General features: G+C 44.0%; 1 protein-coding gene across 3 annotated transcripts; it reads left to right on the forward strand.

The window, feature by feature from the left end:
• The first annotated feature begins 25,039 nt into the window (after nucleotides 1-25,039).
• NGF (nerve growth factor) lies at nucleotides 25,040-51,446 on the forward strand. 3 transcript variants are annotated; one of them, XR_005563755.1, is made up of 3 exons: nucleotides 25,437-25,513; nucleotides 47,288-47,425; nucleotides 50,638-50,722. XR_005563755.1 is itself a non-coding variant. In XM_027746261.2 (3 exons), exon 3 carries the CDS (start codon nucleotides 50,587-50,589, stop codon nucleotides 51,298-51,300), a length of 714 nt encoding a protein of 237 aa, XP_027602062.1. In that variant the 5' UTR covers nucleotides 25,437-25,513; nucleotides 47,288-47,425; nucleotides 50,575-50,586; the 3' UTR covers nucleotides 51,301-51,446. The 3 variants fall into 3 exon arrangements, 2 of the variants coding, with proteins under 2 accessions (XP_027602060.1, XP_027602062.1); XM_027746261.2 differs by having other exon boundaries at nucleotides 50,575-51,446; XM_027746259.2 differs by lacking the exon at nucleotides 47,288-47,425 and having other exon boundaries at nucleotides 25,040-25,513; nucleotides 50,575-51,446.
• The last annotated feature ends 12,749 nt before the right edge of the window (nucleotides 51,447-64,195 follow it).

Consider the following 64,195-nt stretch of genomic DNA (forward strand, 5'->3'; position numbering starts at 1 on the left):
CTTATTAAAAATCAAAGCAGGGTAAAAGGAAAGAGCTGGTAAAACGGTTTCAAGGCAGCTGCCTGGAATTTTTCATGGTAATTAGCTCAGTTTATAGACTTCAAAACAATAAACGAGACTCATTAAATGCAGCAGAATGACGGTTTTTACATTTATAGGTCAGCATTTGTAAGCCCTCAGGAAGGGCATCCAACCCTCATCCTAATCAGATATAGTAGTTTAAAACCTACAAAAGAGGGTGAGGTAGATATCTATTGTTGATTTCTCAATTACAGCATCTCTAATTAGACTAAAATGATGTGTCCAGGCTTTGAAATCCTCAGTGCAGTGCCAGTCTCTGTAGTGGTGCCAGCTCCAAACTCAGTGCCATGCTCTGCTCTTGCACTTGACTGTCTGTCTCCTCAGTTTGGAGGACGTGGCCCGAGGCCACAGCCATGAGAGTGAACTGTATATAGCACTGGCAATAAAACAAGGATGGAATTCTCATAGGACCTGGGAAAAAAAAAAAAAATCCCATACATGCATTACACTGAGATGGGGAGTCCACTGCTTGAGTCTCGTGCTGCACCTTCGGGAAGATCTGCAGTGGAGAACTGAAACCTTGAGCAAAAGTTCACATATGGTTTATCAAAATATGGAATTGTGGAATCACAGAATCCCAGAATGGTTTGGATTGAAAGGGGCCCTAAAGCTCATCTCATTCCACCCCCTGCCATGGGCAGAGACACCTTCCACTGGAGCAGGTTGTTCAGCCGTCAGTGAAGCGACATTTAATTTTATTTTCTTTTTTAGTCTAGAAGAGGAACTGGGGAGCAGGACCCGCAGGTTTCCCATCTCCCTAAGGCAGAAACACACTTCACAGTTGTCCTGAGAGGAACTGGAGATCACTTGGCACTGAGTGCAGCAGCAACACTTCCCTGCTGGACTGCAGAACCGAGTTCAGAGGGATAAAGTGCTCTGCCCTCCTACTGCAGGGCAGGGAGCACAGCCTGGGAAGGCATTTACATGATATTTGTCATTTAAACATAACAAAAATGACTGCAGTGGGAGCACTGAGAGCTCCAACACTACAAAAGATTCGAAGTTAAGTACATTTTGAGTAAAAGTATTGGACTTTGATGATCCTTGTGAGTCCTTTGCGACTCAGGATGTTCTGATTCTGTGGTTCTCTGTCTTAAGTATTTCATGTACCACACAATTCAGAAATGGCCAACCTAGCACAGAACAGGTGTGTTCATACCAGAGCAGGGGTTTGTTAAATCCCACGTGGATGGAGATACTGATATTGTGATATTGATATTGATAGACTGAGATATTGAGGTGTTGTGTGGGCACACCTGGTCACAGGTGGGGGCAGCTCAGGGTGACTGGAGCCTGTGCTTGGACTGATAATTCTTGTAGTCTGGCTAAACCAGAGCAAAAGGAGGGCAAAACCACAATAATTGTTTGCAAATAAAAATTTTTAAAAGGGGAAACTGCAAACAGTTAAACAACTAAAGAGGTATTGAGGAGAAATCAATGTGACAAGCAAAATCAAAGAGTCACAGAATGTCCTGAGTCAGAAGGGACCCACAAGGATCATCAAATCCAAATCCTGACCCTGCATAGGACAACTCCAAAATCCCACCACGTGCCCAAGAGTGTTTTCCAACATGAATGATCTTTTAAGGATGTGATGGGCACAGGTAGTTGACCAAACACTCAACACCATTACATGAAAATTATTCCAATACTGGTATTGGATTTGAAAGGATGGCCTGGCAGGTCTGATCTCTCTCTCTACTAATGCCCATCTAATTTCTCTCTCTCTTTCTCTCCTCTTTTTTCAGTTGTATGAGGATGACATTTCAAATCTCAGTGCTCTGCATGAATTCCAGAAGCAACTTGTGCCAGTGGGAAGGGAGAATTCAGCATCTGAATGGATTTCAGCCTCGTGTTTTTTCCTGAACACTTGCTGTTCCCTTTTCAGATCTGGAAAGCTGCAGATTGACATATCTCTCTGGATTTTTTATGTTGTGATTCTTTTCTCCTAGGATCTATGCCCTACTGGTTCTGGGAAACTTGTGACCTCTGCATTTTTAATTAGAACTCGTAACTTTTTCCATAGCAACAGATTTTGATGTCGCAAATACAGAATCTGTCAAATCAAACAGCTCCTGGTCAGATAAAATCCAAGCATATAGAAATGCTGAGCAGCAATTAGATGTATATTATGGCATAGCTAAGAAAAAAGTTAAAATAGACAACAAAAGTGGGATGGAAGTCTTGGCTTCAGTTAATTTATAAATTTGACCTTAGTAATTAATGACTCAATACAGATTGTCTGATTGGTGTGTCAGTACCCACGTGGTACAAAGAAATGAACTATTGTCAGGAATATATTCTGGATGTGGAAAAGGTCTTCCTCATGGGGATGAACTGTAGAAGCAGGTGGTGAAAGCAAAACAAATCCTCTGAAACAAAACCTGAGCTCAAACACGATCAGACCCAGAATAATGCAATTCAATGTGAGGGGTCAAGACAAATAATTTAGTATAATACAGCTGTTGTAGATGGACTTTGTCAAAACCACTGATTTATGATACATACCTTGCATGTGCCAAAAAAGTATTTCCTTCAATAACAAAGTTTTGGATTTTTCAGATACACTATTTATGTGTTACTATAATTCATTCACTGATTCTCAACTACAGGCATTTTTTGCTGTTACTGTTTTTACTATATTTACTACAATTTTGTATTATTTCCTATAATTTGGTATCACTATTTTTGACCTCCACCTGAGCTTTTTTAAACATACTTCTGTGTCCACAGAGACTTGTGCAGAACAGCATCACCTTTCCCTTGGACTTACCAAGAAAGGCACTATCAAATTTCCTCTCCAACATGAAAAGTCTTAGAAAAAATTAATACTATTTCCTGATGAACCAGACTTTTGCTCACTCTTATAGGCAATTACTTGGGTTTCCTTTTCCTGATTTCAGATAAGATTTGCTTTCAAACTAAAATCACCTTTTAGTGGTCCCACATTGCCAGTCCATCACCCTCTGCCAGGCCACCCCTTTGGAATTCCCCGTCAGGCCAACAGCCAGGAGATATCCATGTGCTCATTAAGTTTTTTAAACAAATGCTGAGCTGCATGAACATGTTGAAGAAGAAAAGGCAAACACCAATGTGGGAATAGTTGCTTTGCTTTTTTCCCTCTGGTTAGCGTTAGACACATGATTACTATCCCTTTGTCTAGTCCATCTGTTTCCACTTTCCATAAAAAACACTGGAATACTAAGCTAAACTCGGTGTGTTTTAACCTTGCATTGCAAACAAGGGGTTCCTGGGGTTCCTGGATGTTCCATGATCACCAACACCCTGGATCTGTGCTGGGGGAAAGGGGCACAAAACCCCCCAAAAGATGTCCTCGTAGATACCTGATATTTCCCCTCAGAAAAGTAAGGTCCACATTCCAGAAAATGCCCTTTGTAGCCTTCAAGGCTGTCTAAACAGACTGTGAAAATAGATGACATCACTCACACAATTAAGGTTTTCTGCTTGAAAATGAAAAGCCCCGTTCGTGTGAACTCCCCGACGATTCTCTGAAGAGGGATTTTTTTTTCAAATGAAATGGTTCGTCTCACCAATTTAAGAAACAAACCCACAACACTGCTGCGAAAGCTTTGATTTCCCAAAGCCACAACGTTTTTTAATTCACTTAAAAGCAAGATGGAACAATTTCATAAATCTCCTGCTACATATACCCTTCGTTTACGGAATCTGACGGCTTGTTTGCCGGAATATATGAGACACAGAAGGAGCATCACTATATTTATGTGTGCCCAAAAAAGGACCATATTATTTTTAAAAACCAAACAGCAAAAAATGGAATATTTTGGAGTGTTACAGGAACAAAATTTCCAGCATTTTGCCTTCCAAGTATAGATTGTTCAGGCTTATTCCTGCAGCAGCCGGGCTTGATTTCTGCCCAAGCAGTTTGGTGAGAGCAGCTGGGACTGGCACTGCTTTGACCAACCCAGCACCATTCACTCACTGTCTCTGGCTGCAGTTTTCCCAGCTATTTCCATGGATCCTGGCTGTCTCCTGGGTCCTGAGGATGCCACAACCTCAAACAGTTTTATAAATCTAGAGGGGGAAATGATCTGTCTCGTGTCATGAGCAGAGAGCCCAGGAGAATGTCTACGGGGCTTTACCAGCAAAAGGAGCCAAGATGGGATCCCTGACCTTTCCCAGCCCTCCTCCACATGGACCAGCCCACAGCCTGCTCTGGAAAAGCTTCAGCTCACCCAGGGAGCAAAATTAGAAATCTTCTCCAGGGACACTTCACCAAACCACTCATCAGTCCGACGGGGGATGGAAAGCAGAGAGAAAAGAGTGAGCTAAAGAAGTGTCTGTCGCTCACTGAGGGGTTCCCACAGCACACTGGGAGAGCCCCCACACCCACAGTCGGCTGTCCTGGGGTAGGAGCAGAGCCAAGCACTGCCTTGGTGACTCCTGGATCCGTGGAGCCTGGAAAAATGTTTAACTGAGTCACACCAGCACTTAACAAGTGTCCAGATCCTCTCAGCCCCACTGTTCATGTGGGCATTTCATTAATGGAGTAATTTTTCCCCAAAATTTTAGGGATTTATGACCGTTACTTAAGGCTTTTTGAAGGTTAATGATAAGTGTGTGTTGTTTCTTGAGAAAAAACCCTGGCTAGTATAGTCTCATTTTCATCCTAAGTCACCACAGAGCAAGCAACATATGATCAGTAAATGTGGAGAATTTTCCAACAAACTAAAAATCAGATATTCCAATAAACTAAAAATCAGATACCCCAATAAACTAAAAACCAGGTATTTCCAATGAACTAGAAATCAGATATTGCAAGTAACCAGCTGCAGTACACTATTTTTCTCTAGTTCACTTCACTAGTTGTCACATTATGATCAGTGGTTTTTAAGTGAAACCTATAAAACAGTTTGTCCAACTTTTGTGACAGTATCCAGTTCCTGTCCCAGGTTGTGCCCGGGGAGGATGTGAGGCCTGGGGAGATTTTGGGAGGTCATGAGGTCTGGGGAGGTTTTGGACTGTGTAGTGCAGAAACCTGCCACCTGCACCAGCCGGAGGGAGAGCAGCTGCTCCCAGGGAGCTCCAGGTGTGTTTTGGATGAGGAAAACACACTCTCAGCACAAAATTCCCAGAAGATTTGGCAACTGCTGTGCCAGAAACACAGAGGTGCTGACGTTATTTCAGCCTCCACACTGTGAGTGTCTTCTCTGTGTGCCCTGAAACCACTTCTGCTGCTGCTGCCAGACCCACCGAGGGCTTGTGTCGGCCTTACCCAGCCACTGTCCCTCTGGCTGCTGGGCCAGTGACATCAGAATCATGGAATCACGGATCTGTTAAGGCTGGAAAAGCCCTCTGTGACCAGTGAGTCCAACCATTAACCCAGCACTGCCAGGCCCATCACCAACCCGTGTCCCCAAGTGCCAAATCCACACGTTTTTCCAACACCTCCAGGGATGGCAGCTCCACCACTGCCCTGGGCAGCCTGTGACAGCGCCTGACCACCCTTGCAGGGAAGAAATTTTCCCTGTTTCCAGTCTAAACCTCTCCTGGCACAACTTGAGGCTGTTCCCTCTCCTCCTGTCCCTTGTTCCCTGGGAGCAGAGCCTGACCCCCCCCGGCTCCCCCCTCCTGTCAGGGGGTTGCAGAGGGTGAGAAGGTCCCCCCTGAACCTCCTTTTCTCCAGGCTGAGCCCCCCCAGCTCCCTCAGCTGCTCCTCATCAGACTTGTGCTCTATTTTGTGCCCAGAAATCTGAAATTATAAGACTTCCCTGCAGAAATGTGTGAAGACACACGACAGAAGCCACAACCCACAGGTTCTGCCTGGTGGGATCCCAGCTCAGGCCAGGAGGGAACAGCCTGAGCTCACACTGTCTGCTGAGAGCACAGCACAGGCCAGAACGTGAGCCTGCTCTGGGCTGTGACCCCATACAAGTCATAATATTTTTCCTTAAATAATTATAAAATATCTCAAATTGGAAGGGACCCATAAGGATCATTGAGTCCAAGTCCCTGCTCCATGCAGGAATACCTAAAACTAAACCACATGACTAACAGCCCAGAAATATATATATAAAACCATATATTTTATATATATATATATATATATATATAAAATATAAAATATATATAACAGAGAATATAATGTAATATGTTATATATAAATAAAAAATATGTATATATGTATATAAATATATATAAATATACATAACATATATAATGAATATATATGTTATATATGTTATATATGTTATATATGTGTAAAAGTATATGTATATGTTATATCCATGTTATATACATGTTATATATGTAATATGTTATATATATATAATTATATATTTATATATATTTATATAATTTTATATATTTAACATATTACATTATATTCTCTGTTATGCATATTTTATATACATAATAAATAAATTTATATACAACAGAAAATATAATATAATGCAATGTGTATATTATTATATAATATGTTATATGATATATTATATGCAATACATTACATACTCATAAATGTAATCAACAGAAATATAACAGGATGTAAAAATTCCTTTTTCACTCTTAGAAATCCTTGTACCACAATAACTGCTCACTATTTCTCTGTACCCTTTTACTCTGTTTTGTGCTCACACTGACAGTCAAAGGTATCTCAGGTGGGCAACTGCTTTAGTTTCAGTTCTGTTTCTCCAGAACAGAATAGTATAAAAGCCTCATGGAGTAAATAAGCAACATGAAAGCAGGTTTCCCTCCTCCACCCAGCCCTCTGTGGAGGCAAAAAATTGAACAGAAAGAAAATGTCCACTTTCAACTGTCTTGTTCAATGTAAAAATGGTAAAACTCTTCAGTTGGCTCTCTTTTTCAATAAATTCCTTATTACACTGTGGCAACTAAATGTAACAAATATTTAACTTCCCTCCAACACAAAGTGCCTTCACACAAGTAGTGGATTAGATCAAACATCTGTTTAGTTAAATATCTTCCTTCCTATAACCCTCTGAAGGACATGGAAGTGTGTAAGATTAGGACATACAAGTGTTAAAGGGCTCCAGAGTATTCCCTCTTCCTCCAGAAATCTGCTTTTTAGGGGTTTCTTAAATCAGAAGACAGCATTAGTCCTCCCTGGATTTCCTTCCCAGGAATATGTTCATTTTCCCTTAAATCCATGCACATTTCCCACGTTCACAACATTCTACAGCAACAGGAAGGACAGTCATCCATCCCCTTTTCTGAGAGTGGATTTTGTTGCCCCCTGCTTCCCATGCTGCAAAATCACACAGCACCACCTTTGCCATGGCTCTCAACCAAATTCCATCAAACCTCTCCCTTTCCCCCCATCATTTTACTCCTTTTTCCCATTATTTTGCCCCTTTCCAGACTGAAGTGTTCCATTTAGTCCTCTACTTCTGCATGGAAAACAACTGCATCCCCTTCTTACCCTTCTTTAAACCTTTCCCAGTTCCACTCTCTTCCCCCTGAAGCAGTGGAATAATTGCACTTGTGTGCACGGGGGATCTTTACAGTGACAGAATTTATTCTACAACTCACTTTGCTTTTATTCACCATTACAGACTAATTAAAAGCCAATCCCCCAATGACTATTACAGGGATTTTTCCTGATTTTGAATAGGCAGCTTGGAGCCAATTACTATAAATGTAACATTTGGGTTTTGAGGGGGTTTGTGTTTTTTTTTTAAATATTTTGTTTTTAATATTTTAATCCTGTGCATCACTTCCCATTACCTGCACTGACCTTTATCTTCCATTCTCTTTGACAATAGTATAGTAACATTCTCACATTCTCCTGTAATTCCTCAGGGAGTTTGAAGACCAGAGCCCACCATGAAAACAGAATCTCCACTTCCATAAGGCCGTTAAATCACCAAACACAAATTCACAGAAATTCACAAAAAGTAGTGATGTCAAAAGTCAGTAATGCTGCCAATAATTTCCAGGGCAGTTTCTCTCTCAGCTGATGTAAACAATAATAGTTTACTGAATTCTGCGTGTCATCACTATAAATCTTTACTGAGGATTTTAAATCAGTGATTGAAACGCTGAAGTTTTCCGTGGTTGGTCTCAGCTGTGGAATTGGGCTGAAATGTGCCAAAACGTGCAGGGGACGAGGCCCTGGGAGCAGGGATTGTGCCACGTGGAGGGAGGTTCAACCAGCTCAGTCCACGGGTTTAACCTGCACAGACCCAAAGAGAAACCCCTCTAACCTCCAGGTCAGCAAGAACCCTTTGCTGGGAACATTTGTTGGATGCAATCCTGCTGGAATCATGAGAGATGATCAACACACTTCTGGAATCTGCTCCAATTTACCCCCTGAGAGGCTCAGGGAAGGCAGCCCCTCCATCCCAGAGCCCCGTGGCTCCGTGCACTGAAGGGCAATTCCAGGATTGTTGTGTCTCCAGGGACTTAATTAACTCGAAAATAAAAAAGCAGGGTGACAGCTGATGGAAGAGCAGTGGATGAGCAGAGGTTTTTCCACACCACTATTTTAAAATTAGGTGACCAAACTTCGCCCTCTGATTTTTTCTCCACTTTGAATCTTTTCACTTAAAGCCTTTGGAATATGAAGGACCACGTACAAATGTCACCTTTTATCTGGGCTGGATGGGAGGTGGTATTTTTGGCAGCATTAAATTTTTTTTTCTAGAACTTCTTTATGTCCCAGATTCCTTAGCATTTATTTTGTAGTTATTTGTCCCTGTCCTCTGGGAGCCTTGGTCTGAGAACTTTCTGCCGTGGTTTGGCCCGGTGTTTGCATGAACATTCAGCTCCTGTTTTTTGTGCCATGGAATCACGTTCCCCCGTCCCAAAACTGAAGCTTGGATTTCTTTGCCCCTCTTTGGAGAGCTTATTATCTGACATTAATTCCCTGAGGCTACAGACTGACCATCCTGGCATATTTAAAGTCTGGAGTTTGAAATCAAATGAGCAATAAAGGTGAAACGTGACACTATCTGAGAATAAATATTACATTGATCATCTGGCAACATTTCAGGAGCTACATGGAATTTGTTCTCATCTCCTAGTGGCAGTCAGTGGATCTTAGTTTTCTTTTCAAGGGAATGACTATAGGGAATTATTTTTTCATGCTAGATGGCTAAAATATCGTATTATCCAATAATATCACATTATTTGCTAATGGCAAATGTAAAACATACAAGCCTATCAAAATTTTGAACCTGGTGATTTGCAATGCTGCAGTTTGGTTTTGTAGAAGGGAAGTCACTGTTGACTCCCCAGAAATGCCACTCTGTACTTGGTTTTTTCCTTGCCTGTGAGGGCGAGTGGAGGCTTCAAAGGGAAGCAATCAGCCTTTGTTCTTCTACATGGAAGGCACTGCAGAATTCCCTTCATTCCACACCCTGTGCCAAAGCAGCCAAACTTCAGAGTATCCAGAGAAAGGAAGAAAACCCCACGATTGCTGTGCCTGGAGGGCTGCACAGAACCACTTCACCCACGATAAAAAGAGGTGAAATAAATAGATTCCTGTGATAATAACCAGGGAGTTACATTTCAGTCTAAAATTTCTTGAAGAGCCACAGGTGTCCTCTGGACCACAGACTTCTCCTTTTCCAAGAACAAGCGTCCAAAGAGACCGGTGAATGCTGTACATCAGGATTATATCCTTAACTTCTTAGAATCACAGAACATCCTGAGCTGGAGGGGACCCACGTGGATCATCCACTCCAACTCCTGGCCCTGCAGAGGACCCCCCAAAATCCCAAACACTCTTGGAGCTCTGGCAGCCTTGGGGCCGTGACCACTGCCCTGGGGAGCCTGTTCAGTGCCCAACCACCCTCTGGGGGAAGAATTCCTTAATTGCTCTGACTGCTTCTGAAATTCCTGCGTGTTTTCCACTGCTTATTGTTCTCACTTCTAAGAATTTCAAGGGCCAGTTGAATACTGTGAAATGGGATTGCAATAATAACGAAAATAAAAGCAAATACCTTCAAAACAGTCTTAAACATCCCTGGAACAGCTGCTGAAGCTTTGCCTTAAGGTTAAAAGGGATGTGTTCAGCATCTGTCAGTGAGTCACCAGGGCAGAGATTAGAACGTTATGTTTGTGTTTAGATTATCTGCTGTAAACGCATCCGGGTGACTGTCCTGGGATTAATTTGACGAAATCTGACATTTGTGTACTATCACCTCATTGTTATCTGGTCCTCACAGGGCTTGTTGGCAGTTCCATCACTACCTCCCCCATTCAGCTGAGGAGGGGGGGATAGAAAAATGGAAAAGGTCAGGCTTCTGGAGTGATCTTCCCCATGTGCTCAACATTTACATCACAAAATTAACAGAATTACTGTAACCACAGGCACAGGAGCTAAAGGACAGAAGCTCTTTTTCCTCTGGGGTGAAACCACCTTCTCACACAGAATCTGTCTCCGAGTCTTTTCCCAGCTGCATAAGACAGTGACAGGGTAAGGGGGGTTGGTTTTAAACTAAAAAATGGGAGATTTAGATCAGATATAAGGGAGAAATTCTTCCCTGTGAGGGTGGGGAGGCCCTGGCACAGGTTGCTCAGAGAAGCTGTGGCTGCCCCTGGATCCCTGGAAGTGTCCCAGGCCAGGTTGGACAGGGCTTGGAGCAACCTGGGCTAGTGGAAGGTGTGTTCCTGCCCAGGGCAAGGGGTAGAACGAGATGGTGTCTAAGGTCCCCTCCAACCCAAACCACTCCATGGTTCTATGATAAGATTTATTTCCAGCAGCCCAACCTGGACCTAAAGTTTGCTGAGACACTGTTTTTGACTTCTCTGGATGGAACTGTTGTAGCACATTCCAAACACTTGCTCTTTCCACAGTGACAAATGTTGAGGTAGAGGAACAGCTGGAGGAATCCCAGGATGGTTTGGGTTGGAAGGGACCTTGAAGACCATCCAGTTCCAAGCCCTGCCATGGGCAGGGACACCTTCCACTAGACCAGGCGAGATTTGGGGTGCTGAGGGGCACAGCCTGAGAAATCAGTGCAAAGACCTAATTTCTAATATAAAACACAATGTCATCTAAAGCTGTTTGAGAAGTCAGAGAAATGTTTCCACTTAGCACATCTCCAGCTCAGCACAGAAGAACTCTAAATGCTAGAAAGCTCTTCTCAGAGAACATGGGAGAAAGTTCCATCTGAGAACTCTCCCAAAGATGCCTTTGGACTCTGCTGGTTCCTTAGGGAGCATCTCACTTCTCTGTCAGCTTTGTAAAACCCAAACTCTGAATTATCTCTTTTTGCTGTTTCTTTTCCATAAAAGTTTCCAGTGTGGCCCATTGGCTTTAACCACCAACACAACCACCCACTTCCCAGGGCCACCAATTATCACTTCATTCCACAGTTTTACAAGGCAAAACAAAGAATATGAGAATAAAAAGAGTAGTTCATGGAGCTCACAAGAAGAATAAGTCTTAATATAATGCATTAGGTTCTTCTTATTCGATTCTAGTGAGGACAATATGACTCCAGGAATGCTTGGGCCAAAAGTTTCAGTGTCACTGAAAGCCTAATCCTTAGAAAACACTGGAAGATGAACTTTGACTGTATAGAACTTTAAATAAAAATAGCATTTTTACTAATGTATTCTTCCCAAGTGCCTGCTTCTTCCTAGCATGTTTCCCATCCCAATACTGTTTTTGCAGCTGGCAAATGACACTGCCAATGAGCCTTTATGTTCAATGTTATTTAATGTATTCCCATCAGAAAGCTATTTTTACTATACAATTTCAATATCTTCTTGAAGTGTCTTGCGTATAACGTTCATATTTTATTTTGCATTTTTTCCCATAGGATAAGTAAATGGAGATTCAAACAACAATATCAAAAGAATTCAGGCTTGTTTGCTGAGATAAAGATTTTTATACAATGGGAAACTGCTTTGTTTTACCGAAAATAAGAGCAAAAATGCAATTTTTTCAGACAGCTATAGTGGAGATAATGATACAGGACCATCCTAACGGGACATTTGCATTTCATTTTATAGGTATGGGAAAATAACATCCTCAGTTTTCATGATAAATGGTGGGATGAAATGTTGTCAGAATATTGTCCTATTCTATAGAACAACCTCTGACACAGGTACGACCTTCAGGCTCACACCTGAGGGAACCACCAGCCTGTCCCAGGGCTCACTACCTTTCATTTGGAGTTCCAGGAGCAGATATCACTTACACAGGTTTGCTCAGGACAGATCTGCATTACACTAAAATACACATTTCCTTCCTGCCATACTCCACTCTATCATAATAATTAATAAGCATCTCCTGGCCCTTCTCCTGGACTGAGAAAATTTTTATTCACACACAACCAGTATAAAAATACTGTGACCTCTTTAACAATCTTCGAGCCAATACTTTCTGCTGAATTGGAAAAATAATCTTATGTGGCCACAGAAATAATGTTTGTGTTTTATCAGTGCTGTTCCCGCCAAAGGCTGGATTATCTGTTTCACATCCATTTAAACACAGGAAGGTTATAACAGGGCAGACAGCAATCTGGGCTTTATTGGCTGGGAAAACTGACCTCATAAATCTGATTTGATACATCTGTCCTCTCGGCTGTCTGCATGTATGCCCATGCATCCAGTTGGCCATGTGCCTGCTCAGTGGTGGATCAGCTTCTGTGGCTACTGCTCGGAGGATTTTCCATCTCCCCCTTCTCCCTGCTGCAAAAATAAATATACTGAGAGAAGTGCAGAAAGGGAGATGTGTTTATGGGTGCTTGGAGGTGCTTAAGAGACATCACACACTCTTGGAGGAACACTCAGGAGGCTGCTCAAACCCCCCAGAGCCACGGTGATCGTGTCTGTCCAGCTGGTTCTGGAAGCAGACGTGGATGTTACTCTCACTGGCACAGGTTGCCCAGAGAAGCTGTGGCTGCCCCAGCCCTGGAAGTGTCCAAGGCCAGGTTGGAGCAACCTGGGATAGAGGAAGGTGTCCCTGCCCATGGCAGGGGGTGGAATGAGATGGGTTTTAAGGTCCCTTCCAGCCCGAACCATTCTGGGATTCTTCATAGTTCCATGATTCCCTCTGAGGCCACAGGAGAGTCTGTGAACGCAGCACATCCCTACACAAGGCTCCAGGTCATCCCACAACACCCCAAACACCTTCCAGCTCCCACCTCAACACCCAAAGATTGATGTTTGCCACCTGAACCCAGTTAAAAATATCAGATTTTCAGCGAGACCAAGTTCCAAGCATGGACTGATAGATCAGAACTGGACCTGTGTAACCCTAAAACATTCCAGAACCTGCTGAGCTGCATTTCCTACAGTGAAATGTTCCAGTGGGTTTGTCACCAAAGGCACGTGGGGTCTGTTGCCCTGCAGATACCTCACAGTGAGTTATCTGGAGGGAGCCACCACCAATCCCTTTTTCCTCCAGTGCTCTGGCCATTCCACAGCTTAGGACTATCCATACAGCCTTACACAGTTCTCCATCAGTAAACTGATTTAATATTACCGGTGAGTAAAAGAGAAAGATTAAAAAAAGAGCATATTTTGCTCATTGCCTTTTCAAAATGACGACTGTCAATTTATATCAAAGTCCCTCTGCCAATCTTGGAATCACTGAGGTTGGAAAAGACCTTTAAGATCACCACTGGTAGTTTTTGAAGCAGCTCATACAAGCTCAAGAACACGTTTGCTCCTTTCTGGATGGGAAACTTCAGAAGTGCTGCTGTTATGTTCTGCACCAAAAGTGACATTAAATGATAGAAGTAGGAACAAATTAAAAATTAAACATTGTCATTTCAGAATGTTTCCCTCCTGCCTTAGATTTTCTTTTTCAATAGAAACATGATTGAGAAATATTTATGTTCCAAATGTCTGACCTAGCTGCTAGATGCAATAACAGCAGCAAAAGATATAAAATTATTACAAAATAGATAAATATATCTAAACCCTAAGCAGCCAGGCATCTGTACTGATTTCTGCTTGTTTCAGGCTCTGTTGTTTAACTCCATAGGGGGAGAGCAGAGGATTAAAAACCAGATTAGCCTCCATACTATGGGTGGATTTGCAGTCCAGCTGCTTAGAAGGAAAGAGAAGAGGAATAGGCTCAGGCTATTGATCCAATTTTCTGCTATGGGCTGAGAGGACCCAGCAGTCTGTTCTGATTTTAGAACAACTCCACTTCCCAACAGCTCTTCTAGTAGTGCAGGATAAGATAAGGAGATCATGGGAACAGCAGCTGATAGACTAATCCACCCATTGATTTCTCCTCCCTGCTCACTCCCAGTGTTTTAATTGAATTTTGTGGCTCAGCATTGGTTTCAGCCTGTGCTTTCCGAGTCAACTGGAGTACAAAGTAAAGCAATGGGAAAAATCAAATTCTTGAATTTTGTCCAAATGGAATTGGACAAAAATAGACTCAAAGATTCTCATTGCAAATTTGACTCTGGAATGAAGGTTGTGTTGGGGGTTTTTTTGTTGTTTTGGGGTTTTTTTGCCTTCTGGTTTGGGTTTTTCTCCTTTTCACTGAGCTCTTCCTCGCAGCCAGGCCAACGTGAAAAGGAGAATGCTGAGAAAGAGACATTTTCTTGTTCCCAGCACACAGGTTAAAAAATTAAGGGAGCTGGAGGTTTTGAAGAACTCACTTTTGACACAGAAGTCACAGAAGAAACTTAGCAGAGGGGGACAAGTCGCTGTCAGTCACCTCTTACATAAATACTTTCTTTGCCAGCCGTGCTACAGCTTGGTTTGCTGGCTCTCATCAGGGCTCTAAGTGCTAATAATTTAACTGCTGGACATCTAAAGGCATTACAATGTCAAATATAATTCTAAAAGAAGGGGAGATATTTAAAAATAGAGATGAACAGTTCGCTTCCACTCCAGCACTGGGCAGAGCCTTTGCATTCCCTGCCTTCCCCGTGCTCAAGTTAAGCCTCAGACAAGTAACAGTGTTTTCCACCACCTTGAGAACATGCTCCTCTTCCTTTCTGCTTTACCTGGACAATGCCCTAAAGAACCTGGGAATTAATATTTACAGGCATGGATGATGATTTGTTTGACCATTTACTATCAGCCAAGGCTATGGATGATAATTTCTGTGTCTCCCTATTCCCCAGCATCCCAAGCAAACTGCAGGTAATGGAGGTCCCTTCCTCCTTAGCAGAGCTGTCACAAAAGCCTGGTTTCATTCCCAAAGGACACCGTGGGAACAGTGCTGGGATCAAGTGGCAAAGGGACTGACAGGCCACGTGTAAACAGAAAATCCAGGATGAAAAAAAGAGAAAGGCACGGGCACAACACAACTTTTCCCACTGACCACAGGGTTGTACAATGATTCAGGTTCCACTAAAGAGCTGCAGGCAGAAAATCAGGGTTAAGGCTGAAGAACAAGGGAAGCACTCTTTGGATATCCTCGAAGTTACCCTGGACTTCCACAGCTCCTGAGTAGCTGCTCCTAAGAGCAAAACATCAAGCAAATTTATCGCATGAGATCTACGAGTTTGAGTTCTGCTCTTAATATAGCAACACTCATAATTCCCAGGTTAATTCCCAAGCAGAATTACTTTACCCATGTGACAGCTTGCAGTTGGAATGACACAAATTTTGGAAGGGCTTATGGAATGACAAATGCAACGTAAAACTGTGTTTGCTTTCCTGAAGAGAATAGTAAGAGGAGGACAACCCAAAATACCAGCTCTCCTTTGTTGCATAATGAAGAGGAGTTTTAGGACATAACTGGGATCAGTGTTTCCAAAGAATCCCAGCACAGCAGGGGAAAGGTGCCAAGGCACAGAGCAGCATGGCAGGAGCTCCTGCAGAGCCAAGCCTTGGACACTGTGGATCTTGGACAGTCATGCAGGAGCCAGGGATGACGGTCCCCACATCCCTGTCGTGTCACTGCCTGCCCTGCACAGGCTTCCAGAGCGCAGGGACACAGGGGAGATGAGGCAGAGCCTCCAGAAATACTGATTATCTGAATGTTTTTCTGAACAGCAATCATAGGATGGACAATCAAAGCTCCTTTTTATGGCAATGGCTGCTCCAGTCTTGTCTTCTGCGTGTTTGGAAAGAGGACATGACCTGTGCACTGCACTAAGGAAAGGAAGAATAAGATCAGTAGCCAGGTTAGAACCAGTTTGGGGATCATCTGGTCTAAGTGGTGTTTTTTTCCTGCCATCCAGAGGGCCCACATAAGTTCCACAACCTGGGCTCGAGGTGAGCTGGTCAAACCCATGCCCCTTCCCACTGCTTCCAGAACACTCTGTACTTCACCAGACCCAAGGCAGTGCTGAGAGGGTAATTAACCCACTGATTCCAGGGATAAAACACTGCAAATCCCACAGTGGGAATAACATCCACTCCATCCGTGGCCTTCAGTTCTTCAAGAGCACACAGAGTGATTTTTGCTTGCTGAGCACTACATGACCACATTATATAAAGCTGCTGCTAGCTATATCAAAACATATTAAAAGTTTAACTAAGACAATGTGTTTGAGAAGAATTTGCTTTCTTTGGAGCTGGAATGTCCCCATAAAAAGGCATGATCTGTAAGAGACTGAGCTGTCCAATGATCTGCAAACACTGTGTGTTGTGTCCTGGAGTAAACCCTGCTCTCCTCAAACCCAAATTGGTTTGGATTCCTCCAGTGCATGCAAAGAGCATTTTCAACTAATGCTGCAGCTGCATGTCTTAAACCTGCATTTGGGTGTGAGGGCCAGACTTCCACAGGTGGGCTCTCATTTTATAGCATTGCAGGTCTACTAACAATGCCCTTCAGGACACCCCTGGGAGGGGGGTGTGAAAGTGTCCCTGAAAAGCAAAGCTGTTCCTGCTTGCAAGGCTTGATCCACTACAGTGATTTGGCAAACAAATAAAAAGCTATTTTCCTTTCCCCAAGATTCTCCTTTCTCCTACCAGCCCATTGAAAATACTGTGATTTATGTAGGTCTGTGCAGCAGGTTACTGCTGGTTCCTGGTGGCCTTTCTGCTTTTCCTGAGTGGCTCTTCCTCACCTCACCTGGCCTCTCACCACTACTTCACCTCATCCCCTGCAGTGTCCCACATCTCTACTCCAGATGTCCTGCTATTTCTCCTTAAAGCTTTGTGTTCCCCAGTCTCCCCCATCCCACATCAGCACACAGGATGAGAAAGGACACACAAAAATGAGTTGGTTGAGAGCTTCATTTCACTGCTGATAACTGGGGGGATTTTATTTTGCAGGCTCTGAGAAGATTCACCCAGCAATAGGGAGGTGAGAGTCACAGTAAAGACAAGGCAAAGTCTGCACTATTGAAATAAAAACCCAGCCTAGGAGTGTTACAGCCCTGCCAGGGGTTCACACCATGTGTATTTTCCCTCATAGCAAAACTGAAAAGCTCTGCTTTCATTCAGTTTTCAACTTAGAATAATTCTCACACACAGGAATACGAGTTTTTCTGCAGAACAACTTAACACACGTAAGCACTTTCAGACCAGCTCAGCCCAAAGGTAGTTCTGGCCTCGAGTTCTGCCCCCAGCAGAGCCCAGAAGATGTGCAGAAAACAAGTGCAAGAAACAGGGCAAGTGCAGAGCAATTCACTCGTTGGTGTACCCTCCCAATTTACTGCCTTTTTTAGTAGTAAAAACAAGTTGTAACATTGGCAGGGAGTCCCAGCTTTTTTACACTTTCATTAGTTCTATTGTTGTTACACAATACAGAGCTCAGGTCCTGGAAGACAAGTAGGGTATGAAATATTCTTTGAGCATTGCTTTAAATGCAATCATTTGCAATCCTTTTCAGCCCTTCCCCAAAGTCTATTTATTTAAGATTTATCACTAAAGACAAGAAGATACTCGACAGGGAGATGTTGAAGAGCAAGTCCATCCTTTGGGCCTCTGGTGTCAGGGCAGGATCCCTCCCACTGGGCACATTTTTTCAGCTGTTTTAAAATGTCCCACCCCCAACAGAATCATAGAACCCCAGGATGATTTGGGTTGAAGGGACCTTAAAGATCATCCCATCCCCCTGCCCTGGACAGGGACACCTTCCACTGTCCCAGGTTGCTCCAAGCCCCGTCCAACCTGGCCTTGGACACTTCCAGGGATGGATCAAACAGTCAGTTGGGTCTTGCTCTGGGGTTGATGTTGAGTTTATATTCCTAATTTCATATCAGAATTCCCTACTACATCCACTGTAGCTCCCCCAGACAGTTCTGAAGAGATGACAGCTGAGTGCAGGGTCAGACAAAGTGAGAGAACACTTCTAAATGCAGGGGACAACCCTCATGCTTTAATATAATACTGCTACTCTGATCCTTAGTAAGAGAAAGGTGGTTTAAATAATTAGTGATGACTGTCTCAAAAAAATTGGGCTCCCTCCAAAAGAGATAGAACCAGGTCCTCTGAGCCAGGTGAGCTGTGCTCAGCAGGGTGGATTGATGTCCAGGCTGGGACATCACCCACATGCCCAAAGAAAAACTGCAGCCAGGTCTGATTTTACTCCTGTGAAAGCAGAAAGGCTTTGTCCATATCTGCAGAATTTAAACCAGCAGGAAACCAGGGATCAGCCTGACAAAGCACCAGCACTGCTCTCCTCTGTGGATAAAGGCTGAAAAGAGACATTTTACACTACCCTGGTGTGAGTCTGGGTCTAGGTCTGGGCAGCTTCTCTCTGTCAGGTTACACAAGCCTGTGTGAGCCCAGAAAGTGGAGGCCTCTCCATTTTCCTTCTTAATTAAAATATCATGTTGAAAACACAACTGCCCTATGACAAGAGCAAATGACAGCACAGCAGTTGTAGGGATCAACTTGCAGGGGCTTGCAAACACAGCACTGAGGAGCTTGAACACACCTCTGTGGAACAGCAAAATGATTTCTTCACATGGAGGAGGGGTTCCTTGGGGTTTTTATGAGCATTAGTGCAACAGAGGGCTTGATACTGTGGACATCAGATGTCACCACTGCTGGCAAATGTATCAGAAAAATATGAAAGGCTCAGAAATCACCTACAGGAACTTTGGGGCATCTCTCTGCACCCACCCACCGAGTCCATGTGCAGCTCCAGCCTCTGGAAGGGCTCAGTGGAGTTAGAAAAGAGTCACAGAAAGGCATGTAAAGAGATTAAAATGATGAAACAGCTGCCTTGGGAGACAAGAAACACAGTGGCTCCTTGGACTGGGGAGGGAGGAGGGCCAGGGGATGATGAAGGTTTACAAAAGGATGGAGGGGGTGGATAAGGTGAGTGTGGAACTGCTGTTCAAGAACCCTGACAGCACTGACACCTCTGGACACTGACATGAGATCAGTTCAGAACATGCACAAGAAAGTAAAGAGATGGTGGAGAACTTCTGGATTCTGCTGCCAGAAAAGGCTTCGAAGCAAACAGTGCCTGCAGGCAGACAAGTTCATGGACAACAGGTTCATCCACATACAAAAGGAATTAGGGCAGGGGTGTGCCTTCCATGACTGGGGGTAAATCTTATCTCCTGCTGTCATTTCTGGGGACAAAGTACATTTTTTTAGTTAATCTAAATCTGCTGTAGTAGTAGTAGTAGTAGTAGTAATAATAATAATAATGATAATAATGATGATGATGATGATGATAATAATATCCAATTAAAAAACCAGCCCAACCCAACCCAGTACATTTCCCACAGAACACAGACTAACAAAGCTCATGCTCTCAGGCAGTGGCACATAAAGAGTGAATAACAGTCCTGTTTTTAATTACTGCCCTGCAACAGTGCAAGGAACAGAGAACAGTGTTTTACAGCAACTCCTCAGTGTGCTCCTCCTTGGAAACACAGAGAAGGGCCAGTCAGGGAGAATCCTGCAGATGGGATTCTTTTTCAAAGTCGGAATTCAACTCAAGGAAATTAAATCTTGAATGACTGCGAGGCAATCTGGGGTTCTCCCCAAGGTCTGGCCTCTCTCATGGTTAACTGATTTATGGTAAAGCACAGGTAGCTGGAAAACTTTTACAGGACATAAGTTTTTGAGGAAATTGGCTGATATTGTAAAGCCTGTCCTGGTACCAGAGCTTGGACAAATCCTGGATGAACTTTAAAGCAGACAGGTAATACCTGTTATCACAGAATAATTGCTAGTTTTACCAAATTGCCTTTTTTTACCTCAACTCCAGAGCTTGGTGACATTTTGCTACTTAGTACTTTAGCCTCCTCTCCACAAATATTCTCTTAAAAACCTCCAACAGAACTGGTGCCTCTGAGAAGGAAGGTTTAAAGAGCATGTTTATAGAAAAAGACCATGTTCAGAGCCAAGAGCAGGAAAGGGTACTTAATGAAAAGCCTAATTTTACACTTATAAAATTATACACCAGTCACTCAAATGCCAAAGTGTTTGTCCCACCTCCTCCACAGGATTTAAGCACCACCATTCTGAGTTCTCCTCCTGTGGTCTGCTCTACAACAGGTCAGCATTCAGGCCCTGAAATGTTTTGGGGCACTCTGAAGAAAAGAGGATACTTGTTTGGGAGAACCTTTGGCAGACTGGCCATAGTTCCTGTGATGTTGTACGTATGAATCTGTTATTCAGGGCCACTGAAGCCTAAGAACAAGTACAACCTGCTGCCTTGTGGGCACTGCCTGTAGCTCAGACTCTTGCTACACACCTGTGCCTTCAGTGAGGCTTCCTGCTGTACAGGAAGATTCAGTTCTGTGAGCCTGAAAGAAGGAAAAGTTGTGATATGATCATATGTCATTTGCCCACTAACACAGCAAAAAGGATCAGATTATAATACTCGTCCCCCGTGGATATAAAATCCCTTAAGCAGCTGCAGCTCCCAGAGGTCATGAGCAAAGCATGGTCTTAGGGGCAAATTATTCTCATTATCTCAGCGTGGACTGTGCTCATGTGATGAGTCCAGGCTTTGACAAGGAGACAGCTCCTGTTAGAGTGTGGTGGGAGAGTGGCAGAGAGCAGGGAGGAAAATATGAGGCCCATTTCACCAATCACAGCAGAGAGAAATCATCCTAGGCCGGAGCTGATACTCCTCTCTGCTCCCAAACCCTTTGCAGGAAGCAAAGGAGGGATGCTGGAAGCCAGAGATTCTCAGGGAATCTGGAGATGATGGTCCCACTGTCCAGCAACAGGTGGCACATCCAGACCTGCCAAGGAGAGGTCTCATTTCACGCTGGCACCGAGCGAGTCTTTGACCAGCTGAGCTTCCCTGACGGTGCTGACGCTCCCCAAAAATGGGTTACCACTGTCAGACTGTGGATCTTGGAAAGATTAATGCTGGCACAGTGTCAGCAGTGTAGAACCAGGCAAAAATACCCAGCCCCAAAACAGGGGAAGGATGTATTTTAGTGGCTCTTGAAATGTTTCTGTGGCGGAGATGAATGTGAAAGGTGCACCAGGGCATCTGTGTTCCTTCTAAAAATCCATCAGAAGAGCTTCTGACCGAGGAGAGACCTCACACAAAAGCCCAAACCCAGTGAACTCTGACTGACAAATGGTGGATTCCAAGGAGAATTCAGACTTCAACCCAAGTCTGGCTCAGCCAAGCACAAAAAGCTACATCCTGGGAGAAAACTTTGCAGATACTAAGTGGAATATCTTAAAATGTTTCATCCCCTCACAAAAGAGCGTGGAATAAACCTCTCGGTGCTGATTTTCAAAATCCATTGTTCCTTTAACATTTTAAATAGCACACATTTTAAATATCTCATTTGATCCTCAGTGCCAACCAGTAGCTGAGCTTTAATAATAGAATCGTGGAATGGTTTGGAAGGGACCTTAAAGCTCATCTCATTCCACCCCCTGCCATGGGCAGGAACACCTTCCACCAAGCTCCATCCAACCTGGCCTTGGACACTTCCAGGGATGGGGCAGCCACAGCTTCTCTGGGCAACCTGTGCCAGGGTCTCACCACCCTCACAGGGAAGAATTTCTTTGTAATATCTGATGCAAACCTCCCTTCTTTCAGTTTAAAGCCATTAATAAAAATATATATTAAATAAAGAGTGTGTTCCAACAGAAGTGTAAGCCTGTGTATTCCAGAAAAATTTATAGTTGTTCTATCTCTCCAAACAACTCTCAGGCCAAATCTCTGCTGAGTCTCAAGTGGAATGTGAAGTTTTTTTCATAGCTCTGTCTATGTGTCACTGCCATCACAATTATATTCCCCATCTGTAACAGCACTTGAACCATCAACACACATTTTGCTTTTAGTCAGCTCAGGCTTTTGAGATGCTTTCATTCAGAGTCAAACGGTTCCTTTCTGCAGAACTAACCGAAAGAGAAAGGAAAGATCAGTGCAAATCACTGCTGCAATCCAGCACAAATGAGTGTTCCTGTCCCCACTCAGCTTGAATTGCAGGGTATTGGAGATGCTTCATGTTCCCATCGATTTTCCACATTCCCTATGTGTTATCGACTCAGCTGTGAAGCCACGAGGCAGAGACAGTTAAGAAAATATTTACAGGAGACTGGGTCCTGCAGCAAATCAGTAATGAACTTGTTTGTCTGACCCATTTATTCATGACCCATAAGCGAGCTTCTGATTTTTTCTAGAAACTTCTCCCACACACGTAACGCCCCACAGTGATGCTGCACAAACTCACAAAGGCAAAACAGACCCTTAATTCCTGTATCAACTTTTTCATTTTCTGTAATGAACACAAGAGGAGAACTCGCATTGTGATCATTCCTTCCAACCTCTTGATTAACTTCTACTTGGCCAAACATGGGTGAGCCTCTTCCAGCTGAGTATTAAAAGCTTAATATCTGCTACATAAACAGGCTGGGAGAGCTGGGGGTGTTCAGCCTGGAGAAGAGAAGGCTCTAGGGAGACCTGAGAGCCCCTTCTAGTGCCTAAAAGGGCTCCAGGAGAGCTGGAGAGGGACTGGGGACAAGGGCCTGGAGTGACAGGACAAGGGGGAATGGCTTCCAGAGGGCAGGGTTAGATGGGATATTGGGAAGAAATTCTTGGCTGTGAGAGAGATGAGGCCCTGGCACAGGTTGCCCAGGGAAGGTGTGGCTGCCCCATCCCTGGAAGTGTCCAAGGCCAGGTTGGACGGGGCTTGGAGCAACCTGGGCTGGTGGAAGGTGTTGGAGTGGGACTGGATGATCTTTAAGGTCCCTTCCAACCCAAACCATCCTGTGATTCTATGGCTTCCTCCTGGAGTCAGTGTCTTTTGTGCAGCTGAAAGTCTCAGGGAAGGCATTTGGGAAAGAAGTGGCTGAGCCTTTCTCTTTTGAGGAAAAACAGTCTCTTCCTCAGCTCGTGGAGGAGAAAAGTTAAGCAAGACTTTTCTCTTTAAATCTGTGGTTCCAACCACTGCTGCAAGAGAAGGATCCACCTCTGTGCAGTGCTCTGAGCAGGACAGCCCACCTGGGATCAGGAATTCCTCCCTGCACTGCTGCCACACCTACTCCAAAAGCTGAAGTGGTGTTTGTTTGGGTGACATGGGAACGTCAGAAAAAGCAGACAAGCTCGTGCTGCTTCCCAGGGATGGTCACAGCTCTGCTGCTTGCACATGTCAGCCTGCTGGTGTGAACTCCAGAGGTATATGGGACAGAGGGAGGATTTCTTCAAGACAGAGATAAGTGCTTGTGATGCAGATTAAGTACAAACACAATATATTACTGATTACTGTGTCCAAACGAGCTTTTGTGACACGGTTTTAAGAAAAAACAGGCAGCTCTTGCCAAGACATCAACTTAGAGATGCTCAGCACAAGCGTGCACTAACCTTTAAGTAAAGAAAAGGAAAAGCCCATCATTTTATATCTCTCTTTTGATGCTGTTTGCTACAGTCACAATGGGCTCTAATGCTCTTCCCGATTTTCCAGCACAAAGTCCTAATCTGAGGATATTCTAATGAGGTGAGACAAATGCTCAGCACGAGAACAGCCTGGCAGCTCTGCCACGAAACCCGAAGCTCAGCCCAAATCCCGAGGTCGAGGTTTTCAGGCAAAACTTGCAGAAAGCCTCTCTGTGTAAATGAGGACACCACACTTTGGCCTGTGACTGCTATCATGTGTGGAAGCTTTTTTCTTGGACAAAAACAAAGCAATCTGCATAATCCTGGCAAATGGGGAAGGCAATTCGAGCACTTGCATCAAGCATTTTTTGCTGCAATTTCCTTAAGGACATTCCAGGCAATTTTAAATGCACATCACCTCCAAGAATCAATCTAGCACTGAAGCCACTGTTATCTTTGGCACTGTGGGGAAGAAAATTAAGGTTTATCTTAATTTTAATAAAACATTGAGATATGGTTGCTCCAGGTTCAGAAAGCAACATGTCCCTGTGGCAAATAACACGATTATCTCAAAGCTACTTTGCCTTCTTGCTCTTTTCGTTTCTGTAGTGTCTTCCACACATCTTTCCCAAAGGATTTTGAAGGACCAGTCTCTCCAGCTGGCTGCCCTCTCCTGGATGGAATCAAAAAGTGTTTGATTATTTCCACTTAGATAAAATGCAGTGATCTGCTTTTAATTTTTTTCCTCGGGTCTGTATAATCACAACAAAGGTTCCACTATGCCAAAATGAGAACTAGGAAATTCTAAGGGGCTGCTTCATAACCCTCTACAGAGTTGCCAACTTTTTTGAGAGTGGAGTTTTTTAGCCAAATTGCCTTTTATATATATATATATATATATATATATAACATGAAATTTTTCATTTTCACATTTCACATTTCTTTCCTATATTTACCAGTGCCTAAACCCCACTGTTGTGGGGTTAACCCAGCTCCTCAAACGTACAGAAAAGCATTTCCATATCTGTTTGTTACTTAAGGTAAGCACGTTAAACACAGAATATTACAGCTGGAAGGGTACTTATATAATCTTTTCCTCTGCGTCAAGTCAGGGTCAAATATTTCTTTGCTACTCTAGATCAGTGCTTGGCTGACCCCAGTTAGAGCCAGCTGATAATGGGGACTGCTCGGTTTTTGCAGGGAACACAGTGCTCCGCTTCCCCAGTTAACTATTGGCGTCCCTACAGGTTTGTTTACAGACGCCCGAGATGAGCAAAGGGCTCTGGAGATGATTTTCCAAAGGACCCATTCATCAGGGAGCTCCGCGAGCCCTCGTCTTTAAATCGAGGGCAAGGATTAGGATGCAGAGTGGAAAGGCTGAGGACAAAACATCCCTCACAGAGGGTTTCAGTTGTTGCCAGCGGCACCGGGAAGCCGGAGGGTTCTCCCGGCGCTCCGTGTGCGCGGTCAGACAGCCAGCCACGCTTTGAAACTTTCACTGCGCATCTGTGCATCCCTCGCCCGGGCTCGGCAGCGAGCCAAGGGGGCTGAATTCCTGCGAGCCCGTGCAGCTCCCAGCCGTCCCCAGCGCTAGGACCCAGAGGGAGCCGGCTCGCCGTGAGTCAGTGCGGCGCGGAGCCCTGCGAGCGCTGAATGAGGCTGCGAAGGCAGAGGGAATGTGAATGGATCTTCTGGCTGGCGAGAGTGGCCGAGCCCCGGGGTGCTGCAGAGCGCAGAGCAGCCTGGAGACCCCTCGGCAGCCCCTGTGCCCCCGGCGTCCAGCGCTCCGGCTCTGAGGTGAGTGACCCGCAAAGCCCGACCCGCAAAGCCCGACCCGCAAAGCCGGACCCGCAAAGCCGGACCCGCAAAGCCGGACCCGCGGCTCCGCTCGGGGCAACTTCGGCATCTCCTCCACCGGCCCGGGGGGTTCGGGCTGGCGCGGGGGTTTTTCGCTCTCCGGAGGGGGGGGGGGGGCACGGATTGGGTGTCTGGGAAATACTTCAAGGCTTGAAAGCAGCTTTTTTGCAAGCGAAGCGTGGTCTGGGGAAACCGAAAATCGCATCTGCCGGGGCAGGTTTGGCTGCACGCACATCTGGAAGGTGTTCCTGCAGCAGCTGTGGATAAGCTTAAAGCCTGAAAAACATCCTTAGCAAGAGCAGCTTAATCTTAGGGGAAATGCAAGTGTTCTTATTCTTTTTATCCAGGTATAGGGGAACTTAGTTTTATTTGCATTTTACAGCAGTTACACCTATATGAAAATTCTTTCCTGGCTTTGTTCTGAATATTAGGGCTTTCTTATTTGCTTTTTTTTTTTTTTTTTTCTTATAATTCTACTCTGGATAAAACCTCCTTTCTTCCTTTACTAATATAAATAAATAGGAATTCTGTTAAGTCAAAGCATGACTGGCCCAAGGCAGAATCCTTTTAGCTGCAGACAGAGCAGCACTTCACCAAAGACCGTGTATCCTCTAGGATGTCCACTTGGAAAAGCTCACGACCTCCCTGCTGCCTGCCTGTAGTGACAGGATGGAGCTGACAATGTTTATTGATTTATAGAGGGTGATAACACTCTTTTAGCTGAGACAGAGATGAAACAGGGACCCCAGTCAGGGAGACAGAAGAAATTTGTGTGCTGAGAACAAGAAGTATTTGTGCTTCAGTTCTTTCTTCACTTTAAATTCTCCTTATATGCTCAAGAAGTTTTAGAAAAACACCAAAAGTGAGCGCGCTTGTCAGGCTGGTTTTCCAAGTTGTCACAGCTTGGAAGTTGCATTGTAACTGTTGGACAGATAATTTATGGATGTTTTCATGCATTAAAGTGTCACAATAAAGTTTTTTGGGCACTTTTTTTGCTAAGCCAAACTGAAAGGTGACAATTATCTGCAACAAGATAGAGAGGGAGCTGATTTGTCTGCACGTTCCAGCTCTTGGCACTTCGGAGCTGGTTCAAATATTATGGAAAACAGGCTTTTAAAATCCCCCTGACAACTGCCATTTCAGGCATTTATCTGAAACTATGAGGGCTACAATATTTCCTGCACTTTCCCAAAGAGATTGCAGTGATGGAATGAAGAATTAAATATACTGGAGTGTTCTCAAGTATGATAAGAAAGACTTGGCCTTTAAATATATTAATAATCATCCATATGAATCATTTTTAAACAAATCCCAGCCAGATCTGGAGAGGAGCCCCCAACACATCTGGGCAGTGGAGTAACAGTGATTTCACATCTTGATCAATCCCAGCCACTCACCCTGAAGGGATCTGTCACTCACAACAAGGTGGGAAAGAAAGTAACCGTGGCTTTCTTTTTCTCATCCCCACAGCAGTGACCCTTTTCTCCATAAAAACCTGAAATTATCTTTTAGATTTCTTCATTTAAGTTCACTGCAGAATTATAACTAGCACGAGCATCGTTTTATCCCATATGCTAAATAAACAATTACTCCATAGAATAACTGGGCAGTCCATGAAATCGCCATAAGATATTAATTTAAAAAATCAGATTGGAAAAATACCTTAAATATGTATTCACATTAGCATTTTCAAGTGCAAACTGTGTGCCTTTAATGGGATGCCTAGAACAAGGGTCAAGTAGAACACATTAAAAACTAGATTATTTGAATTAAATGAATAAATCCCATAATTTCCCCTACTGCTCCATGGCTTTGGACATATAAAAATGCTCATTTAAATACAAATTCTATTAAATTTTTTTTTGTTGTTTCCATACAGCGTGCTTGTAGGACTAACAGAATATTGAACACATATTAATTAGCATTAATTGAATTAAATTAAAGGCAAGTGGAAAAAACACTGGTGATTTAAAGAAGTTAACAGAAATCCGTGATTTTTTTTCAGTCCACATTTTAAGAACAAACTCTGCCGACAAAAAAAAAAAAAAAAAAAGGTTAAAAAAAATTCATGGTTTCATTCCAAAAGATTCAATGTTCTAACAGCAAAAGCCAGTGCTGGATTGGTGGGGTTAGAAATATTTGTCAATCCCACATGTGAGGCCACTAAAAGCCGGTGAAACTCAACCCCTTCCAGACCAGCCACAGCAACGGTGACCTCTGCCGGCAGCTGCCCCCCGGGAACCAGGGATTTAGGGCCTTATTCAGCAAGTGACCACGAAACAAAGCGTTTATTAAATCAGATTATACACTCAGAGAAATGCGGGGTAACACCTCTTCCCACCAAACTTGTCTCATGGTACAGAAACTCGCCTCGGGGGAACGGAGCTGGGGAAGGGGCTGGAGCAGCAGGAGCAGCTGAGGGAGCTGGGGGGGCTCAGCCTGGAGAAAAGGAGGCTCAGGGGGGACCTTCTGGCTCTGCAACCCCCTGACAGGAGGGGGGAGCCCGGGGGGTGTCGGGCTCTGCTCCCAGGGAACAAAGGACAGGAGGAGAGGGAACGGCCTCAAGTTGCGCCAGGGGAGGTTTAGGTTGGATATTATGGAAAATTTCTTCCCTGACAGGGTGGTCAGGCGCTGTCACAGGCTGCCCAGGGCAGTGGTGGAGTCACCATCCCTGCAAGGGTTCAAAAAATGCTTAGATGTGGCACTTGGGGACATGGTTGAGTGGTGACCACGGCGGTGCTGGTTAGTGGTTGAACTCGATGATCTTAGAGGCCTTTTCCAACCAAAATGATTCCATGATTCTTTGTAAACAAGAGGCACATGTAGCAGTGCTGCTATAACTGTGTTCCTGCCTCAGCCAGAAGGAAGTTCTCCCCGGGCTGGGTCTGCCCTGAGCCCGGTCACAGGGGCCAAAGTATTTAAGAACATTTCTCCAACCAAAGCGTCTCTCCCACTCGGGGACAGATGTCCTGTGGGATGTGTGTGGCTTGTTCTCCTGACACAATGCCCTTTGTGCACTCTGTGGAATTCATTAAATATTTGTGTGTGTTTGTGTGTGTGTGTGTGTGTGCATTTATACCAAAAATTCTGTGGTCAAGCAAAGCAAGATCATTTTTGCTGTTGCCAAGAGAGCGTAGTATCAATTACTGTGAGTTATGGGCACTCTTGCCTGCCCAGTTCCACTAATACTAAAACCATGGAATTTGGGGGAAAGAACATCTCAGACCCTCAATATTAACTCATACTGTCCCCAAATCCTGGACACTGCTTGTAGCTCTGGCCATCAGTTACATGGATAAAAGGATAAAGCAAAGCAAGAAAAGGTGCAGGATGATGAAAGCCTGGAACATTTTCTGTATTCAGAGAAACTACAGAGATTATGATTTCTAAGTCTGGAAAAGAGATGGCTGAGGAGGGGTGTAAGGGAGATATTTATAGTCATAGTTGTCCTTAAAGGAAAGTTGTCCTTGTTTAAAGGAAATGGCTGTTGTCTCGTCTCCCAGTTCAAAAATCAAGGAGTGGGGAGTAAAACGGGCAGGTGGCAAGCTCAGGGCAAACAAAAGAAGGTGGTTCCTCTCTCCAGGCGTAATGGAGCTCTGGAATCCCTTTCCATGGGATATTGTGGGTCACAGGGTTCAGGAAGCAATCAGACATTCTGAAAGCAAAGATGCTGCCTGTGGTTCCATAAATCCAGAATGACTGCTGAGTGGGAGAGCACTCCAAGGAGATGATCCCCATGTGGTTGCCCTATTCATGCACCACTCCCCACAATCATCAGCTGCTGCAGGAGGCAGAATTACTGACCTGGATGCACTTCTGTTCTAGAAACTTCTCCTCAGCGCTTTACTCAGAGCAAATACTTGACCTACCCTGGAAAAAAGAGGTGTAATATTTACTGTGGGTGGCCAGTTCTCTGATAAAAAGAAGGGCAATTCTGGTCAAATAGCATCCTTCATTTTGATTTTTGCTCAGGAATTAGGTGTAGGCCAGTGTTCATGGAAGTTACCACTACAGAAAGACATTAATGCTGAGATTTACAGCTCCTCAGGCAACTCAGTGCCTAAATAGATTATGACTGAGGAAGGCCTGGGAAAATACAAATCCGGTGGATCTTGTGGAATTTGCTGAAATATAGTGCAAATGTGGAAGTACAAATTTATCTCATATCTTTGTGGTCTTTCTGTGGAGCAGACACCTTCTTTGAAACTCATTACTGGACTGAAATATTTTCCAGCAGCTCTAATTGACAATATTATACATAAATCTTAAGTAAAAAGTAGCAGGGAAATGCATCATTAATTACACTGACAATGCATGTAGGAATCAGGCCCTACAAACACACACATGCATGAGATTTCTGTGGCACATTATCTAAATCCAAAACTCAAATGACTGCATGAGGTAGTTTGAAACAACATTTAATGGCTTTATTGCCAGGCTTCTGTAGCATCCTTTGAATTCCCCCAGGCCACTGTTCAGTGAATGAAACACCTCTGAATTTTCCTTATCTTGGAGGAAGTGGGGTTTTTTTTTCCTTTCTTCTCTTTTCTCTTCTTCTTTTTTCCCTGGCTCTTGCATTTACAACAGTGCTTTGAGATTTTATGGCACAGTAGTTGGCACTGTCAGATGGCCCAAATCAAGACTCACATTATAGGTTGTTGGGATCAGTTTTATCACATAGAATCCCAGAATGGTTGGAGTGGGAAAAGACCTTAAAACTCATCCAGTCCCACCCCCTGCCATGGGCAGGGACACCTTCCACTAGCCCAGGTTGCTCCAAGCCCTGTCCAACCTGGCCTTGGACACTTCCAGGGATGGGGCAGCCCCAGCTTCTCTGGGCAACCTGTGCCAGGGCCTCCCCACCCTCCCAGGGAAGAATTCCTTCCCAATATCCCATCTGACCCTGCCCTCTGGCAGTTTAAAGCCCCTTGTCCTGTCTCATGGACACGGCTTCCACATTCCACAGTGGTATTTCCTGGAGGAAACTGTGAGATGGGGACAAGGGACAGCAAAAATCCTCAGGAACTGCCTGGCTTGGACTTTACAACCCAAACCTGAACAACCTCCCCTCAGGTTGACAGAAGTCAAACCTGCAGTGACCAGACCACTTGATGTAGCTCAAGACTTCTTTTATTCAGGGATTTTCTAAAACTGAACATTGAACACAGACCATTAAACTGATTCCAAAAAGTCTTTCTCTCATGTATGTCCCTGGCTCCAAAATCCAATTTCCTGTTCCCATAGGGTCCATAACAATGTGCTAATAAAAGATCAAATTCTGCTGCCACTGACTTGTTATGAATCAAAACTCCTGCTGATTTCAGTGGGAAAAGATTCAAGCACAAAGTCAGAAAAAAATCAAATAGAAGTTAAGACAACTTCTTTGGCTGTTTTGGGCTCGGTTTACACATCATTGACAAAATCATGGGATCATTAAGGTTGGAAAAGACCTCCAAGATCATCAATCCAACCTTTGACTTAACCACACCCACTAAACCATAATGACATTTATGCTGTGCAAATAAGAAGCTCCTTCCAAGAATAAAATGAATGAAATGAATGAATAATTGATAAAATGGATCTGGTTCTTATACAAAGGGCTGGTCATCTCTTTTGAACTGTCATATTTGTGAGAAATGTCACTGCCTTAAAGAGCCTGCAGCAAAAATGGCTTCAGCTCATTCACTTGTTAACTGCCCAGAACATTTATAAAGATTAGGCTGATTCTGGCAGTTCTGACCTACAATGAGTAAATTAGCCCAGTGTAAATACAGCTGGGAAGCAGATTATGTCTTTGATAACTTTCTATTTGCTAAGTATGGCTTTGCTAGGCAAAAAACTACTATTTTGATTTTTTTCCTGTTCTTAATAATTTTTGTGTTGTTTGGGTACAAAGGTGACACAGCTTTTTTTTTTTTTTTGGTGGTCTGGTTCACTGCTTTACTTTGACTGTTTTATTTTGTTCCTGACAACCCCATGTGATCCAGTCTCTTAAAAGAAAAAAAGGAAGAAAAAAAAAAGAAAAAAAAAAGGTTTTTCAGAAATTTTTGTGATGGGGATTTGCCAGGCACCTCATTGCTATGTAATACTTTGATTATGATGCATTTAACAGCTCTGGCTCACAGAAGATGTGTTGTTCTATTTTGAAACAGAGGTTTTTTGGGTTTTTTTTGACGACTTTATGCGCTGGATGACTCAGGTATGAAAAAAGACCTGTGCTTGTTCACAAAGAGCTTTGCCCTGTGGTGGATGACACAGCCTGCATTTTCCAAAATGCATCATTTCCTGCCCATTATTCCAGGATCCTTTTGAGATGCTCTGTGCCTCAGTCCCAGACCAGCAAGGTGTTGAAGGCAAATGCGTTCCAAAGCACTACAAATAATTAATTTGAATTATTTGTAACACCATATGCTTATGTTGCTCTTAGGATCTTCCATTTGCCTCTGTCAGAGAGAGGATGACCAAGATGGGCCTTTCACTTGGTCATTCTTATTGAGAGGATATTAAAGGGGTTCTATTTAATGGGGAATAAGTTGATTATCCTTTCTTTTGCTCAGTGATAGATATTTTATCCATTTCCCTCAGCAAAACTGTTCATGGTAACTGCACTTCTTACCTGGAAGGAGAAAGTGCACAAAGTGTGTAAAGAGAAATAAATCCGCTCAGAATAAGCCACAGAAATAAGGTGTGGGTTTATTTTCCACGTCAAGAACCTTTTCCATTCCTCCCCTTGATACTGGGGAGCCACCTGGTCCAGTGGGAGGTGTGGACTCCTTATCCCTGGGAGTGTCCAAGGCCAGGTTGGACAGGGCTTGGAGCAACCTTGGGCAGGTGGAAGGTGTCCCTGCCCATGGCAGGGGGTGGAATGGGATGAGTTTTAAGGCCCCTTCTAACCCAGATCATCCTGGGATCCCATGACTGATGTTATCACTGCTCTAAATATTCAACATCCACGGTTTTGTTCTGCCTGGATCCAAACCCTCCCTGCCCCAGTCCCTCTTGCCAAACCTTCCTCCCATCATTTTCTCGGGGACAGGCTGGAAAAAGAGGAGAGTGCAAAGGGTCACTGCTCAGCCTCACATTCCAGGACACTTTACATATGCCAAAAGTGTGAGTTCCTGGTTTTGGCAAAGCATCCAGAATCCAGAGCATCAGAGGGAGTTTGTTCCACGAGCTCTCCCTGGGTGCACGTTCCTGCACTGCAAACTGGTGCTGGGAAGGGCTGCACCAGAGCCCACTTCTTTTCTCTGTATATTCTGAGGCAGAAAAGCATGTGGCCCTTTCCTTCTCATTTCTCCCCTCCTATTTAGAAGCAAAGAAATCAGAAAAACTCTTCAGTGAACTGTAGGATTTCTCCCCTCTGTTGGATATTTCGAATTTACAAAAGAATTCAAGTCGTTTGAATTCAGCCTTCAGCACTTGATTGTGCCATCACTTGAAAGCAAAGGGAAACACTTTCTAAGAAAATAACACTTTTCTAATGCCACAGGAGAACTGATGCAGTGTTTAAAGTTCAGATTTAAAGTTCATCTCTCTCCCTTTGAAATAAAATGAAGTTGCAAAAGCTCATTTCCAAGTGACATGTACTTAAACTCTGGCATTGTGCACAGAAATGAAGGACACACCTAATCAGCAAAACTTCCCTCTGGTTTTCATTTTAAGCAGGCAAAAAGTGATCTTGTAAGCTTTAGACCTTGATTATCTGCTTTGAACCCAATATTAATGCAAAGAAACCCCAGAGAAAAGTTGAAAGATGCTAAATTCAAACACAATAGGTCTCTTTAAAAGATATTTCAGTTAGAAATCTGCTGGACATATGTTATTAAAAAGAACAGAAGAAAAAGCTTATTTTTCTTGTGTTAGACAATGTAAAATTTTCTTGTATTCATCATCTGATGAAAATTGTTGTAAAAATAGGCAAATAGCAAAGAAAAATCTATTCCTACTGCCACAATTATGCCAATAATCTGTGCAGTCCCACTCTTCAACAGCATTTAATATTGTCATGCTACAGATCACATCTGGCTACAAAGGTCATCTTTTGTCTCCATCCACTCTGTGCTCATCCATATTCTCTTCCTTCCAATTCAGAATAAAACTGCTTTCTTGTGACCACTATGATTCTTCCTGACAGTTGATTCACCACACAAAAGCATTAACAAATAACTCTGTAATAAATACAAGGTGCACATCGAACACCCCGACGAGGGAAATATGTGGTTACATATGGGGTTAAGGGGTAAAATGAGAGCAAATTTCAAATATAGGAGGTTATTTGATATGGGCACAAACCCCAGGTTTGAAATCAGACTTTTCTGGGAGCTTTTTGTGGAGCTAAAGAACGTGTGAAGTGCAGCCATGGTCCAGGTGTACCTGTCCTGCCTGCAGAAGGGTGTCCTGCATTCAATGGAAATACAAATTACAGTCATAATTAGACAGGGGGAGGATTACAGAATTTATTATAGAATAATAAAGGCAGGAAAAGACCTCCAAGATCATCAAGGCCAGGTTGGAGGGGGCTTGGAGCAACCTGGGCTGGTGGAAAGTGTCCCTGCCCACGGCAGGGGGATGGAGCTGGCTGAGCTTTAACGTCCCTTCCGACCTAAATCATCCCACGAGGATTCTTTGTAATCCTGGATCTCACCTGAGGTCCTACCACCTGCCTTGCACAGCTTGTGCTGCACAGATGGGAAAATGCTGGGTCCAGGTGCAGGATTTGCAGCCAGATGTCCGTGCTGTGACTTTTCTTGGTCTCACTGGTGGTTGAACAGACGACCACAAATCCATCAGCTGCAACATCGCTTTGAGTTGTTAAGTGTGCTCAGAATTCCCACTGTTGCCAATGTGATGGAATAGCTTCACATGACAAGCATCAAACACTCATCAAAGCAAGCAGTCAATGAAATTGTGCAACCCCTGTGCGTGAGGGAAAGAGATGATTCACCTACAGATGTGCAGGAGATAAATTTCTCGTCGCTGCTCACAACCTGGGGCACATCAGGAGCCAGGCAAAGATTTAAAACACCACCATCATTTTCCACTGGACAAACCCTTGCAAAAAAAATTTGACATTTCATCTCCTCTTTGAAGCAGTTTTTGCTCGATGTAAGAAACAAAACCCACAGAAATATCCTTTTGGGGTTAATTCCCTAAATTAACTAATTCCCTAAATCCCTAATTTTCAGCAATAACTGAAAAACCTACTGATTTTCAAATACTGTGTTTTTTTGCTGCTGGTACTAGTATCTAGTACTACTGGTATCTAGTACTGCTTGGTGGGGGTTATCTTTCTGAAAGCTTCTAAAAAAAGTTGGTTTAACCTTTAGAGGCTGCAGATTTCCTGTCCCAGAGGCAAGGCAGCACTGCAGCATCATTCAGAAAGAAGAATGGGAGAGGGGGCAGGTGTCTTGTTCCAGTCTGTTAATCTGTACATTACTACTGTAAACTCAGAAAACGGAATAAAACTCTTTTACTTGGAGGGAGCACCAGCGAAAATCTTCAAATTATTGTGAAGAACAAGTTTTCAGGAAGCAATTAACTGCCTGGCTGAGAAAATCCCTGCTTTTCATTTGATCTAAAACTCCTGGGTGGTATTTTGAAACATTTGATTGAGCTCAGTCAATTAGTCTTGATTATGGTTTGGCTTTTCCCTCGGAATAGGCTGATCCATAGGGAATGCCACTCATACCAGCACTGAGGCAGAGCAGGATGACTCAGCTGATTAATCAGCTTTCTTTTTTCTTTTTAAGAAGCAAGCATTTGGCTTCCCCAGCTGCTGAAGTGATCACTATCAGGCTCGTGTTGTAACTCACATAGTTTTGGTCACCCCTGACTCATCCTAAGAGAGGGAAAGTCACCTGCAACCCCTGATCTGTCACAGAATTACAGAATCCCAGACTGGTTTGGGTTGGAAGGGACCTTAAAGCTCATCTTATTCCACCCCCTGCCTTGGGCAGGGCAGGGACCCCTAGCCCAGGTTGTTGGGAGCTGTCCCACATCTCTGGGACTGATGGACACTCACAGCAGTGCTGCACCCGGGGGTTTCTGCTCACCACAATGTCCTTGGCATTTCTGGGAGAAATATTTCCATTCCTGTTGCTTTCTGATCAAGATTTGCCATAAACCCCGATATTTTGGGTTCTGACAGTGGCATCAATTCCTTCTAGACAAGGAGATACTGACCCCACACCTGGATTTTGTTAAATAAATCTGGTCACTTCCTCAGAACACAGCACAGATTCTGCAGATGAGCCATGTCTCCAATTCCCAATCCAAAATTTTGCTGAATTTATTAACCAAGTTAATGGAAGAAAAAAACTGGCTACTTGTAAAAACCTTAATTAAACATGGAGCTTTTTTTTTCCTTTTTTAATAGGTAAATCACACCAAAATGCAGCCAGTGAGCAGGCACAGTATGTGATCATGGTCATGAAATGCCTACAATGTAAATGGACTTAATGACAAAATTAAACAAATCTCAATTAAAGCCACAATGATTCGAGACAGGCAAAACACATCACTCCTCCAGCTTCCCACTAAGTAGGTCTCCAAGCATGGAAAGGTTGCCAGCTATGGGGAACAGTTTAGAAAGTTAATGACAGTAAAAATGGGATTCACTGGAGACTGTAATCCTGACTCCATAAGCATTGCCAGAGGCCTGACATGAAGAAACAAGTACTATTTCCAGCAGACTGTAAAGCCAAGGCAAAGATTAACATCTGTCAGGATCAGCTACAGATGAGATTCTTAGTGATCCTTGAATGTCACAAGAATTTAGGAGGGCTGAAATCAAATTTAAAGAGAGTAACCATGTACTGGTGAATTTGGTCTGTAAATTTAAAGTACCTTCAAAGTACCTTTCCCTTCATTTCAGCCATATATTTTCAAACAGCTGTGTGTGATGGAGCTCAGTGTTACAAGACAAAAGAGGTATTTTTTCCAACTTAGTCACCGTCAAGCTTAGTCTTGTAGGAAAAGCAGTGACAGGGAGCAGTTCTGTTGCTGTTACCAGGCTCCAAGACACTGATTTTCGTGTTTGGGCTGTGTTGCTGTGGATTTTGTTTCTGCCTTATCCGTATCTATCCCTCCTAACAAGATTAAGACTTCGCTCACATTCTTCTAATTAAAATGCTGTAATTCTGGGAAGAGATTCCATGTCTTCTTTTAGCAGGGTAATCAGTACATCTGCAAGTTCAAGTTGCTATTTTTTAACATCAAAGCTTGCACAAAGATAGCTCTCTGCCATGCAGGCCAGGACTTTTTATCCACACTGGTTTGAGTAACACACTTCATTTTGTGGTGGTAGGATCAACATCATCTCCTCCAAGGACAGGTTTGGAGAACTGGGGATGTGCAACCTGGAGAAGGCTCAGGGGACACCTTAGAGCCCCTTCCAGTGCCTGAAGATCTCATTGCAGCCTTTCTGAACATGAAAGGGGGCTTATAAGAAGAGGGAGAGTGACTTTTTACAGAGGCAGAGAGTGGTAGGACAAGGGGGATGGAGGGGGGGAGATGGATGGGGGGAATAGAGATAGGACAAGTCTTTAAACTGAAAGAGGAGAGATTTAGATAAGAAAATAGGGAGAATTCTTTCCTGTGAGGGTGGTGAGACACTGGCACAGGTTGCCTGGGGCAGTGGTGGAGTTGCCATCCCTGGAATTGTTCAAAGAGCACGTGGATTTGGTGCTGAGGGACATGGCTCAGTGGTGGATTTGGCAGTGCTGGGTTAATGCTTGGACTTGATGATCTTAAAGGTCCCTTCCAACCTTCGTGATTCTGTGAACTTCAAGCTGCATTTCACTTGCCAGCTGCAGCCCTGAAATATGATTTACAAGTTATTAGTTCTGTAGGTTCTGCTTCCTACAGTAAGATACAACTCCACAACTTCCAGGGGTTGCTCCTCCCGCTCTCACTCCTTCCCCTGTATTTCTCTAGGGTTGTGATAACAGTCCTGAGAGAAGAAGGTTTTGTTTAATCAGCTCCTGCAAGATTGTTTTGATGAATGTAGGATGAGGAAACTTGTTACAACAGTTTAGTGCTCCCAGTTCCAAGAGTTCCCACATTCAGCCTATTGATCTCACCATGGCAATGGAAAAAGGGTTCATATCTAGAATAATAAAAGGCAGCAAAGAAAATAATACACTGGTAAACACATTAACAGTAATCTTCTGATCCTGGCCTGCTTTTATGAGAATTCCCACGTTTCCAGCTCTGCATTCCAGGGGAGTCAGTGAACCCCACAGAAAGTTGAAGTGTGAACAGCACAAAGATGTCCAACACCATCAGCATCATGTTGCAGTTTGGGCACTCAGAGTTATTCAATCTCAGAGCAGGGCCAGGGAAAGTTCTAGAGAACGTGGTACAAACATGCAAGGGCACAGCTTAAAAGGAAAAGATGCATCTTCCCCATTATACTTTTTGACTGTAGCAAAAAATGCTTTCAGCAACCAGATGATGCCAGAAAACAGAACATGCAAAGACCCTTCAAATGCTCCGAACACAAGTGAGTTGCCAAACACAGATTTATAAGAACTGTGGAGACTGCCAGGTCAGTCCAACTCCCCCTTTCCTGTTCTTAAGCAAAGGTTGCTGAACTTCATTTAAACTTCTTTGAGCTCTGTTCTCTGCTTAAAGGATTCCCACAGTACGAGAAAGGATCAGATCTTTCCTTGACAGATACTTTTTTGTTGAACTGTCCTTTTTCACAGAGTCACTTTGTGACCAGGAGAACTGTTCAAAGACACAGGCATTTATTTCAGAGACAACTGCAGGCTCCCAGCAAGGGAGGATGTCCTGCACTCTGCAGCATCATCCACTTCTCTGCCCATTACACTGATCATCAGTCAAGCTTTGTGTGAGGTGAGGATATTCTGGAGGTTCAAGATCCAGACAAACAAACCCCTTCCTGCGTGTAAATGTCACCTTAAATTTCATTTCACCTTAAATGGCTGAGTGGGGAATAAAAACCTCCTATCTTAAAACAGCCACAGCAGCTGCCTCCCCTCAAACTCTGACATAATAGGAAGATGGAAAACTCCTACTCCCCACTTCTCCCTGGGCCTGAGCCCAGCAGCCCACACCATACAGCTGAAATATGGACCCAGTTCAAACTGTCTTTGCTCTCTGGGAGCATGAGCAGATTTGTTGTGCAGCAGCAGCTGCCTGACACACTCAGGATGCTCAGAGAGCTGAAGTTTGGACTGTATTTCTCTGCCCTCACAGGTTTAGTGTCAGGGTCTCAAGGGAAGCAGAGCTGAGATTCTCAGAGCATAGGAATGAGGTGACTCCTAAATCAAGTCTCTGTACTTATTTGAATGCAGTTTGAATTACTTTTTTCTGAAGATATATTTTGTTGCTAAAGTACAGAACCCAATACATCTTGTTACCACCCCTCTTTGGAGTTGCCAGCAGTTGTCTGGCATTGCAACCATGAGAGTTAATGCAGTAAAGAATTAATAAAATGACTAAATACCTTCCACAGCAGATGAAAGCCAGGGTGCTGACGACAACAAGAGGTTCCACGTGCTCTGATTGTGTGGGGCAGGAACTCTGAGGCAGCTGGTCTCAATGTGTGAAAGGAGAAGGCAGGGAGACTTGCAAAAAAAGGAGTCAGAAGGCATGTGGAGCAGCCCTTGGAGCTGGAGAGGAAACAAAACAGAGTATGTCAAGGCATAGGCATGGCCAGGGACAGGGCTGGGATCCAGAGAACAGGGGATTGTACCAGCAGAACTGTGTTGCTTGGCCCTTGAATGTGCTGCCCAGCAAACCATTACCAAATGAGCACAAGGGCTGCCCAGCAGAGCTGTTCTGCTCACCCAGGGGTCTGTCTGGCCCTGAGGAGATAATTCAGTGCCAGTGCACAGTGTGCCTGTTTGCTGCTGCACCACTGAGTCACTGCAGGAGTACGACGCACTTGGGGATGGCAATCCCACTCTCCTGCTTTTTAATCCATTCATTCCATAAATAAAAGTGCAGGAAAGGATTTTGGTAAAGAGAGAAGGAGCTGGTACTGCCATGGATTACAAACACTGGCAAAACCACACTTGTTTTCCCACCACTTGAGGCATGCCCACAGTAAAACACAATGCACAAATAAGGACAGTAAGGCAAATAAAAGCATGTGAAGAAATGGGATTTGTTTCCCTGGACACTTATGCTTTGCAATGGTTTACTCTGCTGCCAGTTACTGAAGACGATCCTCCCAGGCTGAACTCAGGAAAACACACAGTGAAAAAAATGTAGGTATGGAGCGTTTTGCATCGTGTCAACACTCTTACACAGAAACTGTCCTTTAATCCTCAGTAAGTGCTGAGCACAAACACACAAAGTATGAAAGCCCAAGGGGAAAAATTCCAGCAGCACCAGGGTTTACAAACCAGCTCCGTCTCTGTGTGGAAAAAGCTGCAGCATCGTTGCTCTGCAGGGGTGAAATCCTGTTCGCTGGTTTCCTTCTCCTGCTCGTGTTCAGACGAGCCAAAGTATTAGAATGGACATCTTAAATGCCTAAGCAGTAGCAAAAACCTTGGTGTTTTTCTTGGTAAACCACCCTAGATGTCAGGAGACTCCTGTTTCTCCTGCAAGAACTACTTGTGCCCGTGGAGAGTGTTACAAGAGCCACACGGATGACTCTGCAACCTGAGAACTCCTTCCGTGTTTCTGTGGTTTGCTTTGTTTTATTTGGTGGTGTTTCCAGATTTTTTTTGTGGACAGCTCTACTACAGACCCTGCTTCTTAGGAGGTTTTACCCTCTCATTTCGAAACTGCACCACATCTAAAAGGGTCCTGCTGTGCAGAGAAATAAACCCCTCTTTTCCACCTCTTTAGTAACTAAATTTTTTAAGTCACCAGCAAGTAGTAAAAAAAACCTTCAAGGCTGGAAGTTTTCCTTGCACCCAGCTGAACTGTTTGCTTGGTTTAGACAGCAAAACCCCCTCATATTTCACATCTCTGTAGTGGAATACTTAGGAATTCTAAGGAAATTGTTTTGAACTCAAATTGAAGGGGAAAGGCAGGTGGAGTACAAGAGGTTGAGCATTATCACTCCATCTTTACAATCTGCAGAACAAGCTCAGGCTTTGCAATGAGGAGATATAAAAAGATCTGCTCAAATCATGCAGAGCAGGACAGCTCACTGCCCTCCACTGCTTCTGTACAGTCATCTAGAAATTATGGAAATAAACTTCTCAAATTTATAGGATGTTGTCAAAGAATACAGAAATCAAACCAATAATGAGCAACAGCCCAATTACTCAATTTTTTATACATTCAATTCAACTTGGGGCATGTTGATTTAAAGAAAAAATACTGACATTTAAATGTAATTAAAAATATTATCCCCATACCTTGTAAGTTATGTGTAGTTACAATAAGGAGGGCACAGAATGACTGGGTCAATACCCATCTCCAACTGCAATGAGAATTAGGAATTCCATTTCTAAAGGTCTCATTTGAGTTTTCTTCCCATCCCTTCCACCTTGTCATGTAAAGTAAATCACGAGAGAGGGAATTTCAGTCACTAAGAAAGGAACTGAATTCTGTAGGTCTCATGAAGGTAAAACAGATTTAGAAACGGGAAAGAATATCCTAGAAGTTTAAAAAAAACCAAAAAGGAGAGGGGCAATGGAGAAGAGGAACATTGCTACTGCTTGGCAAGAATCCTGTGTTATTCTTTGGGTTCTTCACTTGCTACAGAAGTAAATTCTACTGACCATAAGCGAGGGGGGAGGTTCATTTTATTAAGTGTTTTGTAAAATGTCTTGGCATTTTTGGATGGAAAATCCTGCACAGGCAAAGCAATGTTCTGTTTCAGTATTGACTGTTCCTTCACTATCTCAGCAATTTCTGAGTGAACACAAGAGCATCTCCATTTCACAAGGGTTTATTTTGTAGACTTTTGTCTATGTCTTGAAGGGTTTTTTTAATGTAAAAAAACCCCCCCAACACTCAGTTTGAACTGCTACAGCTCCATTTTTAATCAGGTGCTGCCAGACCCTCAGCTCTAGTAGAATATAGGTTTTACAGTTCTCTCAACTCCTGCCTTCGTTGCTGCACTTTGATTGCCAAGTACAGACACACTTCAGGTTCCCTTTGGTATTTTTCAGAATTCCTGCCCCATTAAAATATCCTTGAGTCATTTAAAGTAGTTATAAACACACTGGAAGATTTGTAGAAGATAAAATTCCTTTTGGATGTAAATAATTAATAGACCAGGAAAGCCTGAAAAGTCATGAGGATCTTGGCCATAATTTATGGATGCTCTTTGTCCTTCCATAATGTTCTTCTCCAAATTCAGCATCTAGACAAACACTGCAGATGATGGAATCTACCTTTGGGAATCTGATGATGACACCCCAGCTCAGTTTTATTTTCTACCTCATCTCTGGAGTCACCACACTTAGTGCATCACACTCCAACATGTCCAAATGCTACAAATCTCCTTTGTTTCCAATTTATTTGTGCAGTTGTAGAAAAGTGAAAAAGGAGAATATAAATGAAAATTATGAGCTTGAATAAAAACTAAATGCTAGCCTTGCTGCTGGGATTCAGCTGGTTCTTATTAATCAGGGTTTGGACAAGAATCAGGATTTATATTCCCTTCTGAATAGCTGGAATAAGATCACTAGTTGGAAAAGTTTACTGGCCCTAAAGATATTGTATTTTTCTGCCTTAACTACTTTTGGCTGTAAGATGGGATAGTAACATCACAGTCTGACTGCCCTCATACTTTCTGGTCCCAGATGAATTCCAGTTTGACTTTGGTAGTTTCATGAGGTCTGAAATTCCAGTTATTTCGTTCCCGGTCATTTTGTGTTGGAAACCTCAGGGCCAAATACAGCAAGCCAGATATTCCCAAATATAAATCCCTTTGGGAAGGGTGTAGGGGGGAGAGGGACAGGCCATGCACCAGCCTCATTAAAGAACTTTGGACTCACTGTTTAACAGAAACTAGGGAATGAGTTGTCCTCCTGTTTTTGGACAGGAATTGTAGGGAGCAGCAATCCCTCGTGCCAGCTGGTAGTTGGGTAGGATGGAGGCATCCAACTTTATATCAATGAGATGGATTTATCTCATTTATCCTGCAGTAGTTTTCCTGTCAGTTAGTGCCTGAGATCTTCAGTCTCTCCTTTGTGCCTGTGAATTAGGATATATGAAACCCTGGAGTCCTATAAAATACATATCCAGCTTCGAGGCTGTATGGAAAGTTCCAAAGTAATCATCACATGTCAATCATTAATTTTAGGATTATATTATAGATGATAATACAGGGATGATATACAACTTGTGGCATGCTCAGATAACCTATTTCTAGCCAGGATTTTTGCTCTTAGCTCATTTAATTTTACCAGCTTTTTGCCATTGGGGTCATTGACTTCAGGAGAACCAGATTCACATGCTCCTTCTAAGGCTGTTTTCAGTCATTTATTTTCAGAGATTGCCACTAGTTTTGTAAGTGACTATTTTTCCTTCACTGCATTTAAAGAGATTTTTATCTTGACAGAGGCAATTTCTTTATCTTTTATTTAAAGACTGTCGGTTTGTTATCTTAACAAGGATAAACTTTTCTCTTCTGTGCCCGTTTAACACTTCCTAACAGCCAATCTGTCACAGCAAGAGCTGCATCCCACTGCAAGTCTTTACTGGTATGGCCACTGACACCTAAAGATCATGTATTTTTTCACATTTTAGATGACTCTTGATGACTCTAAATTCCCAGGGGCATGTTCTACAAGTGAGAGCATCGTGATGCCAAACGCTGTAAAACAAATCTGAGTCGCAGAACAAATTGTGGCATTCTTAGAAATAGAAGCCTTGATTTTGTTTTACCACTCAGGAGTTACAAAGTGAGCCTTCTAAAGGTGAGCTCTGCCTGTCCTGTGTCACAAAACCTGTCACCCACTCTAAGGAACCCCCCTGTGGCTCCAGGCTGGATCACCCCCTTAGGTGGCTTCACTTCAGGGAACGGGGTGTAAATGAAGGGAATGGGCAAAAAACTTCTTTTCCTCTTTTGGAGCTTCTCTGCAGAGACACCAGCAATTGAAATATTTATGTGCTGGTTCAGGAGGATAGAAGGGATAAGATCAGGCTGCTGCAAATAAACCATTTCTATTACTTATGTCCCAATAAGCATAAAATAAACCTTAAGAAGTGTTTTCCAAAGCCTTGCTGGTGTCTGATCTGGTGAATCCCCACCCTGCAGAATTATAGAATCACAGACTGGTTTGGGTTGGAAGTGACCTCAAAGACCATCTCATTCCAAACCCCTGCCATGGGCAGGGAATATTCCACTAGACCAGGCAGTTCCAAGCCCCATCCAGCCCGGCCTTGAACTCCTCCAGGGATGGGTCAAGACTCATAGCGCTTAATTACCCCCAAATTAATGCATAATGGACTATGAAGCATCCCTGTTATTATCTTTGCCTCTGCTGCACATGAGTCAGAGATCTGGAGGTAGATACTTGTTGCACATCCTGTGATGACGATGCTCAGGGTGACACGGGGCTCGTCCCCGCAGGGCAGCATTTTTCTCAGTCTACTGCTCTGCCTAGAAATCCTCAAAGGAACATTTCACTGCTGGAGGCATTTGGAAAAAAAAAAAAAAAAAGGAAGTGTATGAGACACAGGTAGCTTCCAGTTGGCTCTCCAGCACCCATAAACTTCTTATTTCCAAGCTGAGTCACCGCAGATACAATAGAGGAATGAGATGTGGAGTCCGTTAGAAATTCCCGTTTTCTTGCTCATGGGCTCAGATCAAGGGCAGGCTGTGCCTCTGACGCTGCTCTTAGTCATAATGGCCTCAGGATTCCCTGCCAGGGCTCGGGAATCATTTCCCTGAATCGCTAATGTTACATTTTAATTCATATAATTCATATTCAATTCATAACCTCCTCAAGTGATTCCGTGAGGAAGATGTGCCAGGGACACCTTCTCTTTACCAGTGACTTCAGCACCAAGTGCCTCCCTCATTTCTCTCTTACTTCCAGAAGCAGTGAGACGAAACTAAAGCACTACTTGTTGCTTGTTTTGGTGACCTCCACGATCCCTTTTGCTGCACTGACAGCCAAGCAGCTCTGTTTATTTTTTGCACATCCCTAAAACACGCCAACAACTTCAAGAATGACAGAAAACAACATTCCAAATTGTATCAGGCTTTAGATTACAACATTCGATGTTTATGTTTGTTGCCCGTGTTTATTTTTATTTAGAAAATAATGTACTTGCTGCGTTTGATTGAGCCAAACTGAGCATTAATTTATCTTTTCTCTCACTAGTGTAGGAGCCACTTGATGGCATCTGGTCAATGTGCAATTAGGAGGCTGCACTGACTGCTATTCTTACTGGAAGCAATTAATTTAGTAAATTTATTAAATCTTCATTCCCAATAAGTTTCCAGGCAACACAGCCTTTTTGTCCGTTTTCCCTCAGATTCTGTGGGTAACTTCAATTAAAAAGGAATTCCCTGCACTTGTTTTGTTTGGCACTTGTTGCACTTACAGGTCCTGCAAGCAAAGTGTTTTTCAAGACACAGAACCAGTTGCTTTTTGATGTGATCCATTTCTTCACTCTCCAGAATCCCAGAACGGTTTGGGTTGGAAGGGACCTTCAAGACCATCCCATTCCACCCCCTGCCATGGACAGGGACACCTTCCACTAGCCCAGGTTGCTCCAAGCCCTGTCCAACCTGGCCTTGGACAGGGATGGGGCAGCCACAGCTTCACTGGGCAACCAAATCCAGTAGGAGTAGTGGCATGTTATAAAGATATAAAGTGTTATTTGCACAGGAATGCTCCATAGGGGTTGACAGTAAAAAACAAATTCATTATTTACCAGTGGGTCTGTCTGAAAAAGGTAATAATTGAAATACAGGCGAGGCCCTGGCACAGGTTGCCCAGAGAAGCTGTGGCTGCCCCATCCCTGGAAGTGTCCAAGGCCAGGTTGGACAGGGCTTGGAGCAACCTGGGCTAGTGGAAGGTGTCCCTGTTCATAGCAGGGAGTGGAACTGGATGAGCTTTAAGGTCTTTTCCAACCCAAACCATTCTGGGATTCTGGGATTCTATTCTATATGTGCTGAGACTAAAATTGAAGTGCCATTTTTTTCTACCCACCAAGTCTGTCATCTGGAATGCACGTAAATTCTGAATAAACAGTTACTTCACTAGGATATTTTATGAATGTCTGGGAGGTACAAAGGAATAGTATATAGATGCTGAATAACACGGCATCATTTACTGGATTCTGCCACAACCAGGAATCCGGGAAAAAGGCGGTAAATGAGCTTTAAAAAAAAGAATTCCTGCTGAAAATAAACTCTTTTGTGGTTAAAAACCGGCCAGTTGGAACTGAAAGAGTGTTTTCTTAGGGTGGCAGAACAGTCGGAAAAGTTGTTGGATTATTTTTGGCAGTGGCCAGCACATTATAGCTCTATCATTACTAAACTGCCCAGAGTTCACTGAAAGGGTTAGTGCTTCACTGGGGTATTCCTGCAAAAATCCAGCACACTCCAGCTGTAGCACAAAGCTTTGGATTTGGAGCTCTGATTGACCTTCCTGCCACGTTGATATCACTGTAACTATCTCAGCTCCTGAGTACAGAGACACACAGGTAGGGCAGAACCTGAGCACGACCCACAGAGAGCAGCAAACCCAGGGTGGCCGAATCACTGCACAGAGTGTTGCACAACCACACAGTGAGCACTCACACAGAGACTCCTCTGCCCTGCACTGATGAAAACAGGCTGGGGAGATTTCAGCTGGGGTTTTAAGCTTCCAGTAGCTTGTCCTTGGGTGCTGGTAAGAGCCAAACCCAGTGGCTGCCTTTGCTGGCAGCCCCCTCTCCCGAGGACAGACACGGTGCAGGTGTAAAACGAATCCAGTTCATGCTTTGGCATTAGCAGCCTGTTCTCCTCAGCAAATGCACTTCAATCCCCACCCTGAATCCAGCAGGATTTCTGCAGTACAGGAGTACCTTATACAACCCCTATTTACCTTATTAAATGGAACAGATGGGCTATTTAACACGTAAGATTAATAAAATACTATTTCTACCCCCTTCAGTGGCACTCAAGAATTTACAATCAGAAATGTACTTTGCTGAGAAAGTGTCAGTTTGCTGGATTTAATTGGTGAAGAAAATACTGGTTTCCTTTTAACTGGGGTCTATATGACCATTCACAGTGCAGTCATTAAGACTGGAGTTATTTCTGCCCTTACAGTAGCAAGATGACAAACATTTATATAAATGCCTTCACGTGTCTGCAAGTTCTGCATCTTCAATTCTGCTCAAATATCAGCCACAATCAGGCAATTCTCTGCCAATAACTGGCAATCTGTGATTCTCCCCCTGAGTCTGATTGCAACCAGATTTGCCTCCCAGACACAGATGCTGGGGGTGTGAGCCCTCGTGTGCCCATCTGTGCAGACAGAGCTCGGGCAGTGCCACCAGCAGGTATTGCTGCACCACATGGGGTTTGGTGAGCCTGGAAGGTGTCTGAGAGGGGTGGGAATCAATGGATTGTTGGGTCTGGCAAAGGTGCTGAATAAAGGCAGTTCTCTGCAAAGTCTGGAACTACTTTAGACAAGCTCTTTACTGCAGGGAAAAGGCCCAGCTCAGAGAGCCAAGCAAGTGGGTTTGTGCCTGTCCTCCTGCTGTCGAGTGGGGAATGGTGCTGAAAACACTGATTTGCTGGCTGATTACTGAAACAAATACTTCTACTTCTAGTGAAACACAGCATAAGGAAGTGCCAGGCTCAGCTCTGCAGCCCAGGGCCCGATGGCATGCTGCAGCCCAGCCCGGCTCAGCTCTGGATGAAATAAGGACCTTGCTGGGGGAGCAGTTCTTTGTGCAGTACAGTCCGAGGTAAGCACGGCACTCACCCTGCTCCCAGCAGGCTCAGACCACCCATGACCAACCTCACACAGCAGCTGCACCACAGGAAGTGTTTAAATGACACTTGACCACCATAAAAGTGGGGTTTAGTGCAGAGGGTTTGTAATTTTGGCATCAAAATGACTCTGTGGCCAATGCTACCCACAGGCATCCGAGTACCACCAGCACCAGAGCTGGCAGCTGCTCCTCTCCCTGCAAGTTCAGGTGGCTGCACTTGGCATCCACTGTGGGCATCTCTAGAAAGCACCATGAAAAGGTCTAGTAACTAAGTATGTGACAAAGTTTAGATGCAGAATCATGGAATTTAGAAAAATTTAGTTTGGAGTTTAGAAAAAGCTCATCTTGTTCCACCCCCTGCCATGGGGCAGGGACACTTTCCACTAGACCAGATTGCTCAGAGCCCCTTTCAGCATCACAAAAGAGCCTGTAAAATACCTGTATGTGCCAGCAAAAAAGTCCACAACCCTCACAGACTAAGGCACACCTAATTCTTTAAATCTTATCTTGCTTGTGTTGTCATCAGGTCTTGTCCACTTGTTGGTTTTGTGTCACTTTCTATTCTCCACTAATTAAATAATTGATAAAAAGATTCAGCTTTGAATCTTCAGGAAAACCACCCCATATCCTAAATACCTTCTGTCTGTGTTTGCTCCACACTCCACAGAATGTTCTACTACAAGGAGAGGAAATACAAGGCAATTAAAAAGAGGAAAAGGCAAGCAGGAGAGATTTTTCTGCTTTTGTGTTAATGGCCTTAAAGCAAAAATGTCAACACATGCAACACAAGAAACCTGGAGAAGGGGCATAAATGTAGCTGAATTTTAGAGCAGCAAATCTTGTACAGCACAAAACCAGAACCAGCTCTTTGCTGACATTGCAATGTCTCTTTCCTATAGAAGGAAACAATAAAAAAGGGGTTTATGCATAAACACAATAGGTTGAGGCTGCTATTGGCATGGATAAATTGTGCCTGGATTTTGTTCTGCAAACCTTTTCCATTACCATTTCTGTCAGGAAAGCTAACTCTTTAGACACGTAATGAACCATCTGATTTTAATTTGGTTGTAGAACAAGGGGTTACTCTCTGGATCGTGCACAGCCAAGCTGTGAGTTACACCCAGCTCTGTTTCCTTATACAGACCATGATGCCGACTGCTCCAGCTCGAGCAGCACGTGGGAAAGCAGCAACCCTCAGCCCTGCTTTAAGCAAATTAAAGCAGCTTTGGATTTTCTCTGTGACAAAGATTTGACTCTCCTCGTCATCGTTTTGCCCCCAGTTCCTCCAGCCCAACTGTTGCTCAGACAAAGTGCTCACGTGGCTTTTGGCCTTTCTCTTTGTTCCTCCTGCACCTCCACCCTCCTCAGTCACTACCTTCACTTGGCATCTCCTGCTGATTTCCTAAATGTTTGCTCAGCCCTGCACAACCCCTGCTGTTTATGTCACTTCAGCTCCTGTCTGAGATAAGACACACAAGATCCTACGGGACATCTTAGGGTTATCCTGCATTTTCTACAGGATTGTTCTCTGGCAAAGCTGAACCCCTGGTTGAGTCCTTCAGTGCTGCTTGGGATTCTAATCTGAGAAAGCTGAGCAGAGAGGGGGAACTGCTACAATAACTGACCAACACCCAGAAAAAACATTAAGACATGCTGGGAAATCAGGGCATGAACTGCAGAGCCCGATTCCCCTTGTACAAAACCCTGTTTGTCCAGTGGACACGGGGCCTCCTGCCTGCTGGCTGGACACTGCAGAGCTCGGGGCCAGCTGAGACTTGTCAGGAAAACAAGGCAAAGAGACGGGGAGGAGCCTTGCTTGGGCTTTTCTGTTTATACCCCGTCTCTGCTTATTAAGTCTTCACAGAGGAAACACAATGTCTGCCCTTCACTGCAATTTCCAGAGCATTTTTGAATGTCTCTCGTTCCCAACATGTGGATGAATTAGTCAGCACATGATAGTTGCCCAATGAGGTATTTCTGCTGCTGCTCTTCCAGCATAAAACGGGTCTTAGCAAAGGTTTAGACATTTGGATTGCACTTTTCCACACCCAAACAGATGTGCATATCCTCTGGATGGAAGGAGGATGAGCATTGGTGCTGCATCTGCTCTGCAGGGACATTTGAGGAGGTTCTTGCTCCTGGTATTCTGAAAAAGGGCAGGTATTTCCCTCCAGAATTCCCAGTACTATGGCCACAGTGGCTTCAGCCATGCTGTACCTAAAATGCCAATGCAGAGGTAGCCTGGCACCCACGGTGCTTCTATGTGATATCCATATTTGTCCTTAAATATGGAAAAATCCCACCTGCCTTGGTGGCATGGTTACCTGAGCATTTTGGGGAAGGAGCCCGGGCTTTATCTGCCCTGAATCAGCCATGTGGTGTGTCCTGAAAGGGCAGATGGGAAAGCTGGAAGCTGCTGGAGGCTGCTGAGCCAGCCAGTGGTGGGGCCTGGCCACATGGCAGGTGAGTGTGGCTGCTGAGGGTGTGATAATGGCACCAGGTACTGGCTTGGTGGCCCCCACGCCCAAAAATCATGCAATTATAGAATCAGACAGGTTGGAAAAGACTGAGATCATCAAGTCCAACCCTTGATCCAACAACACCGTGGTTTCCAGACCACGGCACTGATGCCACATCCAGTCTCATCTTAAAAACCTCCAGGGATGGTGAAACACCTCTGCAGACAAGTTTAGGGAATGGACAGCTGGTTTAGGCTGGTTTAGCTTCTAGTTTCACTCCTCTGCAGGGTGTTTGCAGCCAAGAGATCGGCCCTGGCCAAAAAGGTTGCTGCAAAAATCACTGGAGGTTTGACTCCTGGGAACATGCTGTCGCCATATGGTCTCCACATTCATAACACCAAACAAGTGCTTCATAAACAGTGCTCTAATAACAAATACCAGAGGAATTAATAATAATCTAGCTATTATTTTCTAATGTTCTCGCTTTATTAAGAACATTTATGCTGTCTGAACGAGGTCTTCCGGAAGAACAACATCTGGCACCCACATGAATACCTGATGAAATCCGTATGATCCTGGGTATCTTACAAATTTATGGCCAGCAACGGCAGCGCTTTGTGCCCACATGGCCCCCAGTAACAGTGCCTTTCTCTCTCGTTCTAGGTGCATAACGTAATGTCCATGCTGTACTACACTCTGATTGTAGCTTTTTTGATCGGCACACAGGCAGCTCCAAAGTCAGAGGACAATGCTCCCCTGGAGTATCCAGCAGAACACTCCCTGCTCGATGCCCACCGGAGCAACAGGCACCACATTCCCGAGGCAGCCCCACAGACGCCCCACGGCCGCGCCGCCTGGAGCAGGAGAGAAGCCATAAACATCACCGTGGACCCCAAAATCTTTCGGAAGAGGCGTTTCCGCTCTCCCCGGGTGCTGTTCAGCACGGAGCCCCCGCCCGTGGCGGGGCAAGGACAGAGTCTGGGATTCCTCGGCGGCGCCGGTTCCCTCAACAGGACTGCCAGGACCAAGAGGTCCACGCACCCCGTGCTGCACCGGGGGGAGTTCTCGGTGTGCGACAGCGTCAGCATGTGGGTCGGGGACAAAACCACGGCCACTGACATTAAAGGCAAAGAGGTGACGGTGCTGGGAGAGGTCAACATCAACAACAACGTCTTTAAGCAGTACTTTTTCGAGACCAAGTGCAGGGACCCCAAGCCGGTGTCGGGCGGGTGCCGCGGGATCGACGCCAAGCACTGGAACTCGTACTGCACCACCACCCACACCTTCGTCAAGGCCCTGACCATGGAGGGCAAACAGGCGGCCTGGAGGTTCATCCGCATCGACACGGCCTGCGTGTGTGTGCTCAGCAGGAAATCAGGGAGACCCTGAGCGGGGAGCTACGCCCTCCAGCACCCTCCTACCCCCCTACCTCAGTCTGTAAATTATTTTAAGTTATAAAGGACTGCATGGTATATTTATAGTTTATACAGTACAGAAAGAACCTCATTATTTATTAAACTCTTTTGGAAACCTTTTGTGTTTTTTTAATTTATTTACCGGCAGGGCCCCTTCGAAAATACGTTCTCGTTCATCCCTACGGCTCTGAAGTGCTCACGGGGCCATTGAACAAACCTTCCACAAAAAGAGACATTTTTCACACAGTTTTCACATGTATTCCTCTCTTCCACAAGAAAATTTTCCTCACAAAACCTGCCAGTTTACTGCAGGTTTGTTTTGAATTGAAATCTTTTGTTCAAATACCAGGAAACTGAAATAGAACTTTTCAAAACTTGCTTCCAGTGTTACTAATTGTTCATAAAGATATAATATATAATTAATCATCTTAGTGAACTCCTGGTAGAAACACTAGTTCTTCATTGTTGCCACATCAATTTCTAAGTAAGACCTTCAGTGCACATTTTAAAACTGCCAAACTATTTCCATTGCAAAAATAATAATCCGTTTTGAATTATTGTGGAACATTTGTCTGCACAAGAATAGACTCTAGAAGTGTGTATTTTTGTGATAAAATGGTATTTTACAGCCCATTACTTCTGAGCTGTATTAGAGTGATGGAATTACAAATGTCAATACACGTAGATAAATTTCAAAAGTTCACGTGGCTCATAAATTCAAATTTGATAATTCTCTCAGGTCAGTATTTTGGCAACAGGGACCTGACATAGGAGCAAGTCTTTTCATGCATGATAGAAGAAAATCAAAAAAATAAGAATAAAAAACCCCCACTGAGGCTGTGTTTTAGCAGGGACCCAGAATAACCCTAAACTCAACATTTCTGTGTGTTGGGGAACATCAATCTCCAAAAATCCACGGTGGAGCCCGAGGCCTGTGATGGGCGTTTCAGTCACTGCACACTGAAAAAAAAAGCTGCAGATTCTCTTGTTTCCATTGGAAGGGCAGCTGTTCTCCATGGCAGACACTGTTTCAAAACAAACACCGTCAAGGTTTTTCGGCTTGGTCTCTTCCAAATCCTAGAGGGCACACTTTCACCGTTGCCTTCCCTCCATGCACTGCTCTGTAATGACAAAAGCAGAGCTGGCATTTGCTTCCTCCACGTAAGCAGCACAGAAGGGCAGCAGATCTCCAGAGAAAATGCACCGGGGCAAAATAGTGGCAGCAGAGTGAACCCAACCCAGGCAGGGTGTGCTTCCTGGTGGGATAATGCCAGTCTGTGTGACGTGGAAGGCACTGAGACCACTCCTGACCATCAGTTTTCAGCCCTCTCTAGCAGGTGGTTATGGTGTGGGGCAGCAACAGCCCGGTGAGAATGTTTTGCTCTGTGCAGAACAACATATTTGTAATATTTGCAGGAACAGTCAGTTTGGAAGGTCAAGGGGAAGGGAGGCCCCTCACTGTCCTGTATCCTCCAAATAACAACTTGTTCTGGAGCAGGGGGAGGCACTTGGAGAGCAATCCCATAGGAAACAGATGCCCTGACACAGCAGCAGGACACAAGAGCAGTGGCACCCACCTCCCTGCCACCACAGGAGGGATGGAGGGAGATCAGGCACACAGGGTGTTCTGAAGCAAAGAAAAACGTGCAGTTGGAGCAGAGTCCCACCTGTGCTCTTCAGTGGCCTTAAAGCAGCGGAGCAAAGTAACAAATCTGCTCTTTCCTGACCCTGACACAATGGGGCTAGAGAAAAATGGAGCTGCTGCTCCCTCAGGACTGCCAGGTTATGGAGACTGACGTTGTTTTACCACTGACATAATGGGATTGCAATTGAAAGTGTCTCCTGAACGCATTTAATAACCCCAAACATGTGTAAGACTTGGCTTTTCTTCAAAAAGCCCCGAAACTGGTGACTTTCTTCCTCAGGAAAGACGGAGAGGGACTTTTGACAAGGACATGTCATGATAGGGCAAGGAGGAAGGGCTTTAAACTGCCAGAAGGCAGGGTTAGATGGGATACTGGGAAGGAATTCCTGGCTGTGAGGGTGGTGAGGCCCTGGCACAGGGTGCCCACAGAAGCTGTGGCTGCCCCATCCCTGGAAGTGTCCAAGGCCAGGTTGGACGGGGCTTGGAGCAACCTGGGCTAGTGGAAGGTGTCCCTGCCCATGGCAGGGGGTGGAACAAGATGAGCTTTAAGGTCTTTTCCAACCCAAACCAGTCTGGGATTCCATGATTCTTAAAGCAGTCTTGGAGCTGACATTCCTTCCACAGGCTGATGGCAATCAAAGCAATTCACACCAGGAGGTCACAGCAGAGCAAAGGGGGAAATCTGCTGATGAGATTTTAAGGAAAGAAGGAAACAATTACAGGATTGCTGCTCAGCAAGAACTCCCTGGATTATGAACAAGATCTCACATGATCAAACCTATCCCACAACACTGCAAGAGAAGGGATGAGGGACTGAAGAGACAGGTGACATCACAGCCCAATTTACACTCCCAAAATGCTGCTAAAGGCACCCAAACCAGCTCATTCTGCCCTTGTTTCCACTGTATCCAAGGAATGACAGGACCATCCATATTTGGCTAAGTTACTTTCCTTTGTGATAACTGAAATTATAATATATATGATGATTCAAGACTGTAGTTCAGCATGGAGAGTTCTGAAATGGAAAGGACTTGAGAACCCTGCTCAGCTATTTGTGTAAGGTGACAATAACTGAAAAACCTGTGAGGAAAGATCTCTACAAACCAACTTTTGTTCTGCTGCCTTGCAGCACATTCATTTCCCAAGAGCACCTCTGGTACCCACAGCTCCTCCACTGCTTTTGAAACAAAAGCTACTCACTCTGTGCTGAATTCTCTTCCTTCTGTTTAAGAAGTCTACCAAGTTAAATTATATATTTGAGCTTGACAACCAACTGCTTTCCTGAAGATAAAGTGCCTTCATTTCTTCTTAAAATCTTCCTTATAAACATTAGGATTGAAAACAATTGTGGCTAAGAAAAAGGAAAGCTACTTCATATAAAATAAGATCAGCTAGAGGGGCTGCTATGGAACAGATTTATTGGAAGAATGGCACAGTCACATGCACAGAATCACTCAGAATAGTTGGAAGGGACCCACAAGGATCATCAAGTCCAACTTTTAAGTGAATGGCCCGTATGGGGATCGAACCTATTGCAAGAATCTGAAGTTCTCTTTGGGTTCTGAGGAAAGAAAAGCAAGATCCTTAGGTTTGAAAAGCAAATCAGACCAATTTAGTTTCACCTTTAGCCGAATGCCACAGGCATGACACCCCCAATTTCACTCCTGCTCCGTTGGTCTGACTAAGGAGCACAGGTTAAATTTTGCCTGGAGGAAAACAGATCAGTCCCTGGAAGGATGAAGGTGTGGATCATAACCTGGGACTCATCCTCTCATCACTGCTGATATTAGTTTTGGTTTGCTGGGTTTTTTTGTCGAGGGGGGAGGGGAATGACAACGACATACACCCGAAATCCCACTGGTTACTCAGTCATTCCGACTGCTGAGGGGATGCCAAAAGCCTGGAATGCCAGAAATCCCATTCTAACGCCTGGACCTGCAATCAGGTTGCACTTCACTGGGCTTGGCCTTGACTATTTTCACTTCAGCTGGAATACAGACAGGAAATGTTGACACTGAGGAGGGATGGTTTACATAACAGTCGTGCTTTCCCTCTCCCTTTCCTTTCATCCCTTACAAGACACTGCTGCTCCACTCTCTAATCCCTTGTTCAAACATGCAATTAAAAAGAAGCCACACCCTTGTCAGCTCTCCTTCAGTAAGCAACACCTCTCGGGAGAGCAATTACAACCGCTCAGGGAATTTACTTGCAGGGCTTGGAATCACTGGGTGTTGTGTTTTCACTTTTCTCAGTCTGTCTTCCTGAGGAATTCTTTGCTCTGGACAAGTCAGCTTCTCTGTGCCCACAAATAAACTGTTCTGATATGGCATCTCCAGTGTGATATAAGACACTGGACCTGATGTGCAACCTGGAATCCCAGCACTTGGTCAGTAAAAACACTGAGGATTGAACACTGGCACTTCAGTATTGCCCTTCAACCAAGCTGCTTTTTTATGAAGTGACAAGAAATCAGCAAAATCTAAGGATGAATGTAGCCCAAAGCAGAACAAAATCTGAAATAATCACTGTACAGCAGTTTAATACACAGAGAAAACAATCCATCATAACACCTGGACACAGGGCTGAAACTAAGAAAATACAAGACAGAACTATCCAGCTTCCAATCTTGCCAGGAGACAGTATCCATTGGGTTTAGACAGCATAAGGGAATCATGTCAGGACCAATATCTCATTAGAAAAATAGATATTTCTTCATTTTGGTTGATGTTAGAGAGCAAACCAGCTCCATAATGGTTTGAAGACATGGTGGCATTAGCTGCACACCTTAGTGCTGATGCTCAGAGATGGGCTCTGAGGCCTCAGAAAGGGCTTTGCAGGTTGAGGTCTTGCTTGAGCATTCCTAATTTCTCCAGGACAGAGTTATCTGACCTCTTTCCTATGTGCCCAATTTTACTGCAGATCCCAGGCACTGGCCTTGGATTACCAGATAAAATGTTGAGTCTTTATCCTCCCATTGACAACTCTTCCTGCAGGGATTATTTTTACTTTAACAATTTAGCAAGCAGTTCCCAAGTGTTCTTTGAGTTTTCCTTTGTGTCCTTCCAGACTTCAAACAGCACCAAACACTTCCCAATGGAATCATAAATTCACAGATTTTGGAGGGTTTCCCTAAACTCTCCAAGACATGAAGAGGAATGATGAAGCTGCCAAGTTTTATTGGGCATCTTTGCTGTCTGAGTGGTGGGGACACTACAACCTGACTGCAATTCAACTCACTGGGATGGGAGTAGGAGGTTCTTCCATTGTGTTTCTGCCAAACTCTTCCAGAGGACGAATTTTTCTTGCTTTACACCAAAAGAAAACAAAAAAACCCTCAAAACTGCTCATGTGTAAATCAGAGAAAATCATTAACGCTTTAAATGCAGATGGCCTTTTCTTTTGAGGCACTAAATAGAATACTGCCAGCCAGTTACAGCACAAACCCCAGCAGACCTTCTCTGCAAACTGGTGCTTCATCCTCAGCTTCGGTGGCTGCGTGAAAGCTCCTCCTGCCTGGAAAAGACAAGCCTGTACTGAGTGCACTGACTCATGGATTGCCTCTTTTTTTATCACCTCTATTTACATAATCCAGCACACACAGTGGCCCCTCTGGAGGCATTTAGCAAGATCTTGCCCTCAAGGTTGTGATCCAACGTGCGATCGCTGGAGGAATGAATCACCCCCGTTGTGAAGCTCTGCAATAACATCCAGCCCAGGTAACACCTCCAGCCTGGGATGAACAGGGCGCAGATGCTCGTGGCATCTCCACCAGGAACACATCTGCTGTTGTTACTGCTCAGATGTGTCCTCTGGGGATTTTGTTCCGTTTCCCTTTTTCCTTCTGAATCATTTGATTTGGTTGGATTCCAGTTCTGCTGCGCGGAGTCCAACTCTGAGAGCAAGTTAAGCTGTGGAAGGAAGGAAGGAAGGAGCATGCACAAGCCCAATTCCCTTGTGAGAGGTCTATTAAGCAATAAATAGCAAGCCTTTTATTACAGGTCCTAATTAAAACAGAACTTGTTTGATTTAGGAATTAAAACCCTGCACTCATTCCAAAATTCGGGTGGATCTGTTGCAGTAACGTTCATAGAAAATTGTCCATGTCACCAACTCCAAAGGATGGCTTTGGTTCTAGGTTCTTCACACAGACTGGAACTCAAATTTCTAAAATCATGTGCATTCCAAGCCCTCAGACACCATGAGATGACATTTTAAGTGGGGTGGAACGCGCTGATCACAGGAAAGAGCTGCTCAGCAGGTAAATAACAAATAAGTGTATTCAATTTGCTAAATAGCATCAAAGCTATGACTGTAAGACCCAAGTTTTCATACTGTTTTCTGGTTCAGAATACTTTTCAGAAAGTCATGAAAAATATTTTCCTATTAAGGTAGTAAAAAAAGTAGGGAGACAGATTTTGCACGAATTTTTCAAGAGCTTTTACATCAACTGACAACAATTATAAGAAATTTTTAGCCAGAAATGTTGTTTAGCAAACAGCAAAACTGGAGGCTTTGTTAAAAATATTCTGAATCAGAACAGCTGTAATGAGCTAAGATGAAGAACTGAAGGTGACCAGAATGGAAAATTGTGTGAAAAGCCCCTTGTCCTCCATTAGCTTCCTAAAACTATAAATCAGAAGGGACAAGGAAAACAAAAAAAAAACCAAAACATTTTGGCATCCCATAAATAAATTTAAGTGATTTGCAACATAGGAAAAGCAATATCTAATGGGAAAGTGCTGTTCTAAACTGGGACTGTTTACTGGTGAGGGATGGAAACCCAGTTCTCTCGTTTTAGGGAGACGAGAGTTCTTGAAGTTCCCTTTCAAAGTTCACTCCCAAAGCAGGTCCCTGAAGCCAAACACAACAAACTTCTCAGGGCTATTGTTAGGCTGAAGCAAACAACTTCTCAGATGTCTGAGTGAAGCAAGTTATGAGAGCAGCCAAAATCAGAGCACTCCAGCACCAACACCATTTTCAACGTGCAGCTCCTGCAGAGCTATTTGCCAACTACACTGTTAGAGTTTAATACACACAACTGAGCCACTGAACTGTACAATAACAGGCAAAAGCCAGACAGCACACAGCTACTTTTGGCCACAAGGCCATGAGCTGATGCAGAAAACCCACCTATGACAGATAAAATCTTCATGTTCCAGCCCTTGCCACATAAGGACAGTGACCTTCACATAATGCAGCTCACTCTGCATTGAGGGGACTGTCACAATTAATGACCAATTGCTGACACAGGAAAGAGGGAAAAAAACCCAAACATTTGGTTTACTTGCTCCTGACAACCTTCTGTTGAGGTTTTTATGCTTCCTCCTTGTCCCTGCTGTAAAATAGTGCCCAGAGCCAGGAGAACTGGGGGAATAAACCTTCCAGGAAAAGTTAAAGGCTTTCTGTTGTGTCCTGAGAGGACCCAGTTACTGTGATTCTAATTTTCACAGCCAGCACAGTGGCACTGTGAAAATTGAGGCCATACATTCCAGGAGTATCATGGAATCATGGAATAGTGTAGGTTGGAAGGGACCTCAAAGATCATCCCATTCCACCCCCTGCCATGGGCAGGGACACCTTCCACTAGCCCAGGTTGCTCCAAGCCCTGTCCAGCCTGGCCTTGGACACTTCCAGGGATGGGGCAGCCACAGCTTCTCTGGGCAACCTGTGCCAGGGCCTCCCCACCCTCACAGGGAAGAATTTCTCCCTAATATCCAATCTAAACCTACTCTCAGTCAGTTTAAAACCATCCAATTAAGTTACATGAAGAGATTTAACTTTCTGAAATTGGGTGAGGATGGGGTGCCAGCAACTCCAACCAACCTGAAAACTTCCTTCAAATTTACACTGAATTGCCTCTATTCCAGTAAAGTTTTAAAGACATTACAGTTCCTAATTTTCTGATTTGTTTGAAAATAACCAGACATTTGGCTGGAGAATTTAAGATGCAGACTGTCTAATCTACGATGGATTTGGGACGGATTGAAACAAATATTTATCTTATCTTCCCTAAACTCAGATCACCTTCAGCTTTATCACACTGCTTAGACATTGTGTAAAGTGAGTGAACAGATGATTCACTGGTGATTAATAACTCCCAATGCAGCTGTCAAGCAAGGCTTGAACACCAACCTGGAAACATCAAAGCCATGTGAGGGCAAACAGGGAGAATCCAATAGATGAGATTTTGCAAACTGGGCCTGCTCTTGGCTCCTTCAGCACTGGGCTGAATAATGATGTTGATTTGTAATAGTTTATTCCTGATGTTCATAACAACCAGTCATTCTGCAGACAAAGTATCCAGGAGTTATCTTCCCATCGATCAACAGAGCCCGGGTTTGTGTTAACTAGTTGGAACAGGATCTCCTGTTTGAGCACCAGAGGTGATTCAACAAACATTTCATGCTGTTGCTTTCTCAGCATCGCCCAGTCCCTGGTTTGTTTTAGCCAATTTTCTCCATCCCATTCTTATCTCTACTTTATTTTCACAAACTGCTTTTTTTTTGTGCTCGGGATCTTGCTTATTAATGTGATTTTTAAAATGTTCCTCGACAGCAGCATCTCTCCTTCTATTTTTCCTGTTTTTCAGAAGACTTACCTGCTTTGCACCTAGTGCCATAATCTTCATTTTCTATTTTGCTGCCTTTTTGTTTCCCAAATTGTCACCCAGAAGATGCTGTGACTCACCCACCAGGCAGGTGACCACGCACAGGGTGCCCAGTCAGTCAATCTGAGCCTTCAAAACAGGTTTTATTCCTTTCCTAAAGGATCTTCCCTGTCAATGCCCCAAACTGAAATGGCAGCTGGAGGCAGGAGCGCCCAGGCCAGTTTAACTGCTTATGATGAAGTGGTGGATGGAGTAAAAACCCACATTTTACCCTCCAGAGCTCCTGCAGAACAGGCTGCAACAGCACCAGTGCTCCTGCCAGGGTGCTTCACTCTCCCCTGACACAGCCTCTGTCATCCAACTACCTTAGATCCTTCCCTCAGATACCTATTAAATGCTGTGTTTTGCAATTCAAGCATCAGTTACAGCTGGAGATAAACCCACCCCTCCACAGGGTTCAGAGCAACCCATGGAAATAGTGGATTCCTTGGCCATTTGCTCTGGTTATATGAGAGCTCTGCAATTCCCTCCACTGGAAAACTGCTAAATGCACCTCCCTGGGAGGCTGAGCCTTTTCAGATGCCTTGGAGACGTGAGGAAGTTCCTACAGAGCAAATGAGCAACGATTTATTTATTCAATTATTTATTTATCTGAGGCAGGGCTGGAAATGAAGCAAAAATGTGTGCACTTTATGGCATTTATTGATAATTTCCTACTGGCAGTCTCCATGTAGGTACCACATCTCGAGCATCACTGTAAAGCCCTCGACACTCTTTCAAAGAAAAAGTACATTTTTGAAAAGACATTTTGTTGGTTTATTGAGGGTTTTTGTTTGTTTGTTTGTTTGATTAAATAAAGCAGCTACAAGGATAAAAAAATGTTTCTGGGCTGACTCCAGTTGCTTTCCTGGCTTTTCTCCAGTGATGTTCAAATCATGGGTTGTTCAAACTAGGAAACAGTAGTTTTGCCATCTACTCCTACAAAAAAAATTGGGAGCTCTGGTATTTTTTTGGCACACATTACTAGCAGGGTTCAAGAGTACCCTCTCCTCTGTCACGTGGTTCTGGCTGTGCATAAATATTGCTTTGACCAATAGGGGCAAAATTAGATACTTCCCAGAATGATTTGTTGCATTCTCACGACAGTGGCGATCCCAGACTGGATTAGATCCAGTGGGAAAATGTTTGGACAGAAGTGCTGCACCACAGAACACTCCTGAGAGATGTGCCTGTGGTTTGCCTGGAGCAGAGAGCAAGGTTAGAGCCAGGCACGAAAACATGTCACACTGTGGGTGTGGGGGAGGGAGAAACAATCCACAAAGGTTGCAGGGGGAAAAAAATTGGAGCATCCAGCAGATGTGCAGCCACACTGATGTTCTGCCCTGTGAGGGCCTGGCACAGGTTGCCCAGAGAAGCTGTGGCTGCCCCATCCCTGGAAGTGTCCAAGGCCAGGTTGGACAGGGCTTGGAGCAACCTGGAATAGTGGAAGGTGTTCCTGCCCATGGCAGGGGGTGGGACTGGATGATCTTTGAGGTCCCTTCCAACCCAAACCATTCTATAATGTTATTCCATGAAATCTAATCAATCCTCTGCAGAGCCAAGAAACACACACGGGAGTTTTGCTGTTCATAAAGCACCAAACTGGAAAAACCGTAGGTTTTAAACCACTTAGAAAACAGCCAAACAGCAAAAGGAAAAAACAATATTGTGCTCTCCTGATCTCTCAGAGGTTGATGGGTTACTAGAGAGCCATTTGGAAGATGGAAAAACAGAGGAAGGGGAGGTCAGACCTGGAAGGAGAATGGTGAGGTTGGACGGGGCTTGGATCAGCCTGGGCTGGTGGAAGGTGTCCCTGCCCATGGCAGGGGCTGGGACTGGGTGAGCTTTAAGATCTCTTCCATCTCATTCTGGGGTTCTCCATGATCTCTAACACCAACTATTTGGTTCAGCACTGTGTTACTTAAATATGACAGTCGAGAAATGAAAACCAGAAAAAGGAAGGAGGTCCGTGAGGAGATTAGGAAAGGAAGGTCTCACTTAACCCTCTCTTCAAATATTCTCTCTCCTGACCCACTGGAGTGAGGTTTCAAGAGTCTTTAGGAAGTATTTAGCTAAAGACCTCTCCTCATTCACTGATTTAACAGGAGAGATAAGCACGTGGGGACTGAGCTGGAAAGTGCAAATGCAACATAAAATTCACAGCTGGGAAATGGTCTTAGCACCTCTATTCTGCTGCACCAGCCAGAGCATAACCAGCCTCCTAAACCTGAAAAAACTAAAGACTCCACTCATTTCTTTTTGGAACAACATTTCCTAACAGTTGATTGGGTTTTTTTTTTTTCTCCTTCCTACTGGTTTCCCCTTTCTTCCTGTGTTAGAGTTGTTTGGACTTGTTTTACTTGCAGATTCCACTCAAGGCAATGAAGTTGAAACGCTTCTCACTCAAAGCATTTCTGCTCTCAAAGGTATTTTTGCCTTTGCCTTCACTTTGAGTGAAGACTATGCAACCTGCACAGCCTTGCATTTTTTACTCCCTCCAAGTGAGTTTTATCAATTTTTGTTCCTCATTTCCACAGCAGATTGCTCTGAGCAGCAGTTACTGTGTGCACATAGTTGTACAACACAGAAATAATGAATTATGTCTGTAAATTTGACACACATGTTGTTAGAAGTTCATTTAAACTACATTCCTGCAGTCATATTGTGACAACATGCTTATGAATATGTTTCCTGACTCAGGTGACACCATTATTCAGCTTTTCTTATGCTCTTTGTTTGCTGGAATATTACCTAAAGCTGTTTAGAAGATGGAAGATGTGAGAAATTGAAATCATCTGGAGACAGCTTCTTGTCTGCCACTGATGATAGGTAACATTACAAGAACTAATTCACTGTTATTGTTAAATTCCTGTTACTTACACATCTTTGCTGTGAATGCACAGAAGATCCTTTGTAAACCAGAGACTGATCAACAGCAAAAGATAAACAGCCAGAATGACTTAAACTGTACGTCCTTCATTTCGTGTTTATTCTTGGTGTTTAAATTTCCTTCCATTCTGAGCCAGAGGTCAAAGTGAATTTCTGGTATTTATTTTCCCAGTGTGATGGAAGCAGCAGAACCTCGTGGTGACAAACCCTGTGAACTGACCTCACAGACACTGGCTCAGGCTCCACCTGAGGTGTGATTTGAAGCAGTAACAGAGCTGAGCCCACTGTTCTCAACCCAGGAATCTGGTAATTGTGGTGCCTTTGGGACAATCTGGTCCAGGAAGGAGGGGGGGGGGAAAATTTAATGGGCAGAATGGTTCATTTTATCAGTGAGGGAAAAGAAATTAGAAAAAAAAAACAGAGATAAGAAATAGGGGACCTCTGAGCCAACAGCAGCAAAACCAAAACCCTTCTGAAGCTTGTCAAAACCAGCTTCTTTTTGGACCAAACCAGGATTTTGGTATTGCTGTAAAAGTATCTGTACTTCAGTTTAGCCTCTTCTTTTACAAATGCAGGACACTGAGGGAGCTGGGAATGAATCAAATAAACACTTCAGCCTCCTGTATTGGACATCATCATCCAAACTGTCAGCCCTGCAAGGAGCTGGAGGGCACACGAAGGTTACCAGGAGTCTGGAAAAGACAAAAGCACCTCAACAGTGGAAGGAGTTCAGTCCCATCTGAATTTTGCAGAAGGACAGAGCAAATGTCCATCCAAACAAACCTGCTGAGGCAGGAGGCAAAGTGCTACACAAAATAATTAGCTAAGAGTCTTGAACATAACCCCCCTCCATCCTTCCTGCCATGGCTGGAATATATAGAATATATCATTTTAATCATCCCTTGTCATGGGCTGCACATATCCTGTACCATTATCAGCACATATCATAGGCCTGACATTGCTCTTTCCCTTCCCTCAGCTTTTCACAATCTTCTGATTTATAAACAACGTTCAAATTTATATTTCAAAAGCACTCAGGCTTTTGGCCACTACAAAATCACCAAGAAATCACCTTTACTTCCCACAGTGTAGATCCAGAGCATCCAAAGTTCTATTTGCTTGTTATATTAATAGAATTCAGAAAATTGCTCTACAACATTCCTAAAAAAGAGAATCAGCCAAAGTTAGACTTGGCATCTGCACAAGTCTCAGTTATTTTTTGGAATACTTTGACAACACTCTTATGTTATTGTCTCTGGGTTCATTTTTCTGCTCATGTATTCCCCAAAGAAGGAAAGAATGGTATTCCTGTTCTCTGAATAAGGACACATCTTGCTTGTCAGAGTGATTTAATTATTTATTTTCCCTTCTCCTTCTCAAATTGCTGGATCTCTGGATCAGGAGGTCTCAGATCCTTCTAACTCTTGCATATGAGGGCACAGAAATCATCCTCCTGCCTCAAAGCCAAAGAAATAAGAGAAAATTTCACCTGCGGAGGAGACACTTTCAATTTTTGTGCTTTCAGCTGGATACTGCAGGGAAAGCCTCCAGAGAGCACAGAAAGCCTGTTAAGTTCCTAAATCTGCTTTAGTAACACAGAAAACCTGAGCTCTTTAGTGCTGGAACGAGCAAAGGCAAAGCCCCAGCTCCACTTTGCTTCACCTGTGTGCACCTAGAGACAAATTAAAG

The sequence above is a fragment of the Pipra filicauda genome, unplaced genomic scaffold, assembly GCF_003945595.2.
Source record: "Pipra filicauda isolate LSUMZ 115617 unplaced genomic scaffold, ASM394559v2 scaffold249_size1133689_pilon, whole genome shotgun sequence".
NCBI classification, from domain to species: domain Eukaryota; kingdom Metazoa; phylum Chordata; class Aves; order Passeriformes; family Pipridae; genus Pipra; species Pipra filicauda.

Excerpts from the sequence above, each read along its gene's own strand:
- NGF (XM_027746259.2), top strand. The coding sequence starts at position 25,370 with ATGAGGCTGCGAAGGCAGAGGGAATGTGAATGGATCTTCTGGCTGGCG. Across the intron at positions 25,514-50,574 it reads TCCAGCGCTCCGGCTCTGAG|GTGCATAACGTAATGTCCAT; the intron begins GTGAGTGACCCG and ends CTCTCGTTCTAG.